Below are 72,089 nucleotides of genomic sequence, written 5' to 3'. Positions count from 1 at the left end.
ACAAAAATTATAGCCATTACACATCATTAATTGATCAAAACATTTACATTGATCTAGGATTGTTAGGTCCGCTTTTTGTAAATTGGCAAAAAGTGAGTTGTTTGGCTTTCGTAAATATCCAACCGCACGTTAACTTGAGAATTTAATTTTTTCTACTCGAAATTTTTGGATAATTAAGTCATTTGTATCTTCAACATGTTTCTGGCATGCATATCTATATTTAAAATATGTTAGGATCAATTAGAAATTTCTTTTTTATAAAATTCCACCAAGCTATTAGGGGTTGTACTAGTGGAATTTCCCAAACTTGGATAACGAAACTTTGGTGTTCTTTTTAGTGCGTGAAATAATTTTATTCACTTATATTTATTATAGTTTTCTATTTTTTTCACACATAAACTCTAGAATTTTCATTATGTTGTGATCTATATGCCTTATCTTTTTGTTTACGAGAAAAAAAGGGCGTCTGAAAACTCAAGTTTGGATTTGGAAGCAAATTGAACATCCAAAATGGATATTCACAAATGCTGAGAGAGATAATTCCAAAAAGTATCAGTGATTTTTAATGATTGTAAACTTTTTTAGTTTTTTATATATTAAGTTTTGCATCCATCAAAAAAAGGGCGGCGATGCATTTTGTACTGAGTGTTGACTACCAAACCATAAGTCACTTCTAACAAAAAAGTATAGCTGTTACACATCAATAATCGATCAAAACATTTACGATGGATCTATGATTGTTTTTTCCAGTTTTTCTAAATAGGCAAAAAGTGGGTTGTTTGGCCCTGGTAAATATCCCACCACACGTTAACTTGAGATTTAACTTTTTTTACTCATTGAAATTTTTGGATCATTAGGTCACTTGCATCTTCAACATGTTTCAGGCATGCATATCCATATTTAAAACATGTTAGGATCAATGAGAAATCTCTTTGTTATAAAAATTCCACCAAGCGATTAGGGGTTGTTCTAGTGGAATTTCCCAATCGTGGATAACAAAACTTTGATGTTCATTTTTAGTGCGTGAAATAATTTTCTTCACCTACATTTATTATAGTTTTAAATTTTTTGCATACATAAATTCTAAACTTTTCATTTTGTTGTGATCTGTTTTCCTTGTCTTTCTATTTACGAGAAAAATGGGAGCTTGAAAAATCAAGTTATGATTTGAAAAAAAATTTAACATCCAAAATGGAAATGCACTATTGGTGAGAGTGATAATTCCAAAAAGTATCTGTGATTTTTAAGGATTTTAAATTCTTTTATTTTTTTATATAATAGGTTTTACAATCATCTGAAATGGGGGGGGGAGGTTTTTAATCCGAGTGGTGGTGGCTCTCGAACCATAAGTCATTTTTAACAAAAATTATAGCCGTTACACATCTTTAATCGATCAAAACATTTACAATGATCTTCGATTGTTGGGTCCATTTTTTGTTAATTGGCAAAAAGTGGGTGGTTTGGCTCTTGCACATATCCAACCGCACGTTAACTTGAGAATTTAATTTTTTCCTCTCCGTGAAATTTTTGGATCATTAGGTCATTTGCATCTTCAACATGTTTTAGGCATGCATATCCATATTTAAAACATGTTAGGATCAATTAAAATCTCTTTGTTATAAAATTCCATCAAGCAATTAGGGGTTGTACTAGTGGAATTTCCCAAACATGGATAACAAAACTTTGGTGTTCATTTTTAGTGCGTAAAAAAAATTTCTTCACTTATATTTATTATATTTTTCAATTTTTTGCATACATAAACTTTAAAATTTTCATTTTGTTATGATGTTTTAGTCTTTTCTTTTTGTTTGGAAGAAAAATGAGAGAGTGAAAACTCAAGTTTGGATTAGAAAAAAAATTGAACCTCCAAAATGGAAATGGACAAATGCAAAGAGAGATAATTCCAAAAAGTATCTGTGATTTGTAAGGATTGTAAAATCTTTTATATTTTTATATATTTGGTTTGTAATCATCAGAAAAGGGGGGGGTGAGGCATTTTTATCTATTTGTTGACTCCCAAACCAGAAGTCACTTCTAAGAAAAATTATAGATATTACACATCATTAGTAGATCAAAACATTTACAATGATCTATGATTATTAGGTCCGCTTTTTGTAAATAGGTTAAAAGTCGGTTGTTTGGCTCTGGTAAATATCCCACCACATGTAAACTGGAGAGTAATTTTTCTACTAGAAATTTTTGCATCATTAGGTCATTTGCATCCTCAACATGTTTCAGGCATGCATATCCATATTTAAAATATGTTAGGATCAATTAGAAATCTCTTTGTTATAAAATTCCACCAAGCAGATACGGGTTGTACTAGTGGAATTTCCCAAAGTGCGATAACAAAACTTTGGTTTTAGTTTTTAGTGCGTAAAATAATTTTCTTCACTTATATTTATTATAGTTTTTAATTTTTTTGCTTACCATAAACTCTAAAATTTTCTTTTTCTTGTGATCTTTTTGCCTTATCTTTTTGTTTACTAGAAAAATAGGATAGTCAAAACTCAACTTTGGATTTGAAAAACAATTGAACATCCAAAATGAAATAGCACAAATACTGAGAGAGTTAATTCCAAAAAGTATCTATGACTTTCAATTATTGTAAACTCATTTGGTTTTTTATACATTAGGTTTTGTAATCATCGAAAAAGGGGGGGGCGAGTCATTTTTAATTGAGTGTTGACCCCCAAACCATAAGTCACTTCTAGCAAAAATTATAGTCATGATACATCATTACTCGATCAAAACATTTTCGATGATCTATGATTTTTAGGTCCGCTTTTTGTAAATAGGCAAAAAGTTGGTTGTTTGTGTATGGTAAATATCCCACCGCACGTTAATTTGAGAATTTAATTTTTTCTACTCCTAGAAATGTTTGGATCAGTCTGCAATTTGCATTTTCAGCATGTTTCAGGCATGCATATCCATATTTAAAACATGTTAGGATCAATTAGCAATCACTTTCTTATAAAATTCCACCAAGCTATTACTGGTTGTACTAGTGGACTTTCCCAAACATGGATAACAAAACTTTGGTGTTCATTTTTAGTGCGTGAAATAATTTCTTCACTTACATTTATTATAGTTTTCCATTTTTTGCATACATAAACTCTAAATTTTTCATTTTGTTTGTGAGCTATTTACATTCTCTTTTTGTTTACGAGAAAAAATGGAGAGTGAAAAGTGAAGTTTGGTTTTAAAAAGAATTGATCATCCAAAATAGAAATGCACAAATGCTGAGAGAGACAATTCCTAAAAGTATATGTGATTTTTAAGGATTGTCAACTCTTTTAGTTTTTTATATATTAGGTTTTGTAACCATTAGAAAAGGGGGGGAGAGGCATTTTTAACTGTGTGGACTCCCAAAGCATAAGTCATTTCTAACAAAAATTATAGCTGTTACACATCATTAATCGATCAAAACATTTATGATGATCTATGATTGTTAGGTCCGCTTTTTGTAAATAAGCAAAAATTGTGTTGTTTGGCTCTGGTAAAATATCCCACCGCACATTAACTTGAGATTTTAATTTTTTCTACTCCTTGAAATTTTGGGATCACTAGGTCATTTGCATCTTCAACATGTTTCAGGCAATCATATCCATATTTAAAACATGTAAGGATCAATTAGAAATTTCTTTCTAATAAAATTCCCCCAACCTATTAGGGGTTGTACTAGTGGAATTTCCAAAACATGGATAACAAAACTTTGGTGTTAATTTTTAGTGCGTGAAATAATTTTCTTCACTTACATTTATTATAGTTTTCAATTTTTTGCATACTTAAACTTAAAATTTTAATTTTTGTGATCTATTTGCCTTATCTTTTTGTTTATGAGAAAAATGGGAGAGTGAAAACTCAAGTTTGGATTTGAAATAAAATTGAATCACTAAACTGGAAATGCACAAATGCTTAGAGAGATAATTCCAAAATGAATCTGTGATTTTTAAGGATTGTAAACTCTTTTGGTTATTTTTATATTAGGTTTTGCAATCATTAGAAAAGGGGGGCGATGCATTTTTAACTGAGTGTTGACTCCCAAACCATAACTCATTTCTAACAAAAGTTATAGCCATTACACATCATTAATCGATCAAAAATTTATGATGATCTATGATTGTTATGTCCGCTTTTTTTAAATAGGCCAAAAGTGGGTGGTTTGGCTCTAGTAAATATCCCACCGCACGTTAACTTGATAATTCAATTTTTTTTACTCCTTGAAATTTTTGGATCATTAGGTCATTTGCATCTTCAACATGTTTTAGGCATGCAAATCAATATTTAAAGCATGTTAGGATCAATTAGAAATATCTTTGTTATAAAATTCCACCAAGCTATTAGGGGTTGTACTAGTGGAATTTCCTAAACTTGGATAAAAAAATTTGGTGTACATTTTTAGTGAGTAAAATAATCTTTTTCACTTACATTTATTATAGTTCTCAATTTTTTGCATACATAAACTCTAAAATTTTCATTTTGTTGTGATCTAAGTATCTATGATTTTTAAGGATTGTGAACTCTTTTGTTTTTTTTTTATATTTTGTTTTGCAATCATCAGAAAAGGGGGGGCGAGGCATTTTTAAATGAGTGTTGACTCCCAAACCATAAGTCATTTCTAGTAAAAATTATAGTCGTTACACATCATTATTCGATCCAAACATTTACGATGATCTATGATTGTTAGGTCCGCTTTTGTAAATAGGAAAAAAGTGGGTTGTTTGGCTCTGGTAAATATCCCACTGCTCGTTAACTTGAGAATTTATTTTTTCTACTCCTTGAAATTTTGAATCAGTCGGTCATTTGCATCTTCGACATATTTCTGGCAATCATATCCATATTTAAAACAAGTTAGGATCAATCAACAATCTCTTTCTTATAAAATTCCACCAAGCTATTACTGGTTGTACTAGTGGACTTTCCCAAACATGCATAACAAAACTTTGGTGTTCATTTTCAGTGCGTGAAATTTTTTAAAATTTTTTCCATACAAAAACGCTAAATTTTTCATTTTGTGGTGATCCATCTACCATATCCTTTTGTTTACGAGAAAAATGGGAGAGTGAAAACTCAAGTTTGGATTTGAAAAAAAATTGATCATCCAAAATGGAAATGCACAAATGCTAAAAGAGATAATTCCTAAAAGTATCTATGATTTTTAAGGATTGTAAATTGTTTTAGTTTTTTATATATTAGGTTTTGCAATCATTGGAAATGGTGGAGCGAGGCATTTTTAACATTGTGTTGACTCCCAAACCATAAGTCATTTCTAACAAAAATTATAACCGTTAGACATCATTAATCGCTCAAAACATTTACGATGATCTATGATTGTTATGTCCACTTTTTGTAAATTGGCAAAAAGTGGGTGGTTTGGCTCTAGTAATTATCCCACCGCACGTAAACTTGAAAATTCAATTTTTTCTTCTCCTTGAAATATTTGGATCATTAGGTCATTTGCATCTTCAACATATTTCAGGCATGCATATCCATATTTAAAACATGTCAGGATCAATTAGAAATCTTTTTGTTATAACATTCCACATAGTTTATAGGGGTTGTACTAGTGGAATTTCCCAAACATGGATAACAAAACTTTGGTGTTCATTTTTAGTGCGTAAAATAATTTTCTTCACTTACGTTTATTATAGTTTTCAATTTTTTGCATACTTAAACTCTAAAATTTTCATTTCGTTGCGATCTATTTGCCTTATCTTTCTGTTTACACGAAATATGGGATAGTGAAAACTCAAGTTTGGATTTGAAAAACAATTGAACATCCAAAATGGAAATGCACAAATGCTGAGAGAGATAATTTCAAAAAGTATCTGTGATTTTTAAGGATTGTAAACTCTTTTGGTTTTTTTATATTAGGTTTTGCAATCAACGGAAAAGGGGGGGTGAGGCATTTTTAACTAAGTGTTGACTCCCAAACCATAAGTCATTTCTAGTAAATATTATAGCCGTTACACATCATTAATCAATCCAAACATTTACGATGATCTATGATTGTTAGGTCCGCTTTTTGTAAATAGGAAAAAAGTGGGTTGTTTGTCTCTGGTAAATATCCTACCGCACGTTAACTTGAGAATTTTTTTTTTCTACTCATTGAAATTTTTTGATCAATTGGTCATTTGCATCTTCAACATATTTCAGGCATACACATCCATATTTAAAACATGTTAGGATCAATTAGCAATCTCTTTCTTATAAAATTCCACCAAGCTATTACGTGTTGTACTATTGGACTTTACCAAACATAGATAACAAAATTTTGGTGTTCATTTTTAGTGCGTGAAATAATTTTCTTCACTTACTTTTATTATATTTTTAAATTTTTTGCATACAAAAGTCTAAATTTTTCATTTTGTGGTGAACTATTTGCGTTATCCTTTTGTTTACAAGAAAAATGGGAGAGTGAAAACTCTAGTTTGGATTTTAAAAGAATTTGATCATCCAAAATGGAAATGCAAAAATGCAGAGGGAGATAATTCCTAAAAGTATCAGTGATTTTTAAGGATTGTAAATTGTTTAAGTTTTTTATATATTAGGTTTTGCAATCATTGGAAAAAGGGGAGCGAGGCACTATAAATAGACTGTTGACTCCCAAACCATAAGTCATTTCATACAAAAATTATAACCATTACACATCATTAATCGATCAGAACATTTGTTATGATCTTTGATTATTGGGTCCTCTTTTTGTAAATAGGCAACAAGTGGGTTGTTTAGCTCTGGTAAATATCCCACCGCACGTTAACAGGAGAATTTAATTTTTTCTACTCCTTGAAAATTTTGGATCATTAGATCATTTGCATCTTCAACATGTTTCAGGCATTCATATCCATATTTAAAATATGTTAGGATCAATTAGAAATCTCTTTGTTATAAAATTCCACCAAGCTATTAGGGGTTGTACTAGTGGAATTTCCCAAACACGGATATCAAAACTTTGGTTTTCATTTTTAGTGGGTGAAATAATTTTCTTCACTTACATTTATTATAGTTTTCAAATTTTTGCATACATAAACTCTAAAATTTTAATTTTGTTGTGATCTATTTGCCTTATCTTTTTTATTGAGAGAAAAAAAAGGGAGAGTGAAAACACAAGTTTGGATTTGAAAAAAAATTGAACATCCGAAATGGAAAGGCACAAATACTAAGAGAGATAATTCAGAAAAGTATAAGTGATTTTTAAGGATTGTAAACTCTTTTAGTTTTTTATAGATTAGGTTTTGTAGTCATCGAAAAAGAGGGGGGGGGGGGGGGGGGGGGGGGGGGGGGGGGGGTTGGGGGGGAGGGGGGAGCGACTCTTTTTTATCTATGTGTTGACTCCCAAACCATAAGTCACTTCTAACAAAAAAGTATAGCCGTTTCACATCATTAATCGATCAAAAACTTTACGATGATCTATGATTGTTAGGTCTGCTTTTTGTAAATAGGCAAAAAGTGGGTTGTTTGGTTCTGGTAAATATCCCCCCTCACGCTAACTTGAGAATTTAATTTTTTCTACTCCTTCAAATTTTTGGATCATTAGGTCATTTGCATCTTCAACATGTTTCAGGCATGCACATCCATATTTAAAACATGGTAGGATCAATTAGGAGTCCCTTTCTTATAAAATTCCACCAAGCTATTAGGGGATGTACGAGTGGAATTTCCAAAACAAGGATAACAAAACTTTGGTGTTCATTTTTAGTGCGTGAAATAATTTTCTTCACTTATATTGATTATTTTTTTGAATTTTTAACATACATAAACTCTAAAATTTTCATTTATTTGTGATCTATTTGCCTTATCTTTATGTTTACGAGAAAAATGGGAGAGTGAAAATTCAAGTTTGGAAATGAAAAAAAATTGAACATCCAAAATGGAAATGCAAAAATGTTGAAAGAGATAATTTCAAAAAGTATCGGTGTATTTTAAGGATTGTAAAATCTTATTGTTATTTATATATTAGATTTTTCAATCATTAGAAAAGGGGGGGGGGGGGGGGGGGGGGGGGGGGGGGGGGGTGGAGCGACTCTTTTTTATCTATGTGTTGACTCCCAAACCATAAGTCACTTCTAACAAAAAAGTATAGCCGTTTCACATCATTAATCGATCAAAAACTTTACGATGATCTATGATTGTTAGGTCTGCTTTTTGTAAATAGGCAAAAAGTGGGTTGTATGGTTCTGGTAAATATCCCCCCTCACGCTAACTTGAGAATTTAATTTTTTCTACTCCTTCAAATTTTTGGATCATTAGGTCATTTGCATCTTCAACATGTTTCAGGCATGCATATCCATATTTAAAACATGGTAGGATCAATTAGAAATCTCTTTCTTATAAAATTCCACCAAGCTATTAGGGGATGTACGAGTGGAATTTCCCAAACAAGGATAACAAAACTTTGGTGTTCATTTTCAGTGCGTGAAATAATTTTCTTCACTTATATTGATTATTTTTTTGAATTTTTAACATACATAAACTCTAAAATTTTCATTTATTTGTGATCTATTTGCCTTATCTTTATGTTTACGAGAAAAATGGGAGAGTGAAAACTCAAGTTTGGAAATGAAAAAAAATTGAACATCCAAAATGGAAATGCAAAAATGTTGAAAGAGATAATTTCAAAAAGTATCGGTGTATTTTAAGGATTGTAAAATCTTTTGGTTATTTATATATTAGATTTTTCAATCATTAGAAAAGGGGAGGGGGGGGGGGGGGGGGGGGGGGGGGGGGGGTAGGGAGGCGTTTTTGACTGAGTGTTCACTCCCAAACCATAAGTCAGTTCTAAAAAACATTATAGCCGTTACACATCATTAATCGATCAAAACATTTACGATGATCTATGATTGTTTGGTCCAATTTTTGTAACTAGGTAAAAAGTTGGTTGTTTGGCTCTGGTAAATATCCCACTGCTCGTTAACTTAAGAATTTCATTTTTTCTACTCCTTGAAAATTTTGGATCATTAGGTCATTTGCATCTTCAACATTTTTTAGGCACGCATATCCATATTTAAAACATGTTAGGATCAATTAGAAATCTCTTTGTTATGAAATTCCAGCAAGCTATTAGGGGTTGTACTAGTGGAATTTCCCAAACACGTGTAACAAAACTTTGGTATTAATTTTTAGTGCGTGAAATAATTTCCTGACGTACATTAATTATAGTTTTCAATTTTTTGCATACATAAACTCTAAAATTTTAATTTTGTTGTCATCTATTTGCCTTATCTTCTTGTTTACGAGAAAAATAGGAGAGTGAAAACTCAAGTTTGAATTAGAAAAAAAATTGAACATCCAAAATGGAAATGCACAAATGTTGAGAGAGATAATTTCAAAAAGTATCTATGATCTTTAAGGATTATAAATTCTTTTGGTTATTTATATATTAGATTTTTCAATCATTAGAAAAGGGGGGCGAGGTATTTTTAACTGAGTGTTGACTCCCAAAGCATAAATCATTTCTAACAAAAATTATAGCCATTACACATCAATAATCGATCAAAACATTTATAATGATCTATAATTGTTTGGTCTGATTTTTTTAAATAGACAAAAAGTGGGTTGTTTGGCTCTGGTAAATTTTCCACAGCACGTTAACTTCTGAATTTAATTTTTTGTACTCCTTGAAATTTTGGGGTCATTAGGTCACTTGCATTTTCAACATGTTTCAGGCATGCTTATCCATATTTAAAACATGTTAGGATCAATTAGAAATATTTTTCTTATAAAATTCAACCAAGCTATTAGGGGTTGTACTAGTGGAATTTCCCAAACATGGATAACAAAAATTTGGTGTTCATTTTTAGTGCGTGAAATAATTTTTTCACTTACATTTATTATATTTTTTAATTTTTTGCATACTTAAACTCTATAATTTTTATTTTGTTTTGATCTATTTGCCTTTTCTTTTTGTTTACGAGAAAATTGGGAGAGTGAAAACTCAAGTTTGGATTTGAAACAAAATTGAACATCCAAAATGGAAATGTACAAATGCAGAGAGAGATAATTTCAAAAATTATCTGTGACATGAAAGGATTGTAAACTCTTTTGGTTTTTACCTATTAGGTTTTGCAATCATCGAAAAAAGAGGGGGGAGGGGGGGGGTAGTATTTTTTAACTGAGTGTTGACACCCAAACTATTGGTGACAGAGATAGTTCCAAAAAGTATCTGTGATTTTTAAGGATTGTAAACTCTTTTGGGTTTTTATATAATAGGTTTTGCAATCATCGAAAAAGGGGGGGGGGGGGGGGGGGGGCATTGCATGTTTAACTGTGTGCTGACACCCAAACTATAAGTCATTTCGAACAAAAATTGTAGCCGTTACACATCATTAATCGATCAAAACATAGACGATGATCTATGATTGTAAGATCCACTTTTTTTTAAATAGGCAAAAAGTTGGTGGTTTGGCTCTAGTAAATATCCCATTGAATTTTAACTTGAGAATTAATTTTTTCTACTCGAAATTTTTGGATCATTAGATCATTTGCATCTTCAACATGTTTCAAGCATGCATATTCATATTTAAAAAATGTTAGGATCAATTAGAAATCTCTTTGTTAAAAAATTCAACCAAGCAATTAGGGGTTGTACTAGTGGAATTTCCCAAACTTGGATAACAAAACTTTGGTGTTCTGTTTTAGTGCGTAAAATAATTTTCTTCACTTACATTTTGTTATAGTTTTCAATTTTTTACATACTTAAACTTTAACTTATCTTTTTGTTTACGAGAAAAATGGGATAGTGAAAACTCAAGTTTGGATTTGAAAAACAATTGAACATCCAAAATGGAACAACACAAATGCTGAGAGAGATAATTACAAAAAGTGTCTGTGATATTTAAGGATTGTAAACACTTTTGGTTTTTTATATTTTAGGTTTTGCAATCATCAGAAAAGGGGGGGCGAGGCATTTTTAATTGAGTGTTGACTCTCAAACCATAAGTCACTTCTAGCAAAAAAGTATAGACGTTACACAACATTTACGATGATCTATGATTGTTAGGTCCGCTTTTTGTAAATAGGCAAAGAGTGGGTGGTGTTGCTCTGGTAAATATCCCACCACACGTTAACTTGAGAATTTAATTTTTTCTACTCGAAAATTTTGGATCAGTCGGTCATTTGCATCTTAAACATGTTTCAGGCATGCACATCCATAATTAAAACATATTAGGATGAATTAGCAATCTGGTTCTAACAAAATTCCACCAAGCTATTACTGGTTGTACTAGTGGACTTTCCCAAACATGGATAACAAAACTTTGGTGTTCATTTTTAGTGCGTGAAATAATTTTCTTCTCTTACATTATTATAGTTTTCAATTTTTTGCATACATAAACTCTAAATTTTTCATTTTGTTGTGATCTATTTGCCTTATCTTTTTGTTTACGAGAAAAATGGGAGACAGAAAAGTCAAGTTTGGATTTGAAAAATAATTGATCATCCAAAATGGAAATGCAAAAATGCTGAGAGAGATAATTCCTAAAAGAAGTTGTGATTTTTAAGGATTGTAAACTTTTTTAGTTTTTTATATATTAGGTTATGCAATCATCAAAAAAGGGGCGCGTTGCATTTTTAATTGAGTGTTGACTCGAGAACCATAAGTCATTACTAACAAAAATTATAGCTGTTACACATCATTAATCGATCAAAACATTTACGATGATCAATGATTGTTAGGTCCAATTTTCTAAATAGGCAAAAAGTGGGTTGTTTGGCGCAGGTAAATATCCCACCGCAGAATTAATTTTTTCTACTAGAAATTTTAGGATCATTAGGTTATTTGCATCTTCAACATGTTTCAGGCATGCATTTCCATATTTAAACACATGTTAGGATCAATTAGCAATCTCTTTCTTATAAAATTCCACCAAGCTATTACTGGTTGTACTAGTGGACTTCCCAAACAAGGATAACAGAACTTTGGTGTTCATTTTCAGTGCGTGAAATAATTTTCTTCACTTAAATTTATTATAGTTTTCAAATTTTTGCATACATAAACTCTAAATTTTTCATTTTTTTGTGATCTATTTGCCTTTTCTTTTTATTTACGATAAAAATGGGAGAGCGAAAAGAAGAGTTTGGATTTGAAAAAAAAATTGATCATCCAACATGGAAATGCACAAATGCTAAGAGAGATAATTCCTAAAAGTATGTGTGATTTTTAAGGATTGTAAACTCTTTTAGTTTTTCATATATTAGGTTTTGCAATCATCGGAAAAGGGGGAGCGAGGCATTTTTAACTGAGTGTTGACTTCCAAACCATAAGTCATTTCTAACAAAAATTATAGCCGTTACACATCATTAATACGTTAACTTGAGAATTCAATTTTTTATTCTCCTTGAAATTTTTGGATCATTAGATCATTTGCATCTTCAACATGTTTCTGGCATGCATATCCAATTTAAAACATGTTAGGATCAATTAAAAAAAATTTGTTATAAAATTCCACCAACCTATTAGGGGTTGTACTAGTGGAATTTCTCAAACATTGGAAACAAAACTTTGGTTTTCATTTTTAGTGCGTAAAATAATTTTCTTCACTTATATTTGTTATAGTTTTATATTTTTTCCATACATAAACCCTAAAATTTTCATTGTGTTGTGATCTTTTGGCCTTCTCTTTTGATTTACGAGAAAAATAGGATAGTGAAAACTCAAGTTGGATTTGAAAAACTATTGAACATCCAAATGAAAATGCATAAATGGTGAGAGAGATCATTCCAAAAAGTATCTATGATTTTTAAGGATCATAAATTCTTTTGGTTTTTTATATATTTGGTTTTGCAATCATCGGAGAAGGGGGGCGAGGCATTTTTAACTGAGTGTTGACTCCCAAACCAAAATTCATTTCTAACAAAAATTATAGCCCTTACACATCATTAATCGAACAAAACATTTACGATGATATATGATTGTTTGGTCCGCTTGTTGTAAATAAGCAAAAAGTGAGTTATTTGGCTCTAGAAAATATCCAACCGCACGTTAACTTGAGAATTTAATTTTTTCTACTCCCCAAAATTTTTGGATCATTAGGTCATTTGCATCTTCAACATGTTTCTGGCATGCATATCCATATTTAAAACATCTTAGGATCGATTAGCAATCTGTTTCTTATAAAATTCCACCAAGCTATTAGGGGTTGTACTATTGGAATTTCCAAAACAAGGATAACAAAACTTTGGTGTTCATTTTTACTGAGTGAAATAATTTTCTTCACTTAAATTTATTATATCTTTCAATTTTTTGCATACATAAACTCTAAATTTTTCATTTTGTTGTGATCTAATTGCCTTATCTTTTTGTTTACGAGAAAAATGGGAGAGTTAATAGTCAATTTTGGATTTGAACAAAAATTGATCATCCAAAATGGAAATGCACAGATGGTGGGAGAGATAATTCCTAAATTTATCTATGATTTTTAAGGATTGTAAACTCTTTTAGTTTTTTATATATTAGGTTTTGCAATGATCGGATAAAGGGGAGGCGAGGCATTTTTCACTGAGTATTGACTCCCAAACCATAAGTCATTTCAAACAAAAATTATAGCCGTTATCCATATTCCATGAAATTTTTGGATCATTAGGTCATTTGCATCTTCAACATATTTATGGCATTCATATCTGTATTTAAAACATGTTAGGATCAATTACAAATCTCTTTCTTATAAACTTCCACCAAGCTATTAGGGGTTGTACAAGTGGAATTTCCCAAACATGGATAACAAAACTTTGGTGTTCATTTTTAGAGTGTGAAATAATTTTCTTCACTTACATTTATTATAGTTTTCAATTTTTTGCATACATAAACTCTAAAATTTTCATTTTTTTTGTGATCTATTTCCCTTCTTTTTTTTTACAAGAAAAATGGGAGAGTGAAAACACTAGTTTGGATTTGAAAAAAAATGAACATCCAAAATTGAAATGCACAAATGCTCTGAGAGATAATTCCAAAATGTATCTGTGATTTTTATGGATTGTAAACTCTTTTGGTTATTTCTATTTTAGGTTTTGCAATCATTAGAAAAGGGGGAGGGGGGGGGGGGAGGCATTTTTAACTGAGTGTTGACTTCCAAACCTTAAGTCATTTCTAACAAAAATTAAAGCCGTTACACATCATTAATTGATCAAAACATTTACGATGAACTTGTATTGCTAGGTCATTTTTTTTAAATAAGCAAAAAGTGGGTGGTTTGGGTTTAGTAAATATCCTACCTTACGTTAACTTGAAAATTCAATATTTTATTCTCCTTGAAATTTTTGGATCATTAGATCATTTGCATCTTCAACATGTTTCTGGAATGCATATGCAATTTAAAATATGTTAGGATCAATTAGAAATTTTTTTTTTATAAAATTCCACCAACCTATTAGGGGTTGTACTAGTGGAATTTCTCAAACATTGGAAACAAAACTTTGGTTTTCATTTTTAGTGCATAAAATAATTTTCATCACTTATATTTGTTATAATTTTATATTTTTTCCATACATAAACCCTAAAATTTTTATTTTGTTGTGATCTTTTTGCCTTCTCTTTTGGTTTACGAGAAAAATAGGATAGTGAAAACTCAAGTTTGGATTTGAAAAACTATTGAACATCCAAATGGAAATGCATAAATGGTGAGAGAGATCATTCCAAAAAGTATCTATGATTTTTAAGGATCATAAATTCTTTTGGTTGTTTATATATTTGGTTTTGCAATCATCGGAGAAGGGGGGGCGAGGCATTTTTAACTGAATGTTGACTCCCAAACCAAAATTCATTTCTAACAAAAATTATAGCCCTTACACATCATTCATCGATCAAAACATTTACGATGATCTATGATTGTTTGGTCCGCTTGTTGTAAATAAGCAAAAAGTGAGTTATTTGGCTATGGAAAATATCCAACCGCACGTTAACTTGAGAATTTAATTTTTTCTACTCCCCAAAATTTTTGGATCATTAGGTCATTTGCATCTTCAACATGTTTCTGGCATGCATATCCATATTTAAAACATCTTAGGATCGATTAGCAATCTATTTCTTATAAATTTCCACCAAGCTATTAGGGGTTGTACTATTGGAATTTCCAAAACAAGGATAACGAAACTTTGGTGTTCATTTTTAGTGAGTGAAATAATTTTCTTCACTTAAATTTATTATAGTTTTCAATTTTTTGCATACATAAACTCTAAATTTTTTATTTTGTTGTGATCTAATTGCCTTATCTTTTTGTTTACGAGAAAAATGGGAGAGTTAAAAGTCAATTTTGGATTTGAAAAAAAATTTATCATCCAAAATGGAAATGCACAAATGGTGGGAGAGATAATTCCTAAATTTATCTATGATTTTTATGGATTGTAAACTCTTTTAGTTTTTTATTTAATAGGTTTTCCAATGATCGGATAAAGGGGAGGCCAGGCATTTTTAACTGAGTGTTGACTCCCAAACCATAAGTCATTTCAAACAAAAATTATAGCCGTTACACATCATTAATCGATCAAAACATTTACGATGATCTATGATTGTTAGGTTCGGGGAGGGGGGGGGGGGGGGGGGGGGGGGGGGGGGGGGGTGTGTGAGGCATTTTTTACTGAGTGTTGACTCCCAAACCATAAGTCATTTCTAGCAAAAATTATAGCCGTTACACATCATTAATCGATCAAAACATTACGATGATCTATGATTGTTAGGTCCGCTTTTTGTATATAGGTAAAAAGTGGGGTGTTTGTCTCTAGTAAATACCCAACCGCACGTTAACTTGAGAATTTAATTTTTTCTACTCCTAGAAAATTTTGGATCAGTCGGTCATTTGCATCTTCAACATGTTTCAGGCATGCATATCTATATTTAAAACTTGTTAGGATCAATTAGCAATGTATTTCTTATAAAATTCCACCAAGCTATTACTGGTTGTACTAGTGGACTTTCCCAAACATGGATAACAAAACTTTGGTGTTCATTTTTAGTGCGTGAAATAATTTTCTTCACTTAAATTTATTTTAGTTTTCAATTTTTTGCATATATAAACTCTAAATTTTTCATTTTGTTATTATCTAATTGCCTTATCTTTTTGTTTACGAGAAAAATGGGAGAGTTAAAAGTCAATTTTGGATTTGAAAAAAAATTGATCATCCAAAAAGGAAATGCACAAATGATGAGAGAGATAATTTCTATAAGTATCTATGATTTTTACAGATTGTAAACTCTTTTAGTTTTTTATATATTAGGTTATGCAATGATCGGAAAAAGGGGAGGCGAGGCATTTTTAACTGAGTGTTGACTCCCAGACCATAAGTCATTTCAAACAAAAATTATAGTCGTTACACATCATTATTCGATCAAAACATTTATGATGATCTATGATTGTTAGATCCGGTGGGGAGGCATTTTTAACTGAGTGTTGACTCCCAAACCATAAGTCATTTTTAGCAAAAAATTATTGCTGTTACACATCATTAATCGATAAAAACATTTACGACGATCTATGATTGTTAGGTACGCTTTTTTTAAATAGGCAAAAAGTGGGGTGTTTGTCTCTAGTAAATATCCAACTGCACGTTAACTTGAGAATTTAATTTTTTCTACTCCTAGAAAATTTTGGATCAGTCGGTCATTTGCATCTTCAACATATTTCAGGCATGCATATCCATATTTAAAACATGTTAGGATCAATTAGCAATCTATTTCTTATAAAATTCCACCAAGCTATTACTGGTTGTACTAGTGGACTTTCCCAAACATGGATAACAAAACTTTGGTATTTATTTTTAGTGCGTAAAATAATTTTCTTCACTTAAATTTATTATAGTTTTCAATTGTTTGCATACATAAACTCTAAATTTTTCATTTTGTTGTGATCTAATTGCCTTATCTTTTTGTTTACGAGAAAAATGGGAGAGTTAAAAATCAATTTTGGATTTGAAAAAAAATTGATCATCCAAAATGGAAATTCACAAATGATGAGAGAGATAATTCCTAAAAGTAATTATGATTTTTAAGGATCGTAAACTCTTTTAGTGTTTTTATATATTAGGTTATGCAATGATCGAAAAAAGGGGAGGCGAGGCATTTTTAACTGAGTGTTGACTCCCAAACCATAAGTCATTTCAAACAAAAATTATAGTCGTTACACATCATTAATCGATCAAAACATTTACGATGATCTATGATTGTTAGGTCCCCTTTTTTTAAATAAGCTAAAAGTCGGTTGTTTGGCTCTGGTAATTAATTCCCACCGCACATTTACTTGAGAATTTAATTTTTTTTACTCCTTGAAATTTTCTAATGATTAGGTCATTTGCATCTTGAACATGTTTCAGGCATGCATATCCATGTTTAAAACATGTTAGGGTCAATTAGAAATCTCTTTGTTATAAAATTCCACCATGCTAGTAGGGGTTGTACTAGTGGATTTCCCAAACATGGATAAAAAAACACAGTTAGACATCATTAATCGATCAAAATATTTACGAAGATCTATGATTGTTAAGTCCGCTTTTTGTAAATAGGCAAAAAGTGAGTTGTTTAGCTCTGGTAAATATCCAACCGCACATTTACTTGAGAATTTAATTTTTCTACTCCTCAAAATTTTTGGATTATTAGGTCTTTTGCATCTTCATCATGTTTCAAGAATGCATATCCATATTTAAAATTTGTTAGGATCAATTAGAAATCTCTTTGTTATAAAAGTCCACCATGCTATTTGGGGTTGAACTAGTAGAATTTCCCAAATACGGATAACAAAACTTTGGTGTTCATTTTTAGTACTTGAAATATTTTTCTTCACTTACTTTTATTATAGTTTTCAAATTTTTGCATACATACACTTTAAATTTTTTCATTTTTTTGTGATCTATTTGCCTTATCTTTTTGTTTACGAGAAAAAAAGGGAGTGTGAAAACTCAAGTTTGGATTTGAAAAAAAATTGGACATAAAAAATGGAAATGCACAAATGCTGAGAGTGATAATTCCAAAAAGTATTAGTGATTTTTAAGGATTGTAAACTCTTTTACTTTTCCCAAACATGGATAACAACACTTTGGTGTTCTTTTTTAGTGCGTAAAATAATTTCCTTCACTTAAATTTATTATAGTTTTCAATTTTTTGCATACCTGAACTCTAAAATTTTAATTTCGTTGTGATCTATATAACTTATCTTTTTGTTTACGAGAAAAATGGGATAATGAAAACTCAAGTTTGGATTTGAAAAACAATTGAACATCCAGAATGGAATAGCACAAATGCTGAGAGAGATATTTCCAAAAAGTATCTATGATTTTTAAGAATTGTAAAATATTTTGGTGTTTTATATATTTGGTTTTGCAATCATTGGAAAAGGGGGGGGGGGGGGGGGGGGGGGGGGGGCGCAAGGTATTTTTAACTGAGTGTCGACTCCCTACCCTAAGTCACTTCAAGAAAAAAAGTATAGCCGTTACACACTTTTAATCGATCAAAAAATTTACGATGATATATGATTGTTACGTCCACTTTTTTTTAAATAGGCAAAAAGTGGGTGATTTGGCTCTGGTAAATATCCCAATGCACATTAACTTGAGAATTTAATTTTTTCTACTCCTAGAAATTTTTGGATCAGTCCGTCTGTTGCATCTTCAACATGTTTCAGGCATGCATATTCTTATTTAAAACATATTAAGATCAATTTGCAATCTCTTTCTTATAAAATTCCACCAAGCAATTACTGGTTGTACTAGTAAACTTTCCCAAACATGGATAACAAAACTTTGGATATCATTTTTAGTGCGTGAAATTATTTTCTTCACTTACATTTATTATAGTTTTCAATTTTTTGCATACATAAAATCTAAATTTTTCATTTTGAAGTTATCTATTTGCCTTATCTTTTTGTTTACGAGAAAAAAGGGAGAGTGAAAAGTCAAGTTTGGATTTGAAAAAAAATTGAACATCCAAAATTGAAATGCACAAATGCTGAGAGAGATAATTCCTAAAAGTATTTGTAATTTTTAAAGATTTTAAACTCTTTTATTTTTTATATATTAGGTTTTGCAATCATCAGAAAAGGGGGAGCGATGCATTTTTAACTGAGTATTGACTCCCAAACCATAAGTCATTTCTAACAAAAATTATAGTTGTTACACATCTTTAATCGATCAAAACATTTATGAAAATCAATAATTGTTAGGTCTGATTTTTGTAAATGAGCAAAAAGTGGGTTTTTTGGCTCTGGTAAATATCCCACCTCATGTTAAATTGAGAATTTAATTTTTTCTTCTCCTTGAAAATTTTGGATCATTAGGTCATTTGCATCTTCAACATGTATCTGGTATGCATATCCATATTTAAAACATGTTAGTATCAATTACAAAATCACTTTTTTATAAAATTCCACCAATCTATTAGCAGTTGTACTAGTGGAATTTCCTCAACAAGGATAAGAAAACTTTGGTGTTAATTTTTAGCGCGTGAATTAATTTTCATCACATAAATTTATTATAGTTTTCAATTTTTTCATACATAAACTCTAAAATTTACATTTTTTTTGTGATCTACTTGCCTTATCGTTTTGTTTATGAGAAAAATGGGACAGTGAAAACTCAAGTTTGGATTTTAAAAAAAATTGAACATCCAAAATGAAAATGTATAAATGCTGAGAGAGATAATTCCTAATAGTATCTGTGATTTTTAAGGATTGTAAACTCTTGTGGTTTTTTTTACATTAGGTTTTGCAATCATCGGAAAAGGAGGGAGGGGGGGGGCTAGGTATTTTGAACTCAATGTTCACCCCCAAACCATAAGTCATTTCTAATAAAAATTATAGCCGTTACCCATCATTAATCAATCAAAACATTTATGATGTTATATGACTGTAAGGTCCACTTTTTGAAAATAGGCAAAAAGTGGGTTGTTTCGCTCTGGTAAAAATCCCACAGCACGTTAACTAGAGAATTTAATTTTTTCTAGTTGGATAACAAAACTTTGGTGTTCATTTTTAGTGAGTGAAATAATTTTCTTCACTTACATTTATTTTATTTTTCTATTTTTCGCATAAATAAACTATAAAATTTTCATTTTTTGTGATCTATTTGCCTTATCTTTTTGTCTACGAGAAAGATGGGAGAGAGAAAACTCAAGTTTTGAATTGAAAAACAATTGAACATCCAAAATGGAAATGCGCAAATGCTGAGAGGGATAATTCCAAAAAGTATCTGTGATTTTTTAGGATTGTAAACTCTTTTAGTTTTTATATATTAGGTTTTGCAATCATCGAAAAAACGGGGGCGAAGCATTTTTAACTGAGTGTTGACTCCCAAACTATCAGTCATTTCTAAAAAACATTATAGCCATTACACATCATTAATCCATCAAAACATTTACGATGATCTATGATTGTTAGGTCCAGTTTTTTTAAATAAGCAAAAAGTGGGTTGTTTGGCACAGGTAATTATCCCACTACACGTTAACTTGAGAATTTAATTTTTTCTTCTAATTGAAATTATTGGATCATTAAGTCTATTGAATCGTCAACATGTTTCAGGCAAGCATATCCATATTTAAAATATGTTAGGATCAATTTGAAATCTCTTTCTTATAAAATTCCACCAAGCTATTAGGGGTTGTACAAGTGGAATTTCCCAAACATGGATAACAAAACTTTAATGTTCATTTTTAGTGCGTGAAATAATTTTCCGCACTTAAATTTATTATAATTTCCCATTTTTTTAATACATAAACTCTAAAATTTTCCTTTTGTTGTGATCTATTTGCCTTTTCTTTTTGTTTTCGAGAAAAACGGGAGAGCAAAAACTCAAGTTTGGATTTAAAAAAAAATTAACATCCAAAAAGGAAATGCGCAAATGCTGAGAGAGATAATTCCAAAAAGTATCGGTGATTTTTAAGGATTGTAAACTCTTTAAGTTTTTTATAGATTAGGTTTTGCAATCATCGAAAAAGGGGGCGCGAGGCATTTTTTATTTGAGTGTTGACTTCTAAACCATAAGTCATTTCTAACAAAAATTATAGCCGTTACACATCATTAGTCAATCAAAACATTTACGATGATCTATGATTGTTAGGTACGCTTTTTCTAACTAGGCAAAAAGTGGGTTGTTTGGCTTTGGTAAATATCCCACCGCACGTTAACTTGAGAATTTAATTTTTTCTATTCCTTTGAAATTTTTGGATCATTAGGTCATTTGCATTCTCAACATGTTTCAGGCATGCTTATCCATATTTAAAACATGTTAGGATCAATTAGAAATCTCTTTCTAATAAAATTCCACCAAGCTATTAGGGGTTGTACTAGTGGAATTTCCCAAACAAGAATAACAAACTTTGGTTTTCATTTTTTGTGCAAGAAATAATTTTTTTCCATTTCTTGCATACATAAACTCTAAAATTTTCATTTAGTTGTGATCTATTTTCCTTATCTTTTTGTTTACGAGAAAAATGGGAGAGTGAAAACTCAAGTTTGGATTTGAAAACAAATTGAACATCCAAAAGTGAAAATGCTGAGAGAGATAATTCCAAAAAGTATATGTGATTTTTAAGGGTTGTAAAATCTTTTAGTTTTTTATATATTTGGTTTTGCAATCATCAGACAAGGGGGGGGGGGGGGGGGGGGCGACATTTTTACCTGATTGTTGACTCCCAAACCATAAGTCGTTTCTAACAAAAATTATAGCCATTACACATCATTAATCAAACAAAACATTTACGATGATCTATGATTGTTAGGTCCGCTTTTTGTAAATAGACAAAAAGTGGGTTGTTTGGCACAGGTAATTATCCCACCACTCGTTCACTTGAGAATTTAATTTTTTGTACACCTTGAAATTATTGGATCATTAGGTGATTTGCATCTTCAACATGTTTCTGGCATGCATATCCTTATTTAAAACTTGTTAGGATCAATTAGAAATCTCTTTCTTATAAAATTCCACCAAGCTATTAGGGGTTGTACTAGTGGAATTTCCCAAACATGTTTAATAAAACTTTGGTGTTCATTTTTAGTGCGTGAAATAATTTTCATCACTTACATTTGTTCTAGTTTTCCATTTTTCGCATACATAAACTCTAAAATTTTCATTTTGTTGTGATCTATTTGCCTTATCTTTTTGTTTATGAGAAAAATTGGAGAGTGAAAACTCAATTTTGGATTTGAAAAAAAATTGATCCATAATGGAAATAAGCAAAAGCTCAGAGAGATAATTCAAAAAAGGATCTTTGATTTTTAAGGATTGTAAACACTTTTAGTTTTTAATATATTAGGTTTTGCAATAATCGAAAAATAGGGGGCGACGTATTGTTAACTGAGTGTTGACTCCCAAACTATAAGTCATTTCTAACAAAAATTAAAGCCGTTATACATCATTAGTCCATCAAAAAAATTACGTTGATCTATGATTGTTAGGTCCGCTTTTTTTAAATAGGCAAAAAGTGGATTGTTTGGCACTGGTAATTATCACACAACACGTTAATTATAGAATTTAATTTTTTCTACTCCTTGAAATTATTGAATCATTAGGTCAATTGAATCTTCAACATGTTTCAGGCATGCATATCCATATTTAAAACATGTTAGGATCAATTAGAAATCTCTTTCTTATCAAATTCCACAAGGCTATTAGGGGATGTAAAAGTTGAATTTTCGAAACATGGATAACAAAACTTTGGTGTTCATTTTTAGTGCGTGAAGTAATTTTCTTCACTTAATTTTAATAAATTTTTCCATTTTAGTATAAATAAACTCTAAAATTTTCATTTTGTTGTGATCTATTTGCCTTATCTTTTTTTTACGAGAAAATGGGAGAGATAAAAGTCAAGTTTGGATTTGAAAAAAAAAATAGAACATCCAAAATGGAAATGAAAAAATGTTGAGAGAGATAATTCCAAAAAGTATCTATGATTTTTAAGGATTTTAAACTCTTTTTGTTTTTTATATATTCGGTTTTGCAATCATCGGAAAAGGGGGAACGAGGTATTTTTAACTGAGTGTTGACTCCCAAACCATAAGTCATTACTAAAAACAATTATAGCCATTATACATCCTCAATAGAACAAAACATTTACGATGATCTATGAATGTTAGGTCCGCTTTTTGTATATAGGAAAAAAGTGGGTAGTTTGGCACTGGTAATTATCCCACCGCATGTTAACTTGAGAATTTTATTTTTTCTACTCCTTGAAATTATTGGATCATTAGGTCATTTGCATCTACAACATGTTTCAGGCATGCATATTCATAATTGAAACATGTTAGGATCGATTAGTAATCTCTTTCTTATAAAATTCCACCAAACTATTAGGGTTGTACTTGTGGAATTTCCCAAACATGGATAACAAAACTTTGGTGTTCCTTTTTAGTGCGTGAAATAATTTTCTTCACTTACATTTATTATAGTTTTCCATTTTTTTGCATAAATGAACTCTACAATTTTCATTTTTTTTAGATCTATTCGCCTTATCGTTTTGTTTACGAGAAAAACAGGAGTGAAAATTCAAGTTTGGATTTGAAAAAAAATTGAACATCCAAAATACAAATGCGCAAATGCTGAGAGAGATAATTCCAAAAAGTATAAGTGATTTTTAAGGATTGTAAACTCTTTTAGTTTTTTATATATTAGTTTATGCAATCCTCAGAAAAGGGGTGGCGAGTCATTTTTTAACTGAGTGTTAATTCCCAAACCATAAGTCATTTCTAAAAAAAATTATAGCCGTTACACATCATTAGTCGATCAAAACATTTATGATGATCTATGGTTGTTAGGTAATCTTTTTTTAAATAGGCAAAAAGTGGGTTGTTTGGCTCTTGTAAATGTCCCACCACACTTTAACTTGAGTAATTTATTTGTTCTACTCCTAGAAATTTTTGGATCATTAGGTCATTTGCATCTTTAACATGTTTCAGGCATGCATATCCATATTTAAATAATGTTAGGATCAATTAGAAATCTCTTTCTTATAAAATTCCACCAAGCTATTAGGGGTTGTACTAGTGGAATTTCCCAAACATGGATAACAAGACTTTGGTGCTCATTTTTAGTGCATGTAATAATTTTCTTCACTTACATTTATTATAGTTTTCTATTTTTGCATTAATAAACTCTATAATTTTTTATTTTTTTATGATCTATTTGCATTATCTTTTTGTTTATGAGAAAAATAGAAGGGAGAAAACTCAAGTTTGGATTTGAAAAAAAATTTAACATCCAAATTGGAAATGCAAAAATTCTAAGAGAGATAATTCCAAATAGTATCTATGATTTTTAAGGATTTGAAATTCTTTTAGTTTTTTATATATTAGGTTTTGCAATCATCAAAAGAGGGGGGACAAGGCATTTTTTAACTGAGTGTTGACTCCCAAACCATTAGTCATTTTTAACAAAAATTATAGCCACTACAGATCATTAGTCAATCAAAACATTTACGATGATCTATTATTATTAGGTATGCTTTTTGTAAATAGGCAAAAAGTGGGTTGTTTGGCTCTGGTAAATATCCCACCACGCATTAAATTGATAATTTAATTTTTTTTGCTCCTAAAATTTTTCGATCATTAGGTCATTTGCCTCTTTAACATGTTTAAAGGCATGCATATCCATATTTAAAACATGTTAGGATCAATTAAAAATCACTTTCTTATAAAATTCCACCAAGCTATTAGGGGTTGTACTAGTGGAATTTCTCAGACATGGATATCAAAACTTTGGTGTTCATTTTTAGTGCGTGAAATAATTTTGTTCCCTTAAATTTATTATAGTTTTCAATTTTTTGCATACATAAACTATAAAATTTTCATTTTGTTGTGATCTACTTGCCTAATCTTTTTTTTATGAGAAAAATAGGATAGTGAAAACTCAAGTTTGGATTTGAAAAAAAAATTGAACATCCAAAATGGAAATATGCAAATGCTGAGAGAGATAAATCCAAAAAGTTTATGTGATTTTTTAGGATTGTAAACTCTTTTAGTTTTTTAAATATTTGGTTTTGCAATCATCGGAAAAGGGGGGCGAGGCATTTATTAACTGAGTGTTGACTCCCAAACCATAAGTCATTTCTAACAAAAATTATAGCCGTTACACATCATTTGTTGATCAAAACATTTACGATGATCTATGATTGTTAGGTACGCTTTTTGTAAAAAGGAAAAAACTAGGTTGTTTGGCTCTGGTAAATATTCCACCGCACGTTTACTTGAGTATTTTATTTTTTATACTCATTGAAATTTTAGGATCATTAGGTCATTTTCATCTTCAACATGTTTCAGGCATGCCTATCCATATTTAAAACTTGGAAGGATCAATTAGAAATCTCTTTCTTACAAAATTCCACCAATCTATTAGGGGTTGTACTAGAGGAATTTCTCAAACATGGATAACAAAACTTTGGAGTTCATGTTTAGTACGTGAAATAATTTTCTTGACTTACATTTATTATAGTTTTCAATTTATTGAGTACATAAACTCTAAAATTTTCATTTTCATGTGATCTATTTTCCTTATCTTTTTGTTTACGAGAAAAATGTGAGAGGGAAAACTCAAGTTTGTATAAAAAAAAAAATTGAACATCCAAAATGGAAATGGACAAATGCTAAGATAGATAATTAAAAAAAATATCTGTGATTTTTAAGAATAGTAAACTCTATTTGTTTTTTTTTATATTAGGTTTTGCAATCATCGAAAAAGGGGGCAAGGCATTTTTAACTGAGTGTTGACACCCAAACCGTAAGTCCTTTCTATCTAAAATTATAGCAGTTACACATCATTAATCGATCAATACATTTACAATGATCTATGATTGTTAGGTCCGCTTTTTTTAAATAGGCAAAAAATGGGTTGTTTGGCTAAGGTAAATATCCCACCGCACATTAACTTGAGAATTTAATTTTTTCTACACCTTAAAAATCATTAGGTCATTTGCATCTTCAACATGTTTCAGGCATGCTTATCCATATTTAAAACATGTTATGATCAATTAGAAATCTCTTTCTTATAAAATTCCTCCAAGCTATTAGGGGTTGTACTAGTGGAATTTCCCAAAAACATGGATAACAAAACTTTGGTGTTCATGTTTAGTGCATGAAATAATTTTCTTCACTTACATATATTCAAGTTTTCCATTTTTTGCATACATAAACTCTACAATTTTCATTTTGTTGTGATCTATTTGCCATATCTTTTTGTTTACGAGAAAAATCGGAGAGTGAAAACTCAATTTTGGATTTAAAACAAAATTGAACATCAAAAATAGAAATGTGAAAATGCAAATAGAGATAATTCCAAAAAGTATCTGTGATTTTTAAGGATTTTAAACTCTTTTAGTTTTTAATATATTAGGTTTTGCAATCATTGGAAAAGGGGGGCCGAGGCATTTTTAACTGAGTGTTGAGTCCCAAACTATAAGTCATTTCTAAAAAAAATTATAGCTGTTACACATCATTAATCCATCAAAACATTTAAGATGATCTATGATTGTTAAGTCCTCTTTTTGTAAATGGGCAAAAAGTGGGTTGTTTGGCACTGGTAATTATCCCACCGCACATGAACTTGAGAATTTAATTTTTTCTACTCCTTGAAATTATTAGATCATTTTGTCATTTGAATTTTCAACATGTTTTGAGGCATGCATATCCATATTTAAAACATCTTAGGATCAATTAGAAATCTCTTTCTTATAAAATTCGACCAAGCTATTTGGGGTTGTACTAGTGGAATTTTCCAAACATGGATAACAAAACTTTGGTGTTCATTTTTAGTGTGTGAAATAATTTTCTTCACTTACATTTATTATATTTTTCCTTTTTTTCATAAATAAACTCTAAATTTTTCATTTTGTTGTGATCTTTTTGCCTTATCTTTTGGTTTAGGAGAAAAACAGGAGAGTTAAAACTCAGGTTTGGATTTGAAAAAAAAATGAACATAAATAAAGGAAATGTGCAAATGCTAAGAGAGATAATTCTAAAAAGTATCTCTGATTTATAAGGAGTGTAAACTCTTTTTGTTTTTTATATATTAGGTTTTGCAATCATCGGAAAAGGGGGTGCGAGGCCTTTTTTAATTGAGTGTTGACTCCCAAATCATAAGTCATTTCTAACAAAAGTTATATCTGTTATACATCATTAGTCGGTCAAAATATTTACGATGATCTATGATTGTTAGGTACACTTTTTGAAAATAGTTAAAAAGTGGGTTGTTTGGCTTTGGTAAATATCCCACCACATGTTAACTTTAGTATTTAATTTTTTCTACTCGTTGAAATTTTTGGATCATTAGGTCATTTGAATCTTCAACATGTTTCAGGCATGCACATCCATATTTAAAACATGTTAGGATCAATTAAATTCCACCAAACTATTAGGGGTTGTACTAGTGGAATTTACCAAACATGGATAACAAAACTTTGGTGTTCATTTTTAGTGCGTGAAATAATTTTATTCACTGAAATTTATTATAGTTTTCCATTTTTTTCATAAATAAACTCAAAAAATTTCATTTTGTAGCGATCTATTTGCCTTATCTTTTTGTTTACGAGAAAAAAGGGAGAGTGACAACCAAAATGGAAATGCGCAAATGCTAAGAGAGATAATTCCAAAAAGTATCTGCGATTTTTAAGGAGTGTAAACTCTTTTAGCTTTTTATATATTAGGTTTTGCAATCATCGGAAGAGGGGGGCGAGAAATTTTTGAAATGACTGTTGACTCCCAAACCATAAGTCATTTCTAACAAAAATTATAGCCGTTACACATCATTAGTCGATCAAAACATTTACGATGATCTATGATTGTTAGGTATGCTTTTTGTAAATAGTTAAAAAGTGGGTTTTTTTGCTTTGGTAAATATCCCACCGTACGTTAACTTGAGTATTTAATTTTTTCTACTCTTTCAAATTTTTGGATCATTAGGTCATGTGCATTTTCAACATGTTTCAGGAAATCATATCCATATTTAAAACATGTTAGGATCATTTACTTACATTTGTTATAGTTTTCGATTTTTTGCATATATACACTCTAAAATTTTGATTTCGTTGTGATCTATTTGCCTTGTCTTTTTGTTTACGGGAAAAATGGAAGAGTGAAAACCCAAGTTTGGATTTGAAAAATAATTGAACATCCAAAATGGAAATGCAGAGAGGCTGAGAGAGACACTTCCAAAAATATCTATGATTTTTTAGGATTGTAAACTCTTTTAGTTTTTTATATATTAGGTTTTCCAATCATCGGAAAAGGGGAGGGCAGGGCATTTTTAACTGAGTGTAGACTCCCAAACCATAAGTCATTTCTAACAAAAATTATAGCCGTTACTTATCATTAATCGATCAAAACATTTATGAGGATCTTTGATTGTTAGGTCCGGTTTTTGTAAATAGGGAAAAAGTGGGTTTTTCGACATAGGTAATTATCCCACCGCACGTTAACTTGAGAATTTAATTTTTTCTACTCCTTGAAATTATTGGATCATTAGGTCATTTGCTTCTTCAACATGTTTCAGGTATGCATATCCATAATTAAAACATGTTAGGATCAATTAGAAATCTGTTTCTTATAAAATTCCACCAAGCTATTAGGGGTTGTACTAGTGGAATTTCCAAAACATGTATAACAAAACTTTGGTGTTCATTTTTAGTGCGTGAAATAATTTTATTCACTTAATTTGATTATAATTTTCAATTTTTTTCATACATAAACTCTAAAATTTTCATTTTGTTGTGATCTATTTTCCTTATCTTTTTGTTTACGAGAAAAATGGGAGAATGAAAACTCAAGTTAGGATTTGAAAAAAATTGAACAACTAAAAGGGAAATGTGCAAATGCTGATAGAGATAATTCCAAAAAGTATTTGTGATATTTAAGGATTATAAACTCTTTTAGTTTTTTATATATTAGGTTTTGCAATCATCGGAAAAGCAGGGGCGAGGCATTTTGAACTGAGTGTTGACTCCCTAACTATAGGTCATTTCTAACAAAAATTATGGCTGTTACACATCATTAATCCATTAAAAAAATTATGATGATCTATGATTGTTTGGTCCGCTTTTTGTAAATAAGCTAAAAGTGGGTTGTTTGGCACTGAAAATTATCCTACCACACGAAAACTTGAGAATTTAATTTTTTCTACTACTTGAAATTATTGGATCATTAGGTCATTTAAATCTTCAACATGTTTCTGGCATGCATATCCATATTTAAAACATGTTAGGATTAATTAAAAATCTCTTTTTGATAAAATTCCACCAAGCTATTAGGGGTTGTGCTAATGGAATTTCCAAAACATGGATAACAAAACTTTGGTGTTCATTTTTAGTGCGTCAAATAATTTTCTTCACCTAAATTTAATATATTTTTCCATTTTATCCATAAATAAACTCTAAAATTTTCATTTTGTTGTGATCTATTTGCCTTGTCTTTTTGTTTACAAAAAAATAGCAGAGTGAAAACTGAAGTTTGGATGTGAAAATACATTGAACATCCAAAATGGAATTGCTAAAAATGCTGAGAAAGATAATTCCAAAAAGTATCTGTGATTTTTAAGAATTATAAACTCTTGTAGTTTTTTATTTATTAGGTTTTCCAATCATCGGAAAAGGGTGGGGGGCATTTTTAACTGAGTGTTGACTCCCTAACCATAAGTCATTTTTAAAAAACATTATAGCCTTTACACATCATTTATCGATCCAAACATTTACAATGATCTATCATTGTTAGGTCTGGTTTTTGTGAATAGGCAAAAACTAGGTTGTTTGGCTCTAATAAATATCCTACAGCACGTTAACTTCAGAATATAATTTTTTCTACTCATTGAAAATTTTGGATCATTAGGTCATTTGCATCTTCAACATGTTTCAGGCATGCAAGTCCATATTTTAAAACATGTTAGGATCAGTTAGGAATCTCTTCTTATAAAATTCCACCAAACTATTAGGGGTTGTACTAGTGAAATTTCCCAAACATGGATAACAAAACTTTGGTGTTGGTTCTTAGTGCGTGAAATAATTTTATTCACTTACATTTATTATATTTTCCATATTTTTCATACATAAACTCTAATATTTTTATTTTGTTGTGATCTATTTGCCTTATCTTTTTGTTTACGAGAAAAATGGGAGAGTGAAAACTCAAGTTTGGATTTAAAAAAAAATTGAATATCCAAAATGGAAAAGCGCAAATGCTGAGAAAAATAATTCCAAAAGGGATCTGTGTTTTTTAAGGATTGTAAACTCTTTTAGTTTTTTATATATTAGGGTTTGCAATCGTCGAAAAAGGAGAGACGAGGCATTTTTAACTGAGTGTTGACTTCCAAACCACAAGTCATTTCTAACAAAAATTATAGTCGTTACACATCATTAATCAATCAAAACATTCACGATGATCTATGATTGTTAGGTGCACCTTTTTTAAATAGGCAAAAAGTGAGTTGTTTAGCTACGGTGAATATCCCACCGCACGTTAACTTGATAATTTTATTTTTCCTTCTCCTTGAAAATTTTGGATCATTAGGTCATTTGAAAATTGAACATGTTTAAGGGCATGCATATCCATATTTAAAACATGTTAGGATCAATTAAAATCTATTTCTTATAAAACTTTTCCAAGCTATTAGGGGTTGCACTAGTGGAATTTCCCAAACATAGATAACAAAACTTTGGTGTTCATTTTTTTAGCACGTGAAATAATTTTCTTCCCTTATATTTATTATATTTTTCATTTTTTTGCATACATATACTCTTAAATTTTTATTTTGTTGTGATCTATTTGCCTTATCTTTTTTTTTACGAGATAAATGGGAGAATGAAAACTCAAGTTTGGATTTCAAAAAAAATTGAACATCCAAAATGGAAATACGAAAAGCTGAGAGAGTTTTTAACTGAGTGTTGACTTCCAAAACCATAAGTCATTTCTAGCAAAAATAATAGCTATTACACCTCATTAATCGATTAAAACATTTATGATGATCTATGATTGTTAGGTCCGCATTTAGTAAATAGGCAAAAACTGGGTTGTTTGGCTCTGGTAAATATCCCACCGCACATTAACTGGAGAATTTAATTTTTCTACTCCTTGAAATTATTGGATAAATAGGTCATTTGCCTCTTCAAAATGGTTCAGACATGCATATCCATATTTAAAACATATTAGGATCAATTAGAAATCTCCTTCTTATAAAATTCAACCAAGCTATTAGGGGTTGTACTAGAGGAATTTTCCAAACATGGATAACAAAACTTTGGAGTTCATGTTCGGTGCCTGAAATAATTTTCTTCACTTACATTTATTATATTTTTCCAATTTTTGCATACGTAAACTCTAAAATTTTCATTTTGTTGTGATCTATTTGCCTTTCTTTTTGTTTACGAGAAAAATGGGAGAGTAAAAACTCAAGTTTGGATTTGAAAATAAATTGAACATCCAAATGAAAATGCACAAATTCTGAATGAGATAATTCCAAAAAGTATCTATGAATTTTAAGGATTGTATACTCTTTTAGTTTTCTAAATATTAGATTTTGCAACCATCGGAAAAGGGGAGGCGAGGCATTTTTAGTTGGGTGTTGACTCCCAAACCATAAGTCATTTCTAAAAACATTTATAGCCGTTACACATCATTAATCCATCAAAATATTTATGATGATCTATGATTGTTAGGTTTGCTTTTTGTAAATAGGAAAAAACAGGGTTGTTTAGCCCTGGTAAATAACCCATCACACGTTAACTTGAGATTTTAATTTTTATACTCCTTGAAATTATTTGATCATTAGGTCATTTGCATCTTCAACATGTTTCAGGCATGCATATCCATATTTAAAACATGTTAGGATCAATTAGAAATCTCTTTCTTATAAAATTCCACAAAGCTATTAGGGGTTGTACTAGTGGAATTTCCCAAACATGGATAACAAAACTTTTGGGTTCATTTTTAGTGCGTGAAAAAATTTTCACCACTTATATTTATTATATTTTTCAATTTTGGTCATACATACACTCTAAAATTTTTATTTTGTTGTGATCTATTTGCCTTATCTTTTTGTTTACGAGATATATGGGAGAGTGAAAACTTAAGTTTGGATTTGAAAAAAATTGAACAAAAAAAATCAAAATACGCAAATGTTGAGAGAGATAATTCCAAAAACTATCTGTGATTTTTAAGGATTGTAAACTCTATTAGTTTTTTATATATTAGGTTTTCCAATCATCGAAAACGGGAAGGTGTGACATTTTTAACTGAGTGTTGACTCCCAAACCATAAGTAATTTCCAAAAAAAATTATAGCCGTTACACATCATCAATCGATCAAAAAATTTAGGATGATCTATGTTTGTTAGGTCTGCTTTTTTTAAATAGGCAAAAACTGGGTTGTTTGGCTCAGGTAAATATCCCACGGCATGTTAACTTGAGAATTAAATTTTTTCTACTCCTTGAAATTTATAGGTCATTAGGTCATTTGCGTGAAATAATTTTATTCACTTACATTTATTATAGTTTTCAATTTTTTGCATACATGAACTCTAAAATTTTCATTTTGGTCTGATCTATTTGCCTTACCTTTTTGTGTACAAGAAAAAAGGGAGAGTGAAAACTCAAGTTTGGATTTGAAAAAAAATTGAACATCCAAAATGGAAATGTGCAAATGCTCAGAGAGATAATTCCAAAATGTATCTATGATTTTTAAGGATTGTAAACTCTTTTAGTTTTTTATATATTAGGTTTTGCAATCATCGAAAAAGGAGGGGGGCGAGGCATTTTTTAACTGAGTGTTGACTCCATAACCATAAGTCATTTCTTACAAAAATTATAGCCGTTGCACTTCATTAGTCGATCAAAACATTTACGATGATATATGATTGTTAGGTATACTTTTTGAAAATAGGAAAAAAGTGGGTTGTTTGGCTCTGGTCTACTCCTTGAAATTTTTGGATCATTAGGTCATTTCCCTCTTCAACATGTTTAAGGCATGCATATCCATACTTAAAACATGTTAGTATCAATTAGAAATCTCTTTCTTACAAAATTCCACCAATCTATTCGGGGTTGTACAAGTGGAATTTCCGAAACATGGATAACAAAACATTGGAATTCATTTTTAGTGAGTAAAATAATTTTCTTCACTTACATTGATTATAGTTTTCCATTTTTTAACTTAAATAAACTTTAAAATTTTCATTTTGTTGTGATCTATTTGCCTCATCGGAAAAGGGGGAGCGAGGCATTTTTTAACTGAGTGTTGACTCCCAAACCACAAGTCATTTCTTACAAAAATTGTAGCCGTTACACACCAATAATCCATCAAAATATTTATGATGATCTATGATTGTGAGGTCCACTTTTTGTGAATAGTTAAAATTTGGGTTGTTTGGTACTGGTAATTATCCCACAACATGTTAACTTGAGAATTTAATTTTTTCTACTCCTTGAAATTTTTGGATCATTTGGTCATTTGCATCTTCAACATGTTTCAGGCATGCATATCCATATTTAAAACATGTTTGGATCAATTAGAAATCTCTTTCTTATAAAATTCCACCAAGCTATTAGAGTTGTACTAGTGGAATTTCCCAAAAATGGATAACAAAACTTGGTGTTCTTTTTTAGTGCGTGAATTAATTTCTTTCACTTAGATTTATTCTAGTTTTAATTTTTTTGCATTCATAAACACTAAAATTTTCATTGTTTTTGTGATCTATTTGCCTTATCTTTATGTTTACGAGAAAATTAGGAGAGTGAAAACTCAATTTTGGATTTAAAAAAAAATTGAACATCCAAAATGGAAATGCGCAAATGTTGAGAGAGATAATTCCAAAAAGTATCTGTGATTTTAAGGATTGTAAACTCCTTTAGATTTTTATATATTAGGTTTTGCAATCATCGAAAAAGAGGGATTGAGGCATTTTGTAACTGAGTGTTGACTCCCAAACCATAAGTCATTTCTAACAAAAATTATAGCCGTTACACATCAATAATCCATCAAAACATTTATGATTATCTATGATTGTTTGGTCCGCTTTTTTTAAATAGGCAAAAAGTGGGTTGTTTGGCTCAGGCAAATATCCCACCTCATATTAACTTGAGAATTTGATTTTTTCTACTATTTAAAATTTTATGATCAATCTGTCATTTCCATCTTCAACATGTTTACGGCATGCATATCCATATTTAAAACATGTTTGGATCAATTAGAAATCTCTTTCTTATAAAATTCCACCAAGCTATTAGGGTTGTACTAGTGGAATTTCCAAAAAATGGATAACAAAACATGGTGTTCATTTTTAGTACGTGAATTAATTTTCTTCACTTAGATTTACGTTGATCTATGATTGGTAGGTCCGCTTTTTGTAAATAGGCAAATATTTGGTTGTTTGACACTGGTAATTATCCCACCGCACGTTAACTTGAGTATTTAATTTTTCTTCTTTTTGAAATGTTTGGTTCATTAGGTCATTTGAGTCTTCAACTTGTTTCGGGATGCATATCCATATTTAAGACAATTAGAAATCTCTTTCTTACAAAATTCCATCAATCAATTAGGGGTTGTACTAGTGGAATTTCGCAAACATGGACAACAAAACTTTGGAGTTCATGTTTAGTGCTTGAAATAATTTTCTTCACTTACATTTATTATAGTTTTTGAATTTTTGCAACAAAATATTTAAAAGTTTCATTTTGTTGTGATCTATTTGCCATATCTTTTTGTTTACGAGAAAAATGGGAGTAGGAAAGCTCAAGTTTGGATTTCAAAAAAAAATTGAACGTCCAAAATGGAAATGTACAAATGTTGAGAAAGATAATTCCAAAAAATATCTGTGATTTTTAAGGATTGTAAAATCTTTTAGTTTTTTTATATATTAGGCTTTGCAATCATCGGACAAGGGGGGGCGAGGCATTTTTAATTGAGTGTTGACTCCAAAATCATAAGTCGTTTCTAACAAAAAATTATAGTCGTTGCACATTATTAATCGATCAAAAAATTTATGATGATCTATGATTGTTAGGTCCGCTTTTTTCAAAATAGGCAAAAACTGGGTTGTTTGGCAATGGTAAATATCCCTCCGCACGTTAAGTTGAGAATTTAATTTTTTCTACTCTTTGAAATTTTTGGATCATTAGGTCATTTGAAGTTTCAACATCTTCCAGGCATGCATTTCCATATTTAAATCATGTTAGGATCAATTAGAAATCTCTTTCTTTTAAAATTCCACCAAGCTATTAGGAGTTCTACCAGTGGAATTCCCCAAACATGGATAACAAAACTTTGGTGTTCATTTTTATTGCGTGAAATAATTTTCTTCACTTACATTTATTCTAGTTTTATATTTTTTGCATACATAAACTCTAAAATTTTCATTTTTTTGTGATCTTTTTGCCTTTTCTTTTTGTCTAAAAGGAAAATGGGAGAGTGAAAACTCAATTTTGGATTTGAAACAAAATTGAACAATCATAGATTATCGTAAATATTTTGATCGTAAACAATCATAGATTATCGTAAATATTTTGATTGATTAATGATGTGTAACGCCTATAATTTTTGTTAGAAATGACTTATGGTTTGGGAGTTCACACATAGTTAAACATGCCTCGCCCCCCCTTTTCCTATAATTGCAAAACCTAATATGTAAAAAACCAAAAGAGTTTACAATCCTTAAAAATCACAGATACCTTATGGAATTATCTCTCTCAGCATTTGTATATTTGTATTTTTGATGTTCAATTTTTTTTCAAATCCAAACTTGAGATTTCACTCTCCCATTACTATCGTAAACAAATAGATTAGGCAAATAGATCACAAAAGAATGAAAATTTTAGAGTTTATTTATACAAAAAAATGAAAACTATAATAAATTTAAATGAAGAAAATTATTTTGCGCATTAAAAATGAAGACCAAAGTTTTTTTATCCATGTTTGGGAAATTCCACTAGTACAACCCCTAATAGCTTGGTGGAATTTTATAAGAAAGAAATTTCTAATTGATCCTAACATGTTTTAAATATGGATATGCATGCCTGTAGCATGTTTGGGAGTCAACACTTAGTTAAAAATGCATTCCTACCTCTTTTACGATGATTGGAAAACCTAATATATAAAAAACTAATAGAGTTTACAATCCTTTAAAATCACAGATACGTTTTGGAATTTTCTCCCGCAGCAGTTGTGCATTTCCATTTTGAATGTTCAATTTTTTTTCAAATCCAAACTTGAGTTTTCACTCTCCCATTTTTCTCGTAAACAAAAAGAAAAGGCAAATAGATCACAACAAAATGAAAATTTTAGAGTTTAGGTATGGAAAAAATTGAAATCAATAAAAAATGGAAGTGAAGAAAATTATTTCATGCACTAAAAATGAACCCCAAATTTTTGGTATCCATGTTTGGGAAATTCCACATGTAAAACCCCTAATAGCTTGGTGGAATTTTATAAGAAAGAGATTTCTAATTGATCCTAACATGTTTTAAATATGAATATGCTTGCCTAAAACCTGTTGAAGATGCAAATGACCTAATGATCCAAAAATTTTAAGGAGTAGAAAAAATTAAATTCTGAAGTTAACGTGCGTCGAATATTTATCCGAGCCAAACAACCCAGTTTTTTCCTATTTACAAAAAGCGGACCTAACAATCATAGATCATCGTAAATATTTTGATCGATTAATGATATGTAACAGATATAAATTTTTTAAGCAATGACTTATGGTTTGGGAGTCAACACTCAGTTAAAAATGCCTCGCTCGCCCTTTTCTGATGATTGCAAAACATAATATATAAAAACCTAAAAGAGAATACAATCCTTCAAAATCATAGATTCTTTTTTGAATTATCTCTCTCAGCATTTGTACATTTCCATTTTGGATGTTCAACTTTTTTTTCAAATCTAAACTTGAGTTTTCACTCTCCCATTTTTGAGTTTATGTATGCAAAAATTTTTAGAGTTTATGTATGCAAAAAATTAAAAAGTATAATAAATGTATGTGAAGAAAATTATTTCACGTACTAAAAATGAACCCCAATGTTTTTTTATCGATGATTAGGAAATTCCACTAGTACAACCCCTAATATCTTGCTAGAATTTTATAAGAAAGAGATTTCTAATTGATTCTAACATGTTTTAAATATGGATATGCATGCCTGAAATATGTTGAAGATGCAAATGACCTAATGATCCAAAAATTTCTTGGAGTAGAAAAAATTAAATTCAGAAGTTAACGTGCGGTGGGATATTTACCAGAGCTAAACAACCCAGTTTTTGCCCATTAACAAAAAACAAACCTAACAATCATAGATCATCGTAAATGTTTTGATCGATTAATGATGTGAAATGTTACATTTTTTTATAGAAATGACATATGGTTTGGGAGTCAACACATAGTTAAAAATGCATCGCCCACCTTTTTCAATGATTGCAAAACCTAATATATAAAAAACTAAAAGAGTTTACAATCCTAAAAAATCACAGATACTTTTTGGAATAATCTCTCGCAGCTTTTGTGCATTTCCATTTTGGATGTTCACTTTTTTTTTTCAAATGAAAACTTGAGTATTCACTCTCCCATTTTTTCTCGTAAACAAAGAGATAAGGCAAATAGATCACAACAAAATGAAAATTTTAGAGTTTATGTATGAAAAAAATTAAAAACTATAATAAATGTATGTGAGTAAAATTATTTCACGCACTAAAAATGAACCCCAAAGAGTTTTTATCCATGTTTGGGAAATTCCACTAGTACAACCCTTAATAGCTTGGTGGAATTTTATGAGAAAGCAATTTCTAATTGATCCTAACATGTTTTAAATATGGATATGCATGCCTGAAACATGTTGAAGATGGAAATAACCTAATGATCCAAAAATTACAAGGACAAGAAAAAATTATATTTTCAAGTTAACGTGCGGTGGGATATTTACCAGAGCAAAACAACCCAGCTTTTACCTATTTACAAAAAGCGAACATAACTATCATAGATCATCATAAATGTTTTGATCGATTAATGATGTGTAACGGATACAATTTTTAAAAGAAATGACTTATGGTTTGGGAGTCAACACTCACTTAAAAATTCCTCACCCCCCCTTTTCCAATGATTGCAAAACCTAATATATAAAAAACTAAAAGAGTTTACAATCCTCAAAAATCACAGATACTTTTTGGAATTATCTCTCTTAGCATTTGTGCATTTCCTTTTTGGATGTTCAATTTTTTACAAATCCAAACTTGAGTTATCTCTCTCACATTTTTCTTGCAAACAAAAAGATAAGGCAAACGGATCTCAACAAAATGAAAATTTTAGAGTTTAAGTATGAAAAAAATTAAAAACTATAATAAATGTAAGTGAAGAAAATTATTTCACGCACTAAAAATGAACCCCAAAGTTTTGTTATCCCTGTTAGGGAAATTCCACTTGTACAACCCCTAATTGCTTTGTTGAATTTTATGAGAAAGAGATTTCTAATCGATCCTAACATGTTTTAAATATGGATTTGCATGCCTAAAACATGTTGAAGATGCAAATGAACTAATGATCCAAATATTTTAAGTTGTAGAAAAAATTAAATTCTCAAGTAAACGTGCGGTGGGATAATTACCAAAGCCAAACAACCCACTTTTTGCCTTTTTAAAAAAAGTGGGCCAAACAATCATAGATCATCTTAAATCTTTTGATTGATTAATGATGTGTAACGGCTACATTTTTTTTTAGAAATGACATATGGTTTGGGAGTCAACACCCAGATAAAAATGCCTCACCACCCCTTTTCCTACGATTGCATAACCTAATATATACAAAACCAAAAGATTTAGAATCCATAAAAATCACAAATACTTTTTATAATTATATCTCCCAGCATTTGTGCATTTCCATTTTGGATGTTCAATTTTTTTTCAAATCTAAATATGAGTTTTCACTCTTCCACTTTTCTCATAAACAAAAAGATAAGGCCAATAGATTAAAAAAATGAAAAATTTAGAGTTTATGTATGTAAAAAATTTAAAACTATAATAAATGTAAGTGAAGAAAATTATTTCATGCACTAAAAATGAACACCAAAGTTTTGTTATCCATGTTTGGGAAATTCCACTAGCACAACCCCTAATAGCTTGGTCGAATTTTATAAGAAAGAGATTTCTAATTGATCCTAACATGTTTTAAATATGGATATGCTTGTCTGAAACATGTTGAAGATGCAAATGACCTAATTATCCAAAAATTTCGAGGACTAGAAAAAGTTAAATTCTCATGTTAATGTGCGGTGGGATATTTACCGGAGCCAAACAACCCAGTTTTTGCCTATTTACAAAAAGCGAACCTAACAATCATTGATCATCGTAAAAGTTTTGATCGATTAATGATGTGTAACGGCTATATTTTTGTTCAAAATGATTTATGGTTTGGGAGTGAACACTCAGTTAAAAATGCCTCACCCCCCTTTTCGATGATTGTAAAACTTAATATTTAAAAAACTAAAAGAGTTTACAGTCCTTGAAAATAACATATAACATTCGGAATTATCTCTTTCAATATTTATGCATTTCCATTTTGGATGTTCATTTTTTTGAAAAATCCAAACTTGAGTTTTCACTCTCCCATTTTTCTTGTAAACAAGAAGATAAGCCAAATAGATCAAAACAAAATGAAAATTTTAGAGTTTAAGTATGCAAAAAATGAAACCTACAACAAATATAAGTGAAGAAAATTATTTTACACACTAAAAATGAACAACAAAGTTTTGTTATCCATGTTTGGAAATTCCACTAGCACAACCACTAATAGCTTGGTGAAATTTTATAAGAAAGAGATTTCTAATTGATCCTAATATGTTTTAAATATGGATAGGCATGCTAGAAACATAATGAAGAGGTAAATGACGCAATGATCCAAAAATTCAAAGGTGTAGAAAAAATTAAATTCTCAAGTTAACTTGTGGTGGGATATTTACCAGAGCCAAAAATACCCAGTTTTTGCCTATTTACAAAAAATAGACCTAACAATCATAGATCATCATAAATGTTTTCATCAATTAATGATGTGTAACGACTATAATTTTTGTTAAAAATGACTTATGGTTTGGGAGTCAACACTCACTTAAAAATGCCTCACCCCCCCCCCCCCCCCCCCCCCCCCCCCCCCCCCCTTTTTCGATGATTGCAAAACCTAATATATAAAAAACAAAAAGAGTTTACAATGCTTAAAAATCTCAGATACCTTATGGAATTATCACTCTCAGCATTTCTGCTTTTCCATTTTGGATGTTCAATTTTTCTTCAAATCCAAACTTGAGTTTTCACTCTCCCATTATTATCGTAAACAAATAGATTAGGCAAATAGATCAGAATAAAATGAAAATTTTAGAGTTTATGTATACAAAAAAATTGAAAACTATAATAAATTTAAGAGAATCAAATTATTTCACGCACTAAAAATGAACAACAAAGTTTTGTTATCCATGTTTGGGAAATTCCACTATTACAACCACTAATAGCTTGGTGGAATTTTAGAAGAAAGAGATTTATAATTGATCCTAACATGTTTTAAATATGGATATGCATGCCAGAAACATTTTTAAGATGCAAATGACCTCATGATCCAAAAATTTCAAGGAGTAAAAAAAATTAAACTCTCAAGAAAACGTGTGGTGGGATATTTACCAGAGCCAAACAACCTACTTTGTGCCTATTGACAAAAAGTGGACCTAACAATCATAAATCATCATAAATGTTTTGATCCATTAATGATGTGTAATGGCCATAATTTTTGTTAGAAATGACTAATTGTTTCAGATTCAACACTCAATTAATAATGCCTCGCCCCCCCTTTTCCGATGATTGCAAAACCTAATATATAAAAAACTAAAAGAGTTTACAATCCTTAAATATCACAGATACTTTTTGGAATTATATCTCTCAGCATTTGTGCATTTCCAGTTTGAAGGTTCAGTTTTTTTTTCAAATCCAAACTTGAGTTTTCTCTCTCCCATTTTTCTCGAAAACAAAAAGACAAGGCAAATTTGTCACAAAAAATGAAAATTTTAGAGTTTATGTTTGTAAAAAATTCAAAAATATATTAAATTTAAGTGAAGAATATTATTTCACGCTCTAAAAATTAACACCAAAGTATTGTTATCCATGTTTGGGAAATTCCACTGGTACAGCCCCTAATAGCTTGGTGGAATTTTATTAGAAAGTGATTTCTAATTGATTCTAACATGTTTTAAATATGGATATTCATGCCTGAAACATGTTGAAGATGCAAATGACCTAATGATTCAAAAATTTCATGGAGAAGAAAAAATTAAATTTACAAGTTAACGTGCGGTGGGATATTTACCAGAGCAAAACAACCCACTTTTTGCCTATTTCCAAAAATCTGACCAAACAATCATAGATCATCATAAATGTTTTTATCGATTAATGATGTGTAACGGCTATAAATTTTGTTAGAAATGACTTATGGTTTGGGAGTCAACATTCAGTTAAAAACGCCACACCCCCCCCCCCCCCCCCCCCCCCCCCCCACATTATCTGATGATTGCAAAACATAATATATAAAAAACTAAAAGAGTTTACAATCCTTAAAAATCTTAGATACTTTTTTGAATTATTTCTCTCAGCATTTGTGCACTTCCATTTTGGATATTCAATTTTTTTTCATATCCAAACATGAGTTTTCACTGTCTTATTTTTCTAGTAAAGAAAAACATAAGGCAAATAGATCACAACAAAAGGTAAGTTTTAGAGTTTATGTATGCAAAAAATTAAAAACTATAATAAATGTAAGTGAAGAAAATTATTTCACACTCTAAAAATGAACACCAAAGTTTTTTTATCCATGTTTGGGAAATTCCACTTGTACAACCCCTTACATCTTGGTGGAATTTTATAAAAAAGATATTTATAATTGATCCTAACATGTTTTAAATATGGATATGCATGCCTGAAACATGTTGAAGATTCAAATGATCTAATGATCCAAAAATTTCAAGGAGTAGAAAAAATTTCTCAAGTTAAGGTGTGGTGGGATATTTACCAAAGCCAAACAATCCACTTTTTGCCTATTTACAAAAAGCGGACCTAATAATCATAGATTATCATAAATTTTTTTATCGATTAATGATGTGTAACGCCTATAATTTTTGTTAGAAATGACTTATGGTTTGGGAGTTCACACTCAGTTAAAAATGCCTCGCCTCCCCCCTCCTTTTCCGATAATTGCAAAACCTAATAAGTAAAAAACCAAAAGAGTTTACAATCCTTAAAAATCACAGATACCTTATGGAATTATCTCTCTCAACATTTGTGCATTTGTATTTTTTATGTTCAATTTTTTTTCAAATCCAAACTTGAGATTTCACTCTCCCATTATTATCGTAAACAAATAGATTAGGAAAATAGATCACAAAAGAATGAAAAGTTTAGAGTTTATTTACGCAAAAAAATGAAAAATATAATAAATTTAAGTGAAGAAAATTATTTCACGCACTAAAAATGAAGACCAAAGTTTTGCAATCCATGTTTGGGAAATTCCACTAGTACAACCCCTAATAGCTTGGTGGAATTTTATAAGAAAGAAATTTCTATTTGATCCTAACATGTTTTAAATATGGATATGCATGCCTGTATCATGTTTAGGAGTCAACACTCAGTTAAAAATGCATTCCTCCCTCTTTTACGTTGATTGAAAAACCTAATATATAAAAAACTAATAGAGTTTAAAATCCTTTAAAATCACAGATACATTTTGGAATTATCTCTCTCAGCAGTTGTGCATTTCCATTTTGAATGTTCAATTTTTTTTCAAATCCAAACTTGAGTTTTCAGTCTCCCATTTTTCTCGTAAACAAAAAGATAAGGCAAATAGATCACAACAAAATAAAAATGTTAGAGTTTAGGTATGGAAAAAATTGAAATCTACAAAAAATGGAAGTGAAGAAAATTATTTCATGCACTAAAAATGAACCCCAAATTTTTGTTATCCATGTTTAGGAAATTCCAGTAGCACAACCACTAATAGCTTGGTGGAATTTTATAAGAAAGAGATTTCTAATTGATCCTAATATGTTTTAAATATGGATAGGCATGCCTGAAACATAATGAAGAGGCAAATGACGTGATGATCCAAAAATTTAAAGGTGTAGAAAAAATTAAATTCTCAAGTTAACGTGCGTCGAATATTTATCAGAGCCAATCAACCCAGTTTTTGCCTATATACAAAAAGCAGACCTAACAATCATAGATCATCGTAAATTTTTTGATCGATTAATGATATGTAACAGATATAAATTTTGTTAGCAATGACTTATGGTTTGGGAGTCAACACTCAGTTAAAAATGCCTCGCCCGCCCTTTTCCGATGATTGCAAAACATAATATATAAAAAAATAAAAGTGATTACAATCCTTGAAAATCACAGATTCCGTTTTGAATTATCTCTCTCAGCATTTTTACATTTCCATTTTGGATGTTCAATTTTTTTTTCAAATCTAAACTTGAGTTTTCACTCTCCCATTTTTGAGTTTATGTATGCAAAAAGTTTTAGAGTTTATGTATGCAAAAAATTGAAAAGTATAATAAATGTATGTTAAGAAAATTATTTCACGTACTAAAAATGAACCCCAATGTTCTTTTTATAGATGATTAGGAAATTCCACTAGTACAACCCCTAATATCTTGCTGGAATTTTATAAGAAAGAGATTTCTAATAGATTCTAACATGTTTTAAATATGGATATGCATGCCTGAAACAAGTTGAAGATGCAAATGACCTAATGATCCAAAAATTTCTTGGAGTAGAAAAATTAAATTCAGAAGTTAACGTGCGGTGGGATATTTGCCAGAGCTAAAAAACCTAGTTTTTGCCTATTTACAAAAATCAGACCTAACAATCATAGATCATCGTAAATGTTTTGATTGATTAATGATGTGTAATGCTACATTTTTTGTATTGAAATGACGTATGGTTTGGGAGTCAACACATAGTTAAAAATGCCTCGACCACCTTTTTCAATGATTGCAAAGCCTAATATATAAAAAACTAAAAGAGTTTACAATCCTCAAAAATTACCGATACTTTTTGGAATAATCTCTCTGAGCTTTTGTGCATTTCCATTTTGGATGTCAACTTTTTTTTCAAATGAAAACTTGAGTATTCACTCTCCCATTTTTCTTGTAAACAAAGAGATAAGGCAAATAGATGACAACAAAATAAAAATTTTAGAGTTTATGTATGAAAAAATTTAAAACTATAATAAATGTATGTGAAGAAAATTATTTCACGCACTAAAAATGAACCCCAAAGATTTTTTATCCATGTTTGGGAATTTCCACTAGTACAACCCCTAATAGCTTGGTGGAATTTTATGAGAAAGCAATTTCTAATTGATCTTAACATGTTTTAAATATGGATATGCATGCCTGAAACATGTTGAAGATGCAAATGACCTAATGATCCAAAAATTTCAAGGAGAATAAAAAATTATATTTTCAAGTTAATTTGCGGTGGGATATTTTTACCAGAGCAAAACAACCTAGCTTTTACCTATTTACCAAAAGCGGACATAACAATCATAGATCATCGTAAATGTTTTGATCGATTAATGATGTGTAACGGATACAATTTTAAAAGAAATGACTTATAGTTTGGGAGTCAACACTCAGTTAAAAATTCCTCACCCCCCCTTTTCCAATGATTGCAAAATCTAATATATAAAAAACTAAAAGAGTTTACAATCCTCAAAAATCACAGATACTTTTTGGAATTATCTCTCTTAGCATTTGTGCATTTCCTTTTTGGATGTTCAATTTTTTTCAAATCCAAACTTGAGTTATCTCTCACACATTTTTCTCGTAAACAAAAAGATAAGGCAAATAGATCTCAACAAAATGAAAATTTTAGAGTTTAAGTATGCAAAAAATTGAAAACTATAATAAATGTAAGTGAAGAAAATTATTTCACACACTAAAAATGAACCCCAAAGTTTGGTTATCCCTGTTAGGGAAATTCCACTTGTACAACCCCTAATTGCTTTGTTGAATTTTATAAGAAAGAGATTTCTAATGGATCCTAACATGTTTTAAATACGAATTTGCCTGCCTGAAACATGTTGAAGATGCAAATGAACTAATGATCCAAAAATTTTAAGCAGGAGAAAATTTTAAATTCTCAAGTAAACGTGCGGTGGGATATTTACTAGAGCCAAACAACCCACTTTTTGCCTATTTAAAAAACGTGGGCCAAACAATCATAGATCATCTTAAATCTTTTGATTGATTAATGATGTGTAACGGCTATATTTTTTTGTTAGAAATGACATATGGTTTGGGAGTCAACACTAAGATAAAAATGCCTCGCCACCCCCTTTTCCTATGATTGCATAACCTAATATATAAAAAACCAAAAGATTTAGAATCCATAAAAATCACAAATACTTTTTATAATTATATCTCCCAGCATTTGTGCATTTCCATTTTGGATGTTCAATTTTTTTTCAAATTCAAACATGAGTTTTCACTCTACCACTTTTCTCGTAAACAAAAAGATAAGGCCAATAGTTTAAAAAAAAGAAAAATTTAGAGTTTATGTATGTAAAAAATTGAAAACTATAATAAATGTAAGTGTTGTAGGTTTTCGATGATTGTAAAACCTAATATTTAAAAAACTAAAAGAGTTTACAGTCCTTAAAAATAACATATAACATTTGGAATTATCTCTTTCAATATTTGTGCATTTCCATTTTGGATGTTCAATTTTTTTTAAAATCCAAACTTGAGTTTTCATTCTCCCATTTTTCTCGTAAACAAGAAGATAAGCCAAATAGATCACAACAAAATGAAAATTTTAGAGTTCAAGTATGCAAAAAATTGAAACCTACAATAAATGTAAGTGAAGGACATTATTTTACGCATTAAAAATGAACAACAAAGTTTTGTTATCCATGTTTAGGAAATTCAAGTAGCATAACCACTAATAGCCTGGTGGAATTTTATAAGAAAGAGATTTCTAATTGATCCTAATATATTTTAAATATGGATAGGCATGCCTGAAACATAATGACGAGGCAAATGACGAAAAGATCCAAAAATTTAAAGGTGTAGAAAAAATTAAATTCTCAAGTTAACGTGCGGTGGGATATTTACCAGAGCCAAACAACCCAGTTTTTGCCTATTTACAAAAAACAGACCTAACAATCATAGATCATCATAAATGTTTTCATCAATTAATGATGTGTAACGGCTATAATTTTTGTTAAAAATGACTTATGGTTTGGGAGTCAACACTCAGTTAAAAATGTCTCACCCCCCCTTTTTGGATGATTGCAAAACCTAATATATAAAAAACAAAAAGAGTTTACAATGCTTAAAAATCTTAGATACCTTATGGAATTATCACTCTCAGCATTTCTGCATTTTCGTTTTGGATCTTCAATTTTTCTTCAAATCCAAACTTGAGTTTTCACTCTCCCATTATTATCGTAAACAAATAGATAAGGCAAATAGATCAGAATAAAAATGAAAATTTTAGAGTTTATGTATGCAAAAAAATTGAAAACTATAATAAATTTAAGAGAATAAAATTATTTCATGCACTAAAAATGAACAACAAAGTTTTGTTATCCATGTTTGGGAAATGCCACTAGTACAACCACTAATAGCTTGGTGGAATTTTATAAGAAAGAGATTTCTAATTGATCGTAACATGTTTTAAATATGGATATGCATGCCAGAAACAGTTTTAAGATGCAAATGACCTCATGATCCAAAATTTTCAAGGAGTAAAAAAATTAAATTCTCAAGAAAACGTGTGGTGGGATATTTACCAGAGCCAAACAACCACTTTTTGCCTATTTACAAAAAGTGGACCTAACAATCATAAATTATCATAAATGTTTTGATCCATTAATGATGTGTAACGGCCATAATTGTTGTTAGAAATGACTTATTGTTTTAGATTCAACACTCAATTAATAATGCCACGCCCCCCCTTTTCCATTGATTGCAAAACCAAATATATAAAAAACTAAAAGAGTTTACAATCCTTAAATATCACAGATACTTTTTTGAATTATATCTCTCAGCATTTGTGCATTTCCATTTTGAAGGTTCAATTTTTTTTTCAATTCCAAACTTGAGTTTTCACTCTCCCATTTTTCTCATAAACAAAAAGAAAAGGCAAATTTGTCACAAAAAAAAAGAAAATTTTAGAGTTTACGTTTGTAAAAAAATGAAAACTATATTAAATGTAAGTTATAAAAATTATTTCACGCTCTAAAAATTAACACCAAAGTATTGTTATCCATGTTTGGGAAATTCCACTGGTACAACCCCTAATAGCTTGGTCGAATTTGAAAGAGATTTCTAATTGATTCTAACATATTTTAAATATGGATATTCATGCCTGAAACATGTTGAAGATGCAAATGACCTAATGATTAAAAAATTTCAAGGAGTTGAAAAAATTAAATCTACAAGTTAACGTGGGGTGGGATATTTACCAGAGCAAAACAACCGACTTTTTGCCTATTTACAAAAAGCTGACCAAACAATCATAGATCATCATAAATGTTTTTATCGATTAATGATGTGAAACGGCTATAAATTTTGTTATAAATGACTTATGGTTTGGGAGTGAACATTCAGTTAAAAACGCCTCCCCCCCCCCCCCCCCCCCCCCCCTCCCAATTTTCTGATGATTGCAAAACATAATATATAAAAAAATAAAAGAGTTTACAATCCTTAAAAATCTCAGATACTTTTTTGAATTAATTCTCTCAGCATTTGTGCACTTCCATTTTGAATATTCAATTTTTTTTCATATTCAAACTTGAGTTTTCACTGTCCTATTTTTCTTGTAAAGAAAAACATAAGGCAAATAGATCAAAACAAAATGTAAGTTTTAGAGTTTATGTATGTAAAAAATTGAAAAATATAAAAAAATGTAAGTGAAGAAAATTATTTCACGCACTAAAAATGAACACGAAAGTTTTGTTATTCATGTTTGGGAAATTCCACTAATACAACACCTAATAGCTTGTTGGAATTTTATAAGAAAGAGATTTCTAATTGATCCTAATATGTTTTAAGTATGGATATTCATGCCTGAAACATGTTGAAGATGCAAATGACCTAATAATCCAAAAATTTCAAGGAATAGAAAAAATTAAATTCTTAAGTTAACATGCGGTGGAATATTTACGAGAGCCGAACAACACAGTTTTTGCCTATTTACAAAAAGTGTACCTAACAATTATAGATCATCGTAAATGTTTTGATCGATTAATAATGTGTAACGGTTAAAAATGGCTCGCCCCCCCTCCCCCCCCCCCCCCCCCCCCCCCCCCCCTTAAAAATTACAACTACTTTAAGGAATTATCTCTCTCATAATTTGTGCATTTACTTTTTGGATGTTCAATTGTTTTCAAATCCAAACTTGAGTTTTCACTCTCCCATATTTCTCGTAAACAAAAAGATAAGGCAAATAGATCACAACAAAATGAAAATTTTAGAATTTATGTATGGAAAAAATTGAAAACTATTATAAATGTAAGTGAAGAAAATTATTTCACGCCCTAAAAATGAACACAAAAATTTTGTTATCCATGTTTGGGAAATTCCACAAGTACTACCCCTAATAGCTTGGTGGAATTTATAGTAAAGAGATTTATAAAATATCCTAACATGTTTTAAATATGGATATGCATGCCTTAAAAAGGTGGAAGATGCAAATGACCTAATTATCCAAAAACTTCAAGGAGTAGAAAAATTAAATTCTCAAGTTAACGAGCGTGGGATATTTACCAGTGCCAAACAACCCACTTTTTGCCTATTTACAAAAAGTGGACCTAACAATCATAGATCATCGTAATTGTTTTGATCAATTAATGATGTGTAACTTCTATCATTTTTGTTAGAAATGACTAATGGTTTGGGAGTCAACTCTCTGTTAAAAATGCCTCACCACCCCTTTTTCGATGACTGTAAAACCTGATATATAAAAAACTAAAAGATTTTACAATCCTTAACAATCACATATACTTTTTGGAATTATCTCTCTCAAAATTTGTGCATTTCCATTTTGGATGTTCACTTTTTTTTCAAATCCAAACTTGAGTTTTCACTCTCCCATTATTATCGTAAACAAATAGATTAGGCAAATAGATCAGAAAAAAATGAAAATTTTAGATTTTATGTATGCAAAAAATTGAAAACTATAATAAATGTAAGAGAAGAAAATTATTTCACACACTCAAAATGAACAACAAAGTTTTGTTATCCATGTTTGGGAAATTCCACTAGTACAACCACTAATAGCTTGGTGGAATTTTAAAAGAAAAAGATTTCTAATTGATAATAATATGTTTTAAATATGGATATGCATGCCTGAAACATTTTGAAGATGCAAATGACCTAATGATCCAAAAATTTCGAGGAGTAAAAAAAATTAAATTCTCAAGAAAACGTGTGGTCGGATATTTACCAGAGCCCAACAACCCACTTTTTCCCTATTTAAAAAAAGTGAACCTAACGATCATAGATCATCATAATTTTTTTTATCGATCAATGATGTGTAACGGCTAAATTTTTTGTTAGAAATGTCTTATGGTTTTGGAGTCAACCCCCCCCCCCCCCCCCCCCCTCCTTACAATCCTTAAAAATCTCATATACTTTTTTGCATTATCTCTCTATGAATTTGAGCATTTCCATTTTGGATATTAATTTTTTTTTCATATCCAAACTTGAGTTTTCACTCTCCTATTTTCCTTGTAAAGAAAAACATAAGGCAAATAGATCACAACAAAATGAAAGTTTTAGAGTTTTTGTATGCAAAAAATTGAAAAATTTAATAAATGTAGGTGAAGAAAATTATTTCACGCACTAAAAATGAACACGAAAGTTTTGTTATGCATGTTTGGGAAATTCCACTAGTACAACCCCTAACAGCTTGGTGGAATTTTATAAGAAGGAGAATTCTAATTGAACCTAACATGTTTTATGCATGCCTGAAAAAGGAGTAGAAAAATTAAATTCCCAACTAAACGTGCGATGGGATATTTATTTGAGCCAAACAACCCACTTTTTGCCTATTCACAAAATGTGGACCTAACAATCATAGATCATCGTAAATGTTTTCATCAATTAATGATGTGTAACTTTTTTAATTTTTTTTAGAAATGACTAATGGTTTGGGAGTCTACTCTCAGTTAAAAAAGCCTCGCCACCACTTTTCCGATGACAGCAAAACTTAATATATTAAAAAATAAAGAGTTTACAATCCTTAAAAATCACAGATACTTTTTGGAATTATCTCTCTCAGTATTTGTGCATTTCCATTTTGGATGTTCACTTTTTTTTCAAATCCAAACTTGAGTTTTCACTCTCCCATTTTTCTCGTAAACAAAAAGATAAGGCAAATAGATCACAACAAAATGAAAATTTAAGAGTTTATGAATGCAAAAAATTGAAAACTACTATAAATGTACGTGAAAAAAATTATTTCACGCACTAAAAATGAACAAAAAAGTTTTGTTATCCGTGTTTAGGAAATTCCACTTGTACAATCCCATACAACTTTGTGGAATTTTATGAGAAAGAGATTTCTAATTGATCCTAACATGTTTTAAATATGGATATGCATGCCTGAAACATGTTGAAGATGCAAATGACCTAATGATCTAAAAATATCAAGCAGTAGAAAAAATTAAATTCTTAAGTTAACATACGGTGGGATATTTACTAGAGCCAAACAACCCAGTTTTTGCCAATTTACAAAAAGCGAATCAAACAATAAAAGATCATCGTAAATGTTTTGTTCGATTAATGATGTGTAATGGCTATAATTTTTTTTTGAAAGGACTTATGGTTTGGGAGTCAAGACTCAGTTAACAATGCCTCACCTCCCCCCCCCCCCCCCCCCCCCCCCCCCCCCCTTTTTCGAATTGATCTCTCTTAGCATTTGAGCATTTTTAATTGTTCCTAACTGGGTTTTGGAATTATCTCTCTCAGCATTTGTGCATTTCCATTTTGGATGTTCAATTTTTTTCAAATCTAAACTTCACTTTTACTCTCACATTTTTCTCGTAAACAAAAAATTAAGGCAAATAGATCACAACAAAATAAAAAATTTAGAGTTTATGTATGCAAAAAATTGAAAACTATAAAAAATGTACGTGAAGAAATTTATTTCACGCACTAAAAATGAACCCCAAAGTTTTTTATCCATGTTTGGGAAATTCCACTAGTACAACCCCTAATAGCTTGGTGGAATTTTATACGAAAGAGATTTCAAATTGATCCTAACATGTTTTAAATATGGATATGAATGCCTGAAACATGTTGAATATGCAAATGAGCTAATGATCCAAAAATTTCATGGAGTAGAAAAAATTATAGTCTCAAGTAAACGTGCGGTAGGATTACCAGAGCCAAACAATCCAGGTTTTGCCTATTTACCAAGAGCGGACCTAACAATCATAGATCATCATAAATGTTTTGATAGATTAATGATGTGTAATGGGTACAATTTTTAATAGAAATGACTTATGGTTTGGGAGTCATCACTCAGTTAAAATTGCCTCGCCCCCCCCCCCCCCCCCCCCCCCCCTTTTTCGATGATTGCAAAACATAATATATAAAAAACTAAAAGAGTTTACAATCCTTAAAAATCTCAGATACTTTTTTTAATTATATCTCTCAGATTTTGTGCATTTCCATTTTGGATGTTCAATTTTTTTTCAAATCCAAACTTGATTTTTCACTCTCCTTTTTTTCTCGTAAAGAAAAAGAAAAGGCAAATAGATCACAACAAAATGAAAGTTTAAGAGTTTATGTATGCAAAAAATTTAAAACTATAATAAATGTAAGCGAAGTAAATTCTTTCACGCGATAAAAATGAGCACGAAAGTTTTGTTATCCATGTTTGGGAAATTCCACTAGTACAACACCTAATATCTTGGTGGAATTTTATAAGTAAGAGATTTCTAATTGATCCTAACATGTTTTAAATATGGATATGCATGCCTGAAACATGTTGCAGAAGCAAATGACCTAATGATCCAAAAACTTCAAGTAGTAGAAAAAATTAAATTCTTATGTTAATGTTCGGTGGGATATTTACTTGAGCCAAAGAACCCAGTTTTTGCCTATTTACAAAAAGTGGACCTAACAATCATAGATCATCGTAAATATTTTGTTTGATTAATGATGTGCAACGACTATAACGTTTGTTAGAAATGACTTATGGTTTTGGTGTGAAGTCTCAGTTATAAACGCCCCCCCTCCACCCCCTCCCCTCCCCTCTTTTCCGATGATTGCAAACTCTAGTGTATAAAAAACTAAAAGAGTTTACATCCCCAAAAGTTACAGATACTTTTTGGAATTATCTCACTCAGCATTTGTGCATTTCCATTTTGGATGTTCAATTTTTTTTCAAATCTAAACTTGAGTTTTTACTATCACATTTTTCTCGTAAACAAAAAGATAAGGCAAATAGATCACAACTAAAGAAAAATTTTAGAGTTTATGTATGCAAAAAATTGAAAACTATAAAAAATCAACGTGAAGAAAATTATTTCAGGCACTAAAAATGAACCCCAAAGTTTTTTTATTCATGTTTGGGAAATTCTACTAATACAACCCCTAATAGCTTGGTGGAATTTTATAAGAAAGAGATTTCTAATTGATCCTAACATGTTTTAAATATGGATATGAATGCCTAAAATATGTTGAATATGAAAATGAGCTAATGATCCAAAAATTTCAAGGAGTAGAAAAACTTATATCTCAAGTTAATGTGCAGTGGGATTACCAGAGCCAAATAACCCAAGTTTTGTCAATTTACCAAAAGCGGACCTAACAATCATAGATCATCATAAATGTTTTGATCGATTAAAGATGTGCAACGGGTACAATTTTTTATAGAAATCATATATTGTTTGGGAGTCAACACTCAGTTAAAAATGCCTCACCCCCCTTTTTCGATGATTCCAAAACATAATATATAAAAAACTAAAAGAGTTTACACTCCTTAAAAATCTCAGATACATTTTTGAATTATCTCTCTCCGCATTTGTGCATTTCCATTTTTTATGTTCAATTTTTTTTCAAATCCAAACTTGAGTTTTCACTCTCCTATTTTCTCGTAAAGAAAAATATAAGGCAAAAAGATCACAACAAAATAAAAGTTTTAGAGTTTATGTATGCAAAAAATTGAAAACTATAATAAATATAAGAGAAAAAAATTATTTCACGCACAAAAAATGAACACCAAAGTTTATTTATCCAGGTTTTGGAAATTCCACTAGTACAACACCTAATAGCTAGGTGGAATTTTGTAAGAAAGAGATTTCTAATTGATCCTAACATGTTGAAGATGCAAATGACCTAATGATACCAAAATTGCAAGTAGCAGAAAAAATTAAATTCTTATGTTAACGTGTGGTGGGATATTTACCAGAGCTGAACAACCCTGTTTTTGCCTATTTACAAAAAGCAGACCTAACAATCATATATCATCGTAAATGTTTTGTTTGATTAATGAAGTGTAATGGCTAAATTTTTGTTAGAAATGACTTCAGGTTTGGGAGTCCAGACACAGTTAAAAATGACTCACCCCCTTTTCTGATGATTGCAAAACCTAATATATAAAAAACTAAAAGAGTTTACAATCCTCAAAAATCACATATACTTTTTGAAATTATCTCTCTCAGAATTTGAGCATTTCCATTTTGGATGTTCAAATTTTTTTCAAATCTAAACTTGAGTGTTCACTCTTCCATTTTTCTCGTAAGCAAAAAGATAAGGCAAATAGATGACAACAAAATGAAAATTTTAGAGTTTATGTTTGCAAAAAATTGAAAACTATAACAAATGTATGTGAAGAAAATTATTTCACGAACTAAAATTGAACCCCAAAGTTTTTTAATCCATGATTTGGAAATTCCACTAGTACAACCCCTAATAGCTTGGTGGAATTTTATAAGAAAGAGATTTCTAATTGATCCGAACATGTTTTAATTATGGATATGCATGCCTGAAACATGTTGAAGATGCAAATGACCTAATGGTCCAAAAATTTCAAGTAGAAAAAATTATATTTTCAAGTTAACGTGCGGTGGGATATTTACTAGAGCCAAACAACCCAGTTTTTGCCTTTTTACAATAAGCGGACATAACAATCATACATCATTGTAAATCTTTTAATCGATTAATGATGTGTAACGGTTACAATTTTTTTTATAGAAATGACTTATGGTTTGGGACTCAACACTCAGTTACAAATGCTTCAAACCCCTTTTCCAATGATTCCAAAACCTAATGTATAAAAAACTAAAAGAGTTTACAATCCTCAAAAATCAAAGATAGTTTTTGGAATTATCTGTGTCAGCATTCGTGCATTTCCTTTTTGGATGTTCAATTTTTTTCAAATCCAAACTTGAGTTTTCAATCTCACATTTTTCTAGTAAACAAAAAGATTAGGACAAAAGATCTCAACATAATGAAAATTTTAGAGTTTATGTGTCCAAAATATTGAAAAAAATAATAAATTTAACTGAAGAAAAATATTTCACACACTAAAAATGAACCCCAAAGTTTTGTTATCCATCTTTGGGAAATTCCTCTAGTACAACCCCTAATAGCTTGGTTGAATTTTATAAGAAAGAGATTTCTAATTGATCCTAACACGTTTTAAATATGGATATCCATGCCTGAAACATGTTGAAGATGCAAATGACCTAATGATCCAAAAATTACGAGTAGAAAAAATTAAATTCTCAAGTAAACGTGCGGTGGGATATTTACCCGTACCAAACAACCCACTTTTTGCCTATTTAAAAAAAGTGGCCTAACAATCATAGATCATCATAAATCTTTTGATTGATTAATGATGTGTAAAGGCTATAATTTTTGTTAGAAATGACTTATAGTTTGGGAGTCAACACTCAGATAAAAATGCCTCGTCCCCCCTTTTCCAATGATTGGATAACCTTATATATAAAAAACCAAAAGAGTTTACAATCCTTAAAAATCATAGATACTTGTTATAATTATCTCTCTCAGCATTTGTGCATTTTCATTTTGAAAGTTCATTTTTTTTCAAATCTAAACATGTGTTTTCACTCTCCCATTTTCCTCGAAAACAAAAAGATAAGCCAAATAGATAAAAAAAAATGAAAATTTTAGAGTTTATGTATGCAAAAAATTGAAAACTATAATAAATGTATTTGAAGAAAATTATTTCACGCACTAAAAATGAACACCAAAGTTTTGTTATCCATGTTTGGGAAATTCTACTAGTACAACCCCTAATAGCATGGTGGAATTTAACAAAGAGATTTCTAATTGATCCTAACATATTTTAAATATGGATATGCATGCCTGAAACATGTTGAAGATGCAAATGACCTAATGATCCAAAAATTTCAAGGAGTAGAAAAAATTAAATTCTCAAGTAAACGTGTGGTGGGATATTTACCACTGCCAAACAACGCACTTTTTGCCTATTAAAAAAATGGACCTAACAATCATAGATCATCATAAATCTTTTGATTGATTAATGATGTGTAATGACTATATTTTTTGTTAGCAATGACTTATGGTTTGGGACTCAACACTCAGATAAAAATGCCTTGCCCCCCTTTTACGATGATTGCATAATCTAATATATAAAAAACCAAAAGAGTTTACAATCCTTAAAAATCCCAGATACTTTTTATAATTATCTCTCTCAGAATTTGTGCGTTTCCATTTTCGATGTTCAATTTTTTTTAAAATCTAAACATGAGTTTTAATTTTCCCATTTTTCACGTAATCAAAATGATAAGGAAAATAGATTAAAAAAAGAAAATTTTAGAGGCTATGTATGCAAAAATTTGTAAAATATAATAAATATAAGTGAAGAAAATTATTTCAGGCACTAAAAATGAAAACAAAAGTTTTGTTATCCATGTTTGGGAAATTCCACTAGTACAACCTCTAATAGCTTGGTGTAATTTTATAAGAAAGAGATTTCTAATGGATCCTAACATGTTTTAAATATGGTTATGTATGCCAGAAACATTTTGAAGATGCAAATTACCTAATGATCCAAACATTTCTAGGAGTAAAAAAAATTAAATTCTCAAGAAAACGATAGTGGGAGCAAAACCTAATATATTAAAAAACAAAAGAGTTACAATCCTTAAAAATCACAGATACTTTTTGGAATTATCTCTCTCATCATTTGTGCATTTCCATTTTGAATGTTCAATTTTTTTGAAATCCAAACTTGAGTTTTCACTCTCCCATTTTTCTCGTAAACAAAAAGATAACGCAAATTTGTCTCAACAAAATCAAAATTTTAGAGTTTATGTAAGCAAAAAATTGAAAACTATAATAAATGTAAGTGAAGAAAATTATTTCATGCACTAAAAATGAACAACAAAGTTTTGTTATCCATGTTTGGGAAGTTCCACTGGTACAACCCCTAATAGCTTGGTGAAATTTTATTAGAAAGAGATTTCTAATTGATGCTAACATGTTTTAAATATGGATTTGCATGCCTGAAAATTGTTAGATATGCAAATGATCTAATGATCCAAAAATTTCAAGCAGTAGAAAAAATTAAATTCTCAAGTTACAAAAAGCGGACCTAACAATCATAGATCATCATCGTAAATGTTTTGATCGATTAATGATGTGTTAGAGCTATAATTCTTGTTAGAAATGACTTCTGGTTGTGGAGTCAACACTAAGTTAAAAATGCCTCGCCCCCCCTTTTCAGATGATTTCAAAACCTAATATATAAAAAACTAAAAGAGTTTACAATCCTTAAAAATCACAGATACTTTTTGGAATTGTCTCTCTCAGCATTTGTGCATTTCCATATGTGATGTTAAATTTTTTTTTGAAATCCAAACATTTGTTTTGACTCTCCCATTTTTCTCATAAACAAAAAGATAAGGCAAATAGATCACAACAAAATGAAAATTTTAGAGTTTATGTATGCAAAAAATTGAAAACTATAATAAATGAACATGAAAAAAATTATTTCACGCACTAAAAATGAACAACAAAGTTTTGTTGTCCTTGTTTGGGAAATTCCACTAGTACAACCCCTAATAGCTAGGTGGAATTTTATAAGAAAGAGATTTCTAATTGATCCTAACATGTATTAAATATGGATATGCATGAAACATATTGAAGATGCAAATGATCTTTGTTCCAAAAATTTCAAGGAGTAGAGAAAATTAGATTCTCAATTTAATGTGTCATGGGATACTAAGCAGAGCCAAACATCCCACTTTTTGCATATTTACAAAAAGCGGACCTAACAATCATAGATCATCTTAAATATTTTGATCGATTAATGATGTGTAATGACTATTATTTTTATAAGAAATGACTTATGGTTTGGGAGTCAACACTCAGTTAAAAATGTCTCGCCCCCCCTTTTCTGATGATTGCAAAACCTAATATATAAAAAACTAAAAGAGTTTACAATCCTTAAAAATAACAAATACTTCTTGGAATTTTCACTGATAGCATTTGTATGTTTCCATTTTGTATGATCATTTTTTTTTCAAGTCCAAACTTGAGTTTTCACTCTCCTGTTTTTCTCATAAACAAAAAATGAAAATTTTAGAGTTTATGTATGCAAAAAAATGAAAACTATAATAAATGTAAATGAAGAAAATTATTTCACGCAATAAAAATGAACTCGAAAGTTTTGTTATCCATGTTTGGGAAATTCTACTAGTACAACCCCTAAAAGCATGGTGGAATTTTATAACAAAGAGATTTCTAATTGATCCTAATATGTTTTAAATATGGATATGCATGCCTGGAACATGTTAAAGATGAAAATGACCTAATAATCCAAAATTTTCAAAGAGCAGAAAAAATTTAATTCCCAAGTTAACGTGTGGTGGGATATTTGCAAGAGCCAAACAACCTACTTTTTGCCTATTTAAAAAAAGCGGACCTAACAATCATATATCATCATAAATGTTTTGATTGATTAATGATGTGCAACGACTATAATTTTTGTTAGAAATAACTTTTGGTTTTTGGGTCAACACTCAGTTAAAAATGCCTCGCCCCCCCTTTTTCGATGATTGCAAAACCTAATATATAAAAAACTTAAAGAGTCTACAATCATTAAAAATCATATATACTTTTTGAAATTATCTCTCTCAGCAATTGTACATTTCCATTTTGGATGTTCATTTTTTTTTCAAGTCCAAACTTGAATTTTCACTCTCCCGTTTTTCACTTAAACAAAAAGATAAGGCAAACAGAACACAACAAAATGAAAATTTTAGAGTTTATGAAAGCAAAAAAAAAAATAGAATAAATTTCAGTGAATATAATTATTTCATGCACTAAAAATGAACACCAAAGTTTTGTTATCCATGTTTGCGAAAATCCACATGTACAACCCCTAATGGCTCTATGAAATTTTATAAGAAAGAGATTTCTAATTGATCATAATATTTTTTAAATATGGATATGCATGCCTGAAACATGTTGAAGATGCAAATGACCTAATGATCCAAAAATTTCAAAGAGTAGAAAAAATTAAATTCACAAGTTAACGTGCGGCGGGATATTTACAAGAGCCAAACGACCCACTTTTTGCCTACTTACAAAAAGCGGACCTAACATTCATAGATGATCGTAAATTCTTTTATCGATTAATGATGTGTAACGGCTATAATTTTTGTTAGAAATTACTTATGATTTGGTAGTCAACACTCAGTTAAAAATGCCTCACCCCCCCTTTTTCGATAATTGCAAAACGTAATATATAAAAAACTAAAAGAGTTTAATGTCCTTAAAAATCACAGATTCACTTTGGAATTATCTCTCTTAGAATTTTTGCATTTCCATTTTGGATGTTCAATTTTTTTTCATATCCAAACTAGTGTTTTCACTCTCCCATTTTTTCTCGTAAACAAAAAGATAAGGCAAATAGATCACAACAAAGTGAAAATTTTAGAGTTGATGTATGCAAAAAATTGAAAACTATAATAAATGTAAGTGAAGTGAATTATTTCACATAATAAAAATGAACACCAAAGTTTTGGTATCCATGTTTGGGAAATTCCACTAGTACAACGTCTAATAGCTTGGTGAAATTTTATAAGAAAGAGATTTCTAATTGATCCTAACATGTTTTAAATATAGATATGCTTGCTTGAAAAATGTTGAAGATGCAAATGACCTACTGATCCAAAAATTTGGAGTAGAAAAACTGAAATTCTCTAGTTAACGTGCGGTGGGATATTTATGAGAGCCAAACAACCCAGTTTTTGCATATTTACAAAAAGTGAACCTAACAATCGTACATCATCGTAAATGTTTTGATCGATTAATGATGTGCAATGGCTATAATTTTTGTTAGAAATGACTTATGGTTTTCGAGTCAACACTTAGTTAAAAATGCCTCTCCCCCCCTTTTCCGATGATATCAAAACCTAATATATAAAAAACTAAAAGAGTTTAGAATTCTTAAAAATCACAGATACTTTTTGGAATGATCTCTCTCAGCATTTATGCATTTCCATTTTTGATGTTCAATTTTTTTTCAAATCCAAACTTGAGTTTTCACTCTCCATTTTTTCTAGTAAACAAAAAGATAAGTCAAATAGATCACAACAAAATAAAAATTTCAGAGTTTAAGCATGCAAAAAATTGAAAACTATAATAAATGTAAGTGAAGAAAATCATTTCCCGCACAAAAAATGAACAACAAAGTTTTGTTATCCATGTTTGGGAAATTCCACTAATACAACCCCTAATAGTTTGGTGGAATTTTTTAAGAAAGAGATTTATAGTTGATCCTAACATGTTTTAAATATGGATATGCTTGCCTGAAACAAGTTGAAGATGCAAATGACCTAATGATCCAAAATTTTCAAGGAGTAGAAAAAATTAAATTCTTAAGTTAACATGCGGTGGGATATTTACATGAGCCAAACAACCCAGATTTTGCCTATTTATAAAAAGAAGACCTAACAGACAGATCATCGTAAATGTTTTGATTGATTAATGATGTGTAACAACTATAATTTTTGTTAGAAATGACTTATGGTTTTCGAGTCAACACTATGTTAAAAATACCCCCCCCCCCCCCTTTTTCGATAATTGCAAAACCTAATATATAAAAAACTAAAAGATTTTACATTCTTTAAAAATCACAAATAATTTTTGGAATTATCTCTCTCAGAGTGTGTGCATTTCCATATTGGATATTCAATTATTTTTTTTCAAAACCAAACTTGTGTTTTCTCTCACCCATTTTTCTAGTAAACAAAAAAGATAAGTCAAATAGATCACAACAAAAATGAAAATTTTAAAGTTTATATATGCTAAAAATTGAAAGATTTAATAAATGTAAGTGAAGAAAACTATTTCACGCACTAAAAATGATCACATAAATTTTGTTATCCATGTTTGGCAATTTCCACTAGTACAACCCCTAATGGCTTTGTGGAATTTTATAAGAAAAAGATTTCTAATTGATCCTAACATGTTTGAAATATGGATGTGCATGCCTGAAACATGTTGAATATGCAAATGACCTAATGATCCAAAAAATTCGAGTAGAAAAAATTAAATTCTGAAGTTAACGTGCGGTGGGATATTTACTAAAGCCAAACAACTCAGTTTTTGCCAATTCACAAAAAGCGGACCTAATAATCGTAGATCATCAAAAATGTTTTGATCGAGTGATGATGTGTAATAGCTATAATTTTTGTAAGAAATGACTTATGCTTTGGGAGTCAACACTCAGTTAAAAATGCCACACCCCCCTCGTCCTACTTTTTCTAATAATTGTAAAACCTAATATATAAAAAAATAAAAGAGTTTACAATCCTTAAAAATCACAGATACTTTTTGGAATTTTCTCTCTCAGCATTTGTGCATTTCCAATATTAATGTTCATTTTTTTTTCAACTTCAAACTTGAATTTTCACTCTCCCATTTTTCTCGTAAATATAAAGATAAGGCAAATAGATCACAACAAAATGAAAACTTTAGAGTTTATGTATGCAAAAAAATGAAAACTATAATAAATGTAAGAGAAGAAAATTATTTCACGCACTAAAAATGAACACCAAAGTTTTGTTATCCATGTTTGGGAAATTCCACTAATACAACCCCTAATAGCTTCGTGGAATTTTATAAGAAAGAGATTTCTAATTGATCCTAACATGTTTTAAATATGGATTTGCATGTCTGAAAAATGTTAAAGATGCAAATGACCTAATGATCCAAAATTTTCAAGGAGTAGAAAAAATTAAATTCTCAAGTTAACGTGCGGTGGGATCTTTACCAGAGCCCAACAACCCACTTTTTGCCTATTTACAACAAGCGGCCCTAACAATCATAGATCATCGTAAATGTTTTGATCAATTAATGATGTGTAACGACAATAAATTTTGTTTAAAATGACTTATGGTTTGGGAGTCAACGCTTTGTTAAAAATGCTTCGCCATCCCTTTTCCGATATTTACAAAATCTAATATATAAAAAGCTAAAAGAGTTTACAATCCTTAAAAATCACAGATTCATTTTGGAATTATCTCTCTCAGCATTTGTGCATTTCCATCTTGGATGTACAATTTTTTTTCTAATCCAAACTTAATTTTTCACTCTCCCACTTTTCTCGTAAAGAAAAAGATATAGCATACAGATCTGTTATGGTCCCTAGCCATGGATCTAGTAACTCGGCGAGTTGAATATGAATCCAGCACTGTTAGAGGTTTTCTTAACACGTTTTTGTGAAAAGAAACTATCTTTTTCTTCCCTCACACGTTATAATTGAAAAGGAGTTTCCTTTTCTCAATTATAGATGCAACCAGCAAGTTAAAGGACTGTTTAAGCACTCAGATATGAAACCCCTCTTTTATGATTCATGTGAAGAGGGTTTTACTTGCTGTAATTACTCAAGAACAACCCCTTTCCCTTTACTGAATTCATTCCCCTTGTAAAGGAGTTTCCTTTTCTTAATTATGAATGCACCAATTCCAGCAAGAGACTGTTTTAAGGATCCAATTATGAAACCCCACTTTATACCTCACGTCAATGAGTAGGGTTTCTGAATTCATGCAACTACCAATGCTGAATGTAAAGAGGGCAGTCTCTAGCTCTTCTAAACCCGAAAAAGATAGATAAAAATACCTCTTGAAGACCTCCTTCAATTCAGCAACTCGAAAATCCCTTTCTTGATGCTAAGGCTCACACAAATCCTCCTTCCCTCACTGCTGGTTCATGGAAGAGATGGATGACTATTGCAGCATAAAAGAGAAGGCTGATTCCTCCTCCTTTTCCTTCCAAGATCTCCTCAAAGACTCCCCAATGGATGCAGCAAACCCCCAAGAGAGTTCACACCAAGAACCCTAGAATAGAGAGCCTAGAACGAACCTAAATTACCCTAGTTTATGCTAATTCTGAACTTGCTTTATTTCTCAATCCTTACCCCTTAAATAGGGTAATTAACATCAACATAGGTTAGGGTTATAAAACCCAATTCTACCCCTACCTTTAAGTCTTATTACAAATCAATAAAATTCGAAATTAAAAGCAACATAAATAATAAAAGTAAAGTAGATGACTCAGTCTTATTGAGTCCATAACATCTGCCCCCCCTTGGAGATCGAGCTTGACCTCAAGCTCGGAAGCTGGGTAGACCTGGTGGAAGTTGTCAAGCCGCTCCCATTTTGCGTATTTGTGGCCGATTGCTGCCCAGTAATGGCATGCAGGGAGATGTCCGGTGGTTCTTCCTCAATCATATCCTCTGTCACCTCGAAATCCTCATCTTCAAACTTATCGATAAAAAACAATCTTTTGCACTGATGCCCAACCCGATATGGTTCATCACAGTTGTAACATAGATTCTTAGCCCGTTGTTCTGCCATCTCAGCACTTGTCAATTTTTTTATATAAGGAGTTGTAGGATGACTAGATCTCGGATCCCCTGTTAAAGTAATACCCGGGTTGTTTCTCGGAGGAATGCGCTCCCCTGACCATGGAGGTCGTCTGTGCTGTGCCTGCTGTCGCAGTTCTAAAGCACGAGCTATATTCATAGCGCTGGATAAGTCAACAGGTGCATAGAGCTCCACCTCAAGCTTTAAGGCCTCTGTCAGTCCTGCTGTAAATAGCGCAACTTGCTGATCCACTTGTACCATATTGCTGGCTCGTGCTAATTTTTCCTGGAACAATTTTTGATATTGCTCCACGGCCCCAATTTGGTGTAATAAAACCAAATCTCCCAAAGGGTTACTGTAAGCCGGAGGACCAAAACGGAGAGAGCACAGTCGCTTAAATTCATCTCAATCTACCACCTCACTACCAACCTCAACTAGCTGGTACCAAAGTTGTGCTTCCCCTAGTAAGTGGAAAACAGCTACGTTGACTCGGTCATAGGTTGGGACTCGCTGATGGCTAAAAATGTTTTCACATCGATACAACCATATCAAAGGGTCTTCTGACCCATTATAAGTAGGGAATTCCATTTTAGTATACCTCGGAACAGTGCCTCCCCCCTGGTAGAAGTGTCCCCCCGGAATGAAGGGTCCTTGTTGTCCCAAGAAACTCGTGCGCCTTGGAAATTCATCTCCCCCTCTGTTATACGAATGGTCCCCTCCTCTCTGATCTGGAATGAGAGGTACAGTGCCTCCCCCTTGGTTGAGGTGTCCCCCCGGAATGAAGGGTCCTTGCTGACCCGAGAAACTCGTGTGTCTAGTAAACTCATCTCCCCCTCTGATCTGTGAATGGTCTCCCAGAATTGGGTTCTTGCCAGTGCTCAGACCAGTCTCCATGCTATCCATCCTTCCTTTCAAAGTTTCCAAACTGAGAGTGAACTTCTCCTCCAATGCAGCAAATTTCTTGCCAGTAGTTAGACCATTCTCCATGCTATCCATCCTTCCCTTCAAGGTCTCCATATCGATATCAATTTTTGAGAACCTCTCTAGGACAATATCAAATTTTCTTTCAAGAAATTCAAAGTATTCATTGGTGCTTCTCTCTGCCGGGTTACCCTGCTCTGATACCAAGTTGTTATGGTCCCTAGCCATGGATCTAGTAACTCGGCGAGTTGAATATGAATCCAGCACTGTTAGAGGTTTTCTTAACACGTTTTTGTGAAAAGAAACTATCCTTTTCTTCCCTCACACGTTATAATTGAAAAGGAGTTTCCTTTTCTCAATTATAGATGCAACCAGCAAGTTAAAGGACTGTTTAAGCACTCAGATATGAAACCCCTCTTTTATGATTCATGTGAAGAGGGTTTTACTTGCTGTAATTACTCAAGAACAACCCCTTTCCCTTTACTGAATTCATTCCCCTTGAAAAGGAGTTTCCTTTTCTTAATTATGAATGCACCAATTCCAGCAAGAGACTATTTTAAGGATCCAATTATGAAACCCCACTTTATACCTCACGTCAATGAGTAGGGTTTCTGAATTCATGCAACTACCAATGCTGAATGTAAAGAGGGTAGTCTCTAGCTCTTCTAAACTCGAAAAAGATAGATAAAAATACCTCTTGAAGACCTCCTTCAATTCAGCAACTCGAAAATCCCTTTCTTGATGCTAAGGCTCACACAAATCCTCCTTCCCTCACTGCTGGTTCGTGGAAGAGATGGATGACTATTGCAGCATGGAAGAGAAGGGTGATTCCTCTTCCTCTTCCTCCACGATCTCCTCAAGGACTCTTCAATGGATGCAGCAAACCACCAAGAGAGTTCAGGCCAAGAACCCTAGAATAGGGAGCCTAGCAAGAACCTAAATTACCCTAGTTTATGCTAATTCTGAACTTGCTTTATTTCTCAATCCTGACCCCTTAAATAGGGTAATTAACATCAACATAGGTTAGCGTTATTAAAACCCAATTCTACCCCTACCTTTAAGTCTTATTACAAATCAATAAAATTCGAAATTAAAAGCAACATAAATAATAAAAGTAAAGTAGATGACTCAGTCTTATTGAGTCCATAACAAGATCACAACAAAATGAAAATTTTTGAGTTTATGTATGCAAAAAAGATTGAAAACTATAATAAATGTAAGTGAAGAAAATTATTGGACGCACTAAAAATGAACACCAAAGTTTTATTATCCATGTTTATGAAAGTCTACTTGTACAACCCCGAATAGCTTGGTGGAATTTTATAAGAAAGAGATTTCTAATTGATCCTAACATGTTTTAAATATAGATACACATGCCTGAAACATGTTGAAGATGCAAATGTCCTAATGATCCAAAATTTCAAGGAGTAGAAAAAATTAAATTCTCAAGCTAACATGCGGTGGGAGATTTACCAGAGCCAAACAACCCAGTTTTTGCCAATTTACAAAAAGCGGACCTAACAATAATAGATCATCGTAAATGTTTTGATCGATTAATGACGTGTAACGGCAATAAATTTTGTTTGAAATGACTTATGGTTTGGGAGTCAACACTCTGTTAAAAATGCCTCGCCATCCCTTTTTCTGATCATTCCAAAACCTAATATATAAAAAAATAAAAGAGTTTACAATCCTTAAAAATCACAGATACATTTTGGAATTATCTCTGTCAGGATTTGTGCATTTCCATTTTGGATGTTCAATTTTTTTTCAAATCCAAACTTGAGTTATCACTCTCCCAGTTTTCTCGTAGACAAAAAGAAAAGGCAATTAGCTCACAAAAAATGAAAATTTTAGAGTTTATGTATGGAAAAAACTTGAAAACTATAACAAATGTAAGTGAAGAAAATTATTTCACGCACTAAAAATAAACACCAAAATTTTTTTATCCTTGTTTGGGAAAATCAACTAGTACAAGTCCTAATAGCTTGGTGGAAATTAATAAGAAAGAGATTTCTAATTGATCCTAACATGTTTTAAATATGGATATGCATGCGTGAAACATTTTGAAGATGCAAATGACCTAATGATCCAAAAAATTCAATTTAATTTACTTTGGGAAATTTTCCAGAGCCAAACTACCAAGTTTTTGCCAATTTACAAAAAAGCAGACCTAACAATCATTATTCATCGTAAATGTTTTGATCGATTAATGATATATAACGGCTATAATTTTGGTTAGAATTGACGTATGGTTTGGGAGTCAACACTCAGTTAAAAATGCCTCGTTCACCCTTTTCTAATGATTACAAAACCTAATATATAAAAAACTAAAAGACTTTACAATCCTTAAAAATCACAGATACTTTTTGGGATTATCTTTCTCAATATTTTTGCATTTCCATTTTGGATGTTCAACTTTTTTTCAAATCCAAACTTGAGTTTTCACTCTCCCATTTTTCTCATAAACAAAAAATTAAGGAAAATAGATAACAACAAAATAAAAATTTTAGAGTTTATGTATGCAAAAATTTGAAAACTATAATGAATGTTAGTGAAGAAAATTATTTCACGCACTAAAAATGAACACCAAACTTTTGTTATCCTAGTTTGGGAAATGCCACTAATACAACCCCTAATAGCTTGGTGGAATTTTACAAGAAAGAGATTTCTATTTGATCCTACCATGTTTTAAATGAGGATACGCTTGCCTTAAACATGTTGAAGATGCAAATGACCTAATGATACAAAATTTTGAACGAGTAGAAAAAATTAAATTCTCAAGTTAACGTGCGGTGGGATATTTACCAAAGCCAAACAACCTAGTTTTTACCAATTTACAAACACAGGACCTAACAATCATAGCTCATCACATACCCCTCACCCCCCCCCCCCCCCCCCCCCCCCCCCCCCCTTTCCGATAATTGAAAAACCTAATATATTAAAAACTAAAAGATTTTACACTCTTTAAAAATCACCGATACTTTTTGGAATTATCTCTCTCAGCATTTGTGTATTTCCATTTTGGATATTCAATTTTTTTTCGTATCCAAACTTGAGTTTTCACTCTCCCATTTTTTCTCGTAACCAAAAAGATAAGGCAAATAGATCACAAATAAATGAAATTTTTAGAGTATATATTCTAAATATTGAAAAGTTTAATAAATGTAATTGAAGAAAATTATTACACGCACTAAAATGAACACCAAAGTTTTCTTATCCATGTTTGGGAAATTCAACTAGTACAACCCCTAATAGCTTGGTGGAATTTTAAAATAAGGATATGCATGCCTAAAACATGTTGAAGATGCAAATGACCTAATGATCCAAAAATTTTGAGTTGAACAAATTAAATTCTCAAGTTAACGTGCGGTGGGATATTTACTAGAGCAAACAACCTCGTTTTTGCCTATTTAAAAAAATTGGACCTATCAATCATAGCTCATCGTAAATATTTTGATTGATTAATGAAGTGTAACGGCTATAAGTTTTGTAAGAAATGACTTATGGTTTGGGAGTAAACCCTCAGTTGAAAATGCCTCGCCCCCCTTATCCGATGCTTGCAAAACCTTATATATAAAAAATTAAAAGCATTTACAATCCTTAAAAATCACAGATACTTTTTGAAATTTTCACTCTCAGCATTTGTGCATTTCCATTTTGGATGTTCATTTTTTTTTCAAGTTCAAACTTGAATTTTCACTGTCCCATTTTTTTCGTAAATAAAAAGATAAGGCAAATAGTACACAACAAAATGAAAACTTTAGAGTTTATATATGCAAAAAAATGAAAACTATAATAAATGCAAGTGAAGAATATTATTTCACGCACTAAAAATGAACACCAAAGTTTTGTTATCCATGTTTAGGAAATTCCACTAGTACAACCCCTAATAGCTTGGTGGAATTTTATAAGAAAGAGATTTCTAATTGATCGTAACATGTTTTAAATATGGATACGCATGCCTGAAACATGTTGAAGATGCAAATGACCAAGTTATCCATAATTTCCAAGGAGAAGAAAAAATTAAATTTTCAAGTTAAAGTACAGAGGGATATTTACCAGAGCCAAACAACCCAGTTTGTGCTTATTTACAAATAGCGGACCTAACAATCATAGATCATTGTAAATGTTTTTAATCAATTAATGATGTGTAACGGCTATAAATTTTGTTAGAAATGAATTATGGTTTGGAAGGTAACACACAGTTAAAAATGCCCCCGCCCCCCCCTCCCCCTTTTCCGATGATTGCAAAACCTAATATATAAAAAATTAAAAGAGTTTACAATCCTTAAAAATCACAAATAGTTTTTGGAATTATCTCTCCCAGCATTTGTGCATATTCATTTTGGATATTCAATTTTTTTTCAAATCCAACCTTTAGTTTTCACACTCCCATTTTTCTCGTAAACAAAAAGATAAGGCAAATAGATCACAACAAATTGAAAATTTTAGAGTTTATATATGCAAAAAAAATTAAAACTATAGTAAATGTAAGTGAAGAAAACTATTTCACGCACTAAAAATGAACACCAAAGTTTTGTTATCCATGTTTGGGAAATTCCACTCGTACAACCTCTAATAGTTGGTGGAATTTTATAAGAAAGAGATTTCTAATTGGTCCTAACATGTTGTAAATATTGATATGCATGCCTGAAACATGTTGTAGATGAAAATGACCTAATGATCAAAAAATTTCAAGGAGTTGAAAATATTAAATTCTCAAGTTAACGTGCGGTGGGATATTTACCAGATCCAAACAAGCTAGTTTTTACCTATTTACAAAAATCAGACCTAACAATCATAGATCATCGTAAATGTTTTGATTGATTATTTCTAATTGGTCCTAAAATGTTGTAAATATTGATATGCATGCCTGAAACATGTTGTAGATGAAAATGACCTAATGATCAAAAAAATTCAAGGAGTTGAAAATATTAAATTCTCAAGTTAACGTGCGGTGGGATATTTACCAGAGCCAAACAAGCCAGTTTTTACCTATTTAAAAAAATCGGACCAAACAATCATAGATCATCGTAAATGTTTTGATTGATTAAGAATGTGTAACGGCTATGATTTTTGTTAGAAATGACTTATGGATTTTGAGTCAACACTCAGTTAAAAATGCCTCACCCCCCTTTTCCGATGATAGCAAAACCTAATAAATAAAAACCTCAAAGAGTGTACAATCCTTAAAAATCACATATACGTTTTTGAAATATCTCTCTCAACATTTGTGCGTTTCCATTTTGGATGTTCAATTTTTTTTCAAGTAAGTGTGCGGTGGGATATTTACTAGAGCCAAACAACCTAGTTTTTGCCTATTTACAAATAGCGGACTTAACAATCATAAATCATCGTAAATGTTTTGATCGATTAATAATGTGCAACGACTATATTTTTTTTTAGAAATGATAATATTTAAAAAAAAAGAGTTTACAATCCTTAAAAATCTTAGATACATTTTGGAATTATGTCTCTCTACATTGTGCACTTCCATTTTGGATGTTCAATTTTTTTTCAAATCCAAACTTGAGTTTTCACTCTCCTGTTTTTCTTGTAAACAAAAATATAAGGCAAACAGATCACAACAAAAAAAAAATAGTTTAAGAGTTTATGTAGGCAAAAAATTTAAAACTATAATAAATGTAAGTGAAGAAAATTATATCTCGCAATAAAAATTAACACCAAAGTTTTGTTATCCATGTTTTGGAAATTCCACTAGTACAACCCCTTAAGCTTAGTGGAATTTTATAAGAAAGAGATTTCCAATTGATCCTAACATGTTTTAAATATGGATATGCATGCCTGAAAAATGTTGAATATGAAATCGACCTAATGATGCAAAATTTTCAAGGTGTAGAAAACAAAAATTCTAGAGTCAATGTCTGGTGGGATATTTACTGAGCCAAACAACTCTGTTTTTGCCTATTTACCAAAAGCGGACCTAACAATCATACATTATCGTAAATGTTTTGATCGATTAATTATGTGTAACGGCTATAATTGTTGTTAGAAATGAATTATGATTTGGGAGTCAACACTCAGTTAAAAATCCACCCCCCCCCCCCTCCCCTTTTCCGAAGATTGCCTAACCTAATAGATAAAATAAAAAAAAGTGTTTACAATCCTTAAAAATCACATAAACTTTTTGGAATTATCTCTCTCAATGTTTGTGCATTTCCATTTTGGATGTTCAATTTTGATTCAAATCCAAACTTGAGTTTTCACTCTCTCATTTTTCTCGTTAACAAAAAGATAAAGCAAATAGATCACAACAAAATGAAAATTTTAGAGTTTATGTAAGCAAAAATTGGAAACTATAATAAATGTAAGTGAAGAAAATTATTTCACGCCCAAAAAATGAACACTAAAGTTTTGTTATCCATGTTTGGGATATTCCACTTCCACAACCCCAAATATCTTAGTGGAATTTTATATTGAAGATGCAAATGACCTAATTATCCAAAATTTCCAAGGAGAAGAAAAAATTAAATTTTCAAGTTTAAGTGCGGTGGGATAGATACCAGTGCCAAACAACCATGTTTTTGCCTATTTACAACTAGCGGACCTAACATTCATAGATCGTCGTAAATGTTTTGATCGATTAATGATGTGTAACGGCTATAATTTTGTTAGAAATGACTTGTGGTTTGGGAGTCAAAACTCAGTTAAAAATGCACCCCCCCCCCCCCCCTTTTGATGATTGCAAATCCAAATATATAAAAAACTAAAAGCGTTGACAATCCTTAAAAATAACTGAAACTTTCTGGAATTATCTCTCCCAGCATTTGTGCATTATCGTTTTGGATGTTAAATATTTTTTCAAACCCAAACTTGAGTTTTCACTCTCCCATTTTTCTTTTAAATAAAAAGATTAGGCAAATAGATCACAAAAAATTGAAAATTTAAGAGTTTATATATAAAAAAATTAAAAAATATATTAAATGTATGTGAAGAAAGTTATTTCACACACTAAAAATGAACTGCAAAGTTTTGTTATCCATGTTTGGGAAATTCCACTAGAACCACTTCTAATAGCTTGGTGGAATTTTATAAGAAAGAGATTTCTATTTGATCGTAAAATGTTTTAATTATGGATGTGCATGCCTGAAACATGTTGAATATGCAAATGACTTAATGATCAAAACATTACAAGGAGTAGAAAAAATTAAATTCTCAAGTTAACGGTGGGATATTTACCTGAGCCACACAACCCTGTTTTTGCCTATTTACAAAAAGCGGACCTAACAATCATAGATCATCCTAAATGTTTTGATTGATTAAGAATGTGAAATGGCGATAATTTTTGTTAGAAATGACTTATGGATTTTGGGTCAACAGTTAGTAAAAAATGCCTCACTCCCCCTTTTCCGATGATTGCAAAACCTAAGAAATAAAAAAACTCAAAGAGTTTACAATCCTTTAAAATCACATATACTTTCTTGTGATTATCTCTCTCAGCATTTGTTCCTTTTCATTTTGGATGTTCAATTTTTTTTCAAGTAAGCGTGCTTTGGGATATTTACCAGAGCCAAACTACCCAGTTTTTGCCTAGTTACAAATAGCAGACCTAAAAATCATAGATCATTGTAAATGTTTTGATCGATTAATGATGTGTAACAGCTACATTGTTTTTGTTAGAAATGACTTATGGTTTGGGAGTCAACACTGTTAAAAATGCCTCACCCCCCCTTTTTCGATGATTGCAAAACATAATATATAAAAAAATAAAAGCGTTTACAATCCTTAAATAATCACAGATACTTTTTGGAAGTATCTCTCTCATCATTTGTTCATTTCCATTTTGTATGTTCAATTTTTTTTCAAATCCAAACTTAAGTTTTCACTCTCTCGTTTTTCTCTTAAACAAAAAGATAACGCAGATAGATCACAAAAAAATGAAAATTTTAGAGTTTATGTATGCAAAAAATTAAAAACTATAATAAATGTAAGTGAAGAAAATTATATCTCGAAATAAAATTAACACCAAAGTTTTGTTGTCTATGTTTGGGAAATTCCACTAGTACAACCTCTAATAGCTTGGTGGAATTTTATAAGAAAGAGATTTTTAATTGATCCTAACATGTTTTAAATATGCATATGCATGCCTGAAACATGTTGAAGATGCAAATGACCTAATGATACAAAATTTTCATGGTGTATAAAAAAATAAATTCAAGAGTCAATGTGCGGTGGGATATGTACCAAGCCAAACAACCCAATTTTTGCCTATTTATCAAAAGCGGACCTAACAATCATAGATCATCATAAATGTTTTGATGATTGGGAGTCAACACTCAGTTAAAATGCCACACCTTCCTTTTCTGATG

The sequence above is a fragment of the Aristolochia californica genome, unplaced genomic scaffold, assembly GCF_029961685.1.
Source record: "Aristolochia californica isolate CCGP_79_NKW_82.1479 unplaced genomic scaffold, dmAriCali1.0.hap1 SCAF_15, whole genome shotgun sequence".
In the NCBI taxonomy this organism is placed as follows: domain Eukaryota; kingdom Viridiplantae; phylum Streptophyta; class Magnoliopsida; order Piperales; family Aristolochiaceae; genus Aristolochia; species Aristolochia californica.
This window is presented reverse-complemented; position numbering follows the sequence as displayed.